The following is a 72089-nucleotide window of genomic DNA, read 5'->3' on the forward strand; positions in this document are numbered from 1 at the left end:
CCCATCAGGATGCGTAGCATAGGGACTACCATACGCCTCTCTAAGAATCGACTGCCTTAAATAATCATCATTCGGTACACAAATCCGACCGCGGAAACAAAATACCCCATCACTATTTATCCCAAAGTCAGTAGTGCAACCATTCTCAACCTGACGAAAATGCAACCTGAGAGACTTATCCCCCTACTATTTACCTCGAATCTGTTCAATATATGTCGATTTGACCTGAAGTTCTGCCAACAGACTTTCATCGTCGAATAGGTTAATTCGAGTAAACATCACTCTCAGATCGGTCATAGCCCTACGGCTTAATGCATCGGCCACCACATTGGCCTTGCCAGGATGGTACTCAATGGTACATTCGTAATCCTTAAGCAGATCAACCCATCTTCGTTGCCTTAGATTCAGCTCATTCTAAGTAAGGAGATACTTGAGGCTTTTGTGATCAGTGTAGATGATACACTTCTCACGATACAGATAATGCCTCTAAATTTTTAATGCAAAAACTACGGCGGCCAACTCCAAATCTTGCGTCGGATATTTCGCATCGTGTGTCTTAAGCTAATGAGACACATATACAACCCACCTTACCATCTTGCATCAACACACATCCCAAACTGACATGTGATGCATCACTATAAACCGTAAACTCCTTTCCAGGTTCAGGCTATACCAAAATAGGAGCCTCAGTCAATACAATCTAAAGCTTCTCAAAGCTTTCTTGTTGCACATTAGTCCAGTCAAACAGTACACCTTTACGTAGCAGCTTAGTCAATGGTGATGCGATCGGTGAAAATCCTTCCACAAATCGTCGGTAATAACCTGTCAGGCCCAAAAAGCTACAGATCTCAGACACATTCTTAGGCTGCTTCCAATCACCTCAATTTTTTGAGGATTGACTCGAATCCCCTCAGTAGAAACCACATGACCCAAAAATGTTACTTCACGTAACCAGAACTTGCACTTACTGAACTTAGCATAGAGCTACTTTTCCCTCAAAATCTGAAGAACAATCTTAAGGTGTTCATCATGCTCATCCTCAGTCCTTGAATAAACCAATATGTCATCGATGAACACCACTACAAACCAATCCAGGTAGGGCTGAAACACTCGGTTCATCAGATCCATGAAAGCTTCCGGTGCATTAGTCAGTCTAAATGGCATCACTAGGAACTCGTAGTGACCATAACGAGTCTTAAATGTCGTCTTATGCACATCAGCCTCCTTAACTTTCAACTGATGATACCCAGAATGTAAGTCACTTTTGAATAACACATATGCCCCTCGAAACTGGTCAAACAAATCATCAATCCTCGAAAGTGGATACTTGTTCTTAATAGTCAACTTATTTAGTTGTCGATAGTCAATACACATCATCATGTATCTATTATTTTTCTTAACAAACAGTACCGGTGCTCCCCGCGGGGACACACTAGGGAAGATGAACCCACGATCCAATAACTCCTAAATTTGAGCATTAAGCTCTGTAAGCTCCTTCGGTGTCATTCAATAGGGAGTGATAGACATCGGAGTTGCACCAAAGAAAAGCTCAATCCCAAACTCCACTTCCCGATTTTGAGTTAAACTCGGTAGCTCCTCAGGAAAGACGTACAGAAAATCCCTTACAGTTCTGATGTCATTCACAATAGAGTCCCGAGAAACGGAAACACTTACGTAGGCCAAATACGCTACACATCCCTTACGAGCCAGTTTTTCAGCTACCAGTGCAGAGATTACATTAGCCAAGTAATTCTGACGTTTGCCAATCACAACTACTTCAGTACTCTCCTCAGTTTTTAATACGACCCTCTTAGTTGCACAGTCTAAACTGACACAATGCTTGACCAACCAACCCATCCCCAATATCATATCAAACTCCCCAAACGGAAGCTCCATCAAATTAGCTAGAAATACCATCTCTTGAACCTCTAAAAGAACATCATTCTACAGTTTGCTAACTCTAACAGATTGCCCCAACAGGCTCAGCAGAGCCACCTCACTAGAAGTACTCTCAACCAGAATCCCCAAGTTTTCAGATATGTTGTTAGCTATGTATGAGTGAGTAGACCCTATATTTATCAAAGTAATATACGGTACATTAAGAATAAATAATGTACCTGTGATGACGTCTATAGTATCTCCATCCTCTCGGCGATAAGCAGCATAAGCTAGTGTCAGCTGCCTCGCCTCAGCCTGTCTAGCACCTCTGCACGGTGTTCTCTGCTCACGACATATACCATTACCACCTCTGACCTGTCCATAGCCCCTCGGTGGCTACTGTACTACCCTTTTGTGGTTGTGCAGTACCAGTACCCTAAGCTTGCATCTGATTGGCCCTCAACGGATACTCCCTAATACGATGATCCAATGATCCGCACCTCAGACACACCCCAATCCTTCTCCAACATTCTCCCTAATGGCGTCTACCATAATCGACACATGCTTGCAGTCCAGTCGTAGTAACAAGGGGACTAGCTCTAACTGGCCCATCAGCTCTGGCCTTTTTCTTAGGCTTTTGTACAGAACTCGAGGACTCTGAATCCCTCTTGTTCCTACCTCTCTCCCTATCGCATTTTTGGCACTCAGCGCGCTTAACCTCTTCGACAATCTTCGCCTTCTCAACTAATGAAAAAAGATCACGCTCCCTCTACGGAGCTATCAAAACTCTCAAATTATCTCTGAGGCCATCCTTAAAGTGGACACAACACTTATACTCAGTCACCATTATACCTCGCGCATAACGGTTCAGTCGTAGGAATTCAACCTCATACTCAGCCACTAATCGATCTCCCCGCATTAGATTCAGGAACTCCCTCCTACAAGCATCCACATAATGCGCTCCCACATACTTCCCCTAGAAGGCAGTCTTAAAAAACTCCCAGGTCAGATGTTCGGGCTGAATACCTTCCTTAACAGTAAGCCACCACTAATAAGTGTCATCACGCAGTAGCGAGACTACACCCTTTAATTTCTGCTCGGAGGTGTAATCTAGTTCATCCATGATCCTCTACGTGGCCTCAATTCAGTACTCGACCATATTAGGGGAAACCCCAGTGACACCCTTGAAGAGCTCAGCTCTATTGAACCGTAGTCGTTCCTTAACTGACCCATAACCCCTGGTCCAGTATTAGGCCCAGCGACCTTCTCCAATATCCTCAACATAGCCTGGACAATTCGTCGTCCCCAGCCATGTGATAATGGGACTCAATCTCAGTAACAGGCGACACTAGCATCTCACTCGTGTTCAAATTCGGTATATTACCCAAGGAAGAGGACTCAAATCGAACCCCTCTACGGCCTCTACCTCGGCCTTGAGTACCTCGTCCACGAATACCTCGTGTGCTCATGTCTATTCTGATTTAACTGTATTATGAATTTTTATACATTAGTTTTGGTTTTAGTATTTACTAGCAGATGTTTTATGTTAACAGTTTTAGTAATTCAGAGTGATTTTCGTAAATCACAGTCTCTATCAATTTTGTTACAGTCTCAATATACACTATGTAAAGTGTTTTCACAGTATACTACCTACAGCAGTTTTTGAATATCATAACATTTATTAGTTTAGATTATCATAGCATGTATCAGTTTTAGAACACTTACAGGATCGGCGCCGGGGACTTGGTGCACCACATACTCAGTAGAAATATTTCAAATAATTTAAAAACAAATTTTTCAAAGACCAAATTTACAATCCATAATCCACAGCCGAGTTTAGAAACCTGGCTCTGATACAACTAAATGTAACACCCCAAACCCAGCCTAGACGTTATGGCCGTATCTGGCAATTTCACATGATAATGTTTTTGAAACCCTGTTGTTACGTTGAAAACATTCCATGTTATCATATTTATTAAACTTTTATTAGAACTTAGGAAGACGTCTTTATTCATTTAAAACATTTGTTTTGAAACATCCCTCGTTGCGGAAGTTTTAGTAAAACAGTCTATGTGATCATGCGTTTAGAAAATACTTTAACTTTTTGAAAACCGAATTTCCTACGCTAGCAGGTATAAATCCATAAATTAAAATAAATAAATAAAAACCCAAAATTTAAAACTAAAGTTCTAGAGGGTCATTAAATTACAACCCAAATAATCAATAATAATTAAATCATAAAACATAAATTGAAAACCATGAAGTCCAAAATATGTTGTGGTCATTGTTGAGTCCTCCGTCGTACCGAACCGTCTAAGTCTGGGGATTACCTGTGCCCATTAAACAAAAAGGGTAATTTCACGTAAACTCGGTGTGTAATCTCGTTGAAACAAAAAAAAATCACTATTCATAATACACAGTTGAACAGTCTTGGGCCTAAGCCCTTTTCTGTATCAGTGACAATTTGGGCCTTAGCCAATCTCAGTATAGTGTCAAAAATGCAGTAAGGTCTTATCCCATCACAGTATCAATAGCAGTAACAGTTATGCAGTAGCAAAATCCTACCCATCCAGCCTCTACACGCCATCTCCGTCCAGCCCTACACTCCATGTGGGGATATAATCAACCCACCCATCCCTACACTCTAAGTAGTACAGAATGCGGTACAAAACAGCAGTTTGCAGCTGAGCTGCCAGTAAATTAGGCTTAAAACCTTTCAATACACTTACTCTAAATAACAACCTGTGGGAGATAGCAACCGAAATGATTTGCTACTGTAAAAATAACCATTCCTCATTAGTGAAGAGTTCAACAAAGTTAAGAAAGAATTCAAAGCCAAAACCACTCACCCAAACAACACAAGAAAACCCATACTCTATACATTTGCCAAACGATCACCACTTCGAGTCAAATCGACGAATGTTAATTCCAGCCTCACGATTGACTCCCAAACAGTCAACAAAACACCCCTTAATCCCTTATCCAGAGTAACATTCGAGTTTAATAAAATGGAAACTTACCGTACAACATAATTGCACGCTTGCACAAAGGGGAAAAGATGAAGAAAGACAACGAAAACGGAAGGGGAATTCAAAGGAAATTTAGTAACAAGGATTTATTATTTAAAAAAAAAGAGGAAAACCAAAAATTGAGAGTGGGGGAGAAGAGAGAAAATGTCAGAAAGGTGGAAAAGAGTCTGATATTTGAAAAAAAAAACTAAACAAAAAGATAATGCCTAAAAATCTAGAAATTCATCTCCTTAATTCTCTCCCTAACCTCCCACAACAACTCCACTGCTTGAAATTTCAATTTGACTTGGACTCCACCACGCCACACGACCAAGCAACAAAAAATTATTCCCTTGCTCGAGTAGGGACTTAAACTCCATACCTCCCACCCACCAACACACACCTTAGCCACAAGGCCAGCAGACCCATTCTAATATATTTTTACCGACTTTTAACTATAAGCCTACTGACCAGAGATAAGGCTTTATTCATAAAAATACCAAAATTTGCCCAAGTCAAGGTTTGAACTTGGGACCTCATACACACCCGCAAAACACTTAACCACTGAAGCAGACATATATTTGTGTCATATTTTCACAATAACGAAATTAGAAATTTTAGGGCATTACAAAAACAATGATCAATGATGATTGGATTCAAGAACTGCAGGAATAATGAATGAGAAAAGGTAAACTTTTTTGTTAGCAAAGCAAGATAATCCAAAGTGGAAAGGAATTTATGCCTATGTGCTAGATAAGGCAGTGAAGGACAAGACAACAAATTAGATAACAAATGTAGGTGAATCTAGTGCACTAAAATTTTTGCAAGATAAGGTCTTTACAACTGGGAAGAAGAAAAAGCAACTGGAATTTAAGGCGACAAGATGGCATAATGATCCAATCTAATGAATGAGAGTGCAATGATGGTGGTTTTTCAGGAATAAGGTGTAGGCCGACTAATGTGGAAATGGGCCAGTCATATAGCCCATAAGAAATATTTTGGGAAGACATCTACTTGGTCCCTATTCTCACTAGGACGGGTTCTTTAAAAGTAAAGCCCTAGTTCAACTAGAGGGCAGTAGTGAGGAAATATGGCCCAGAGTTTGAAATTTCTAGGAAGACTTGATCCAAGGGATAAGGAATTTGCAAGCTCATGATTGCAAAGCCCTACTATTTCTAAAGAGTCATATATCACAGACGAAGTGAAAATCCGGGAAAAAGGGAAAAAAAGTTAAAAGCTTGTTACACACCAAGAAAGTGGACAAATTTAAGGCTACGAGAGAATGAAGATGGGAGAGCTAAAAGTAGAGGTGTTCAAACTTCAATTAAAACTGAATTAATTGATCGAACCAATCTAATTCAGTCAATTGGTAAGTTAACTGAGCTAGTTCGATTGGAGGTAGGTTAAAGGTTTTTTGGAATTTCGTTTCACGGTTATTTCGATTTGAAATCGGGTAATAAACCGTATTAACAAACTTAATAAATAATATTATATATTATATGTATTATGTTATTACTAATTCGGTTAATTCGGATAAATGAACATTATTAATTTATTTTTTATATGTTTTATACTTGTTTTAACAAAAAAAATATAAATTTCAGTTAATTCAGTTAACCGGCTGAATTAACCAAAATATTTTTGTTCAGTTAATTTTTTTTTGAAAAATTTTGATTCGATTAACGATTAAAGGATTAAAAAGTTCGATTAATTTAATTAATACTAATTTGGTTCGGTTAACCAATCGATTAACCATTTGAACACCCCTAGCTAAAAGGAAATAGAGTTACTTAAGCAAAATATGAATCTTCTACATAGTGTTGAATGCAGTTAATGAACTACAAAATAAGCAGCAACGTTGCAAGAGAGGATGCATCTAAGGAGGTGGGTGACTCCTCATTTATTTATAAAAAACAATTTATGATGAAGCTTTAACCAAGGGTTGGAGCAGGACCTTGGTTGAAGATTTATGAGGGTGTTGCCTATTTTCATGGGTTGCTGCTGGTTATTTGTTGGGGGAGTTACGTAGAGCTTTCCTCCTTACATATAATGAGGAGACAACATCTACCCATGGCAGTGTTTGAGCTAGAATTGCTTTATTTTGAATTCTTCGGGAAGGGACAATCTTGTTTTGTTATTTTATCGTCTCTTTACAGTTATACACGGGGTTTTCATCTATCTGGTGATTATGTTCAATTATTATCATCTAAGGTAGTTGGTATCGCAGTGGTGGATGTATTGTTTTTCAATGAAAATGGTACATATCAATATCATTTTATTCCGATGTATAATTTTAATTTTATCAATATATTTTTAAAAATATTTAATTCATGTATATAAAAATATTTAAAAATATAAAATGAACTAGATTAAATAAATTCCAAATATAAAATATCCATCAACTATATAAACCGCTCATCAATAAACTTCACAAATAAAAATTCATCATTCACAAATATAAAATATAACTATCAATCATATAAAATATTTATTTTAGATAATTCTTTATATTATTTATTACTTTCTTATATTATTAAAGTTTAAATGATAAAAGAAATAATTTTATCAATTTTTTAAACTCTATTCTTGTACTACCAAATGTACATTGTTCTGCCTAGTATAATCAAATTTAGGCGAAATGAACCAATACAACTAATATAAGCTAGTATTTTCACCCATGTAGAAAGTATAGTTTGATGTTTTGGTTTACTATTGAAACAATATGCATTGACCAACATGACCGAAACTAATGTAGAACTACTTAGCTATCAACACATCATAAAACTATTGATGGTTGAGCTTATGAAATGGCATATCTTTAAGCTTAAATCAACACTCATTCGCTCATGGAAAACTTGTATAACCGTTCTTCTTTGAAAACTATTGGGGACCAATCCGATTAAACAACGAACAAGTAAAAAGTAGCGGAAGAAATTGAGAAATTGAACAAACAAATTTATTGTGAAAAAACTCCTCCAAAGAGGATAAAAAAACTACAGGAAAAGATAATTTTACTCTAATGGCTAAAAAACAAAGGGTATAAAAGATGGGGATAAAAAACTAAACCCCCAAACCTGAAAACAAAGAACCTTCAAAACTTCAACACAAAATTCTCCAAAAGTGTTATTAGTTCTAATCCTTAATGGGTGTATTTTCTAATGTTCTAAAAGAGCCTATTTATAGGCTAAATTTGTAGGTCAAATAATAATAAAATAATCTAGACTAATCAAAGTTCGACTGAAACAAAAAAAACATAATTTAACTTGGAGAATATCTCTCAAATTTGACTGAAATATGAGTCATACTCAACAAATCTCCACCTTGACTCGTATTTCCACAACGCCATTTTTGCCAAAGCCCACCACGGGTCTATCTTGAACTATACAGGGAATTAATTGAGTCGAATCTGTGCTTAGAAGCTGGAAGGCTTCTAGCCTTTGACTTGTGCACTGCCAAATCAAAACTAACTCGGGTCTGATTTTCACGAACATAGTGCCCTAACTTTTCAAAACTTGCATCCAAAAGAGAACTTTTCTTCAACGAAACGGTCATACCTTTTTCCCACTTATAACCAAGTTGCCTCCTATAACACCTTTATCCCATCACCGTCGCCGGATTAGGGTTATAGTGTGTTAGAGTACAGTTCAAAACATTTAACTTCAAAAAGAAACAACTATACAAAACTAACTAATGACATTCCATAACTCATATAATTCCAGGTAAAATTACATTTATAGACCTTAAATCGAACCCACAGGACCCTAAAAATAATTAGAAAATAATTAGGGGTCATTTTGAAACAAAACATAAAAACCTGGAAAATTTGAAAATAGGGGTCACACGGCCGTGTGGCTTAGAAATATGGTCGTGTCTATTTCATACGCCTATGTACATGGATCGTGTAACTAACTGTGCCCGTGTAATACAAGGTCGCATGACCGTGTAAATCACTATGACCGTGTAGCTCAGCGTCATACGGCCATGTCGCCAAGCTGTGTAACTCTCTGTGCTCGTGTGGACCAACCTGTACTTAAAACAACAATGACACACAGCCGTGTGTGTTCTAGGTCGTGTGTTCTAATTTTTACCTTCAAATTCAAGTTTACCAAAACATGCCTACTTGGACATTAAGCAACCTAATTTCCATATAATAGACTTACTCAAAACACGATTAAACAAGCTCAAAACATGTCAAAACATCGAAGAACACATGCCTAACCAATGTGCCCTCAATGACACCATAATTCAATTTTTCAACCAAGTTGTATACAAAGCCAATAATTCTTTACTAAGAACACATGCCAATCTTACCTTTCATACATATAATTCAAGTTTACTTCTATCATAGTATAGTCATTCAATAGTAGCATATAACCAAATGATAAAAAAAACACTTATTTATGAACCATTACAAGCCAAATATCAAAGACATATATTCACATAAACCAAAATCATTTCAAGACCAAAATTATTCAAGTATAGCAACTACCAAAAGTAACTAGTAATCAAGACGTTAACAAAACACCTATTACATGCCATATAACCAAAAGTAAACTTTCAAACCCACTAAAAGATATCTGGATAGTGTGATTTCTTTGACTCGATCAGATCACCTGATTTCCACGAAATGTTATCTGCAAAGAAACAAGATAAATAACACGAATAAGTTTTTATAAGGCTTAGTAAGTTCGTCAAGTAAAACAATAAAACTTTTCGAAATAACATGAAAACTTAAATAACAAGATTAATAATCAGTATTTCCTGTCAAACACGATTCATAACAGGTGAGTTATACACAAATGAGTACGAGATACATTTGAATATAATCATACGAGATCATACAATAACAAGCCATAATGCTAACATGAAATCATGAACAAAACATCTGAGAACAAAAGAAAATTTACTAAGGATCGATGATATGTTTTTCAGAGTTGTTACTGTCTATTTCAAGAAAGGCGAGGAAAGTTTCAGTTGGTGTGAGTTCATATGCATCAAATTAGTAGTGAAGGAGGAAAAGCAGAAACCTAGAGGTTTCAAACTCAAATATAAACTAAAAAGATAAGGATGATATTATTATGATATTTAATTATAATGATAGATTGATATTTATTATGCATATGGTTGGCTTAGCCACACGTTAAAGTATTGATACACTAAAAATATTGCTCGATGAACGAGAATAACGGATATGAGTACACAGTTATCCACCCGAAACACACCAAGAGCTCTAATGAGCCTATCCAACTGAAAACACGCATTGGCACCAAGTTCCTAGCCTGTAGGCTAACATCCTTCCAAAAACACTCCTAGGCACTAAGTGCCAAGCCCGAAGGCTATACATCCGCCCCGGTAGCACGCCAGGATCACTATAATATAACTCAATAGTTCGCAACAAATGTTGAACTTTGGTATATTCAGTATATAAACATAAATCAGGAATCATCGCCCCTTCACATATCAATCTCGTACAGTGCACTCTATAACCTATTGACATGCTATTCATACTCTATCCTACGTTATCTGGCTTAAATCACATTATCGTCAAATAAGTTCCAAACAATTTATTATCTTAATTTATATTAAAGACTCACCAAGAATTCAACCAAGGTATTCAACAATCATTTTTATATTTAACGTACATCTTAAAATATCTATTACAATAAGCCAAACGAACTTACTAGGGCTAAACTGTAGTAATGTCAAAAGTCTAGAGACTATTCTGCAACCTTCTATTTTCCTCGATTATCAACTTGTTATTAATCTATAATATAATTTTATTTCAATTATTAACATCAATTTCATATATTATTCAATTCAATACATATATCTTCTTATTTATAATTTTGCACATTTGACCCCAAACATTTATATTTTATACAATTTAGTCCTTAAACTCAAAAATTACAAAATTAACCTTATTTAAACACAACCCAAGCCAACCAAATATCTAAGGCTCTTAAACAACCCTCTATTTATCATTAATTCACAACAATACCATGAAATTTTACCATTTAAACGATTTAATTCTTTAACATTAAAATCAACAAATGTTCTTTTACAAAATAGCCCTATTTAACAACCAACCTTAATAATCTATCATAAACTTTCATAAACCCTTCAAACTAATCCATGGCACATTTTAAAACATTTAGCAATTTCAAAAATAGAGGTACGAGTAAAACCTAGTTACAACGATTTCAAAAATATAAAAAAATATAAAAAAAAATGAACTCAAAATGGACTTACATGCAAGGGTTATCCATAACCAAACCTTCAACCCTTCAATAGAGGTTTTCTTACTAAAAAATCGGTGGAAGATGATGTTTTTGGAAGATGACCCATTATTTTTTTATGTTTTATTACTTTATTATTAATTAAATCTTAAAAATCAACATATAATATGTATAAATTTTACTTAATAACCGTCCTACTATATATAAAATAGTATAATTACCACTTAAATCCTTCCACATATAATAATTAAACCATTTAATCATTATGAATCAATAGTGATTAAGTTTTACCTCTTTTACAAATTAGTCCTTTTTCTTTAATTAACTAATTAAACATTAAAATTCATTAACTAAAATTTAATAAAGCACTAATGATCTCGTAAATATTTAATAATTAATATTTATGGACCGACACATCAGAATTGTGGCATCAAAACCACTATTTTCGACACCATTAAAAAAAAAGTTGTTACAACTCTGTTCCAAACGAGTTGACTTTGACCCCGTAACAGACGAAGGACATCTAGTTTCACCGGTCACTATAAAACCTTCTAGAATATAAAGACTATCGGTTCTTTTACCTTTTAACAAAATGAAAGCCCCATGAGACACCTTAATGCCGCTCAACTCAATGTCGATTCTGCAACCTTTTGATTCTAAAATACTCAAGGAGATGAAATTCTTTCGTAAATCAGGTACATACCTGACATCTGAGAGTGTCCTAATCGTCCCATCGTGTATCCTAATTTTAATAGTACCAATACTAATTATCTTACTAGATGAATCTTTTCCCATGAACACAACTCCATCTTCAATCAAACTGTATGTGGAGAACCGTTATCTGTTGGGACACATGTGGAAAGAACATCCCGAATCTAGGATCCACTCAGACATAAGCTTGGAGGTATCGCTCGTTGACACTAATAAGAAATCATCTCCGCTTTCATCGGCCAAATTAGCACCAACTACATCTTCCTTGTTACTGTTGAACCAATGTCGATAATGATAATAAAAAACAATCACAAAGTAATAAGAAAAATAAAAATAAAAATATAGATTTTACGTGGAAAACCCTTTTAGGAAAAATAACGGGTAGAGAAAAAAAATTCACTAATGTCGAATTCAAATGATACAAGAGGATTTTAGACTACATCTATTTATAGGTTGAAAAAACCTTATTCTGATCAATGTCAAATAGATGAAGTGTAGTAAGGTTGAAAAACCTTATTCTAATCAATGTAAAATAAAAGAAGTATAGTTCTATATGGATTTTACTTTTATTTTATTTTACCACTATATTTTATTTTAATAAGGATTCGAGTCACTCAACTCTAGCAATCTCCACCTTAACATAAATTCTCAATGAACAAGTTCTTCATCATGAACTCTCAATGAACAAGTTCTCCACCTCTTCCACGGAACTCTTAAGGGGTCTTCTTCAACAATGAACACCAGCCAAGTCTAAACAATGCTTAAGCTTTGTTATAGGAAGTGACTTAGTCATCATATCTGTAGGATTTTCATGAGTACTAACTTTGCTCATAATAATATCTCCACGAGCAATAATATCATGCATAAAATGATACTGAACATCAATGTGCTATTTTCTTTCACGAAAAATTTGATGTTTTGTAAGGAAAATGACACTCTGACTATCACAAAATACTGTACTAATTTGAAGGTCTTTATTGAGTTCACCAAAGAGTCCATTTAACCAAATAGCTTCTTTACAAGCCTCAGTAATCACCATGTACTCAGCTTTAATAGTAGACAAAGCAACTGTAGTTTGTAAAGTGGCTTTCTAACTGATTGCGTAACCCCTAATAGTAAAGACATAACCTGTGATGTATCTTCTTTTATCAAGGTTTCCAGCAAAATTAGAATCAACATACCCAATAACTCCATTTATAGTTCTTACAAATTGTAAGCAAACATCAATAGTACCTCGCAAGTATCTGAAAATCCACTGAACTACTTTCCAGTGTTCTTTACTGAGATTCACCATGTATATACTAACTGTATTAACTACATATGATAAATCTAGATGTGAGCAAACCATAGCATACATGAGAGATCCCACTGTACTAGAATATGGAACACGTGACATGTAGTCAATCTCATCATCAGATTGTGGAGACAAAACTGATAAAAGTCTGAAGTGGGCTGCTAATGGAGTACTAACAGGCTTGACACTCTATATATTAAACCTGCAAAGAGATTTCTCAATGTACCCTTTCTGACTTAGGTACAATTTACATGATTTTCTATTTCTGAAAATCTCCATCCCAAGTATCTTTTTTGTTGCTCCTAAATCTTTCATCTCAAAATTCTTCACTAAGCTGGGTTTTAACCTTTCTTATCTCTATTGTATCTTTGACTATTATCAACATGTCATTAACATAAATGAGTAGATATACAAAAGAACCATCATTGTTTTTCTTAAATTAAACACACTATCAAAGCTGCTTCTTTTGAAATCATGAGTAATCATAAATGAATCAAACCTCTTGTACCATTGTCTTGGGACTGTTTCAAGCCATAAAAGGGAATTTTTCAGCAAGCAAACATAGTCTTCTTTTTCTGAGACTGTAAAACCCTTTAGTTGTTACATGTAAATATCTTCTTCAAGTTCTCCATGTAAGATTGTTGTTTTTACGTCTAACTACTCAAGCTCTAAATCATACATGGCCACAATACCAATCAAGGCTCGAATCAAACTATGCTTCATAACTAAAGAAAACACATCTGTGAAGTCTACACTTGGAATCTAACTGTAACCTTTTGTAACCAACCTTACTTTACATCTGGGTTTTTCAACTTCTAGAGTTCCTTTTTCTTCTTGATCATCAATTTACAACAAACAATCTTTTTGCCCTAGGAAGCTTTAATAGGTTCCATGTTTTATTTTTATGGAGCGATTTCATTTCTTCTTACATGGCAAACATCCACTTTCCTGAATCTTCACAACTAACTGTCTCAGAATAAATAGATGGCTATTAACTTACATTTATATCTTCAGCCACGTTTAAAGCATAAGCAATTAGATCAACATTAGCGTACCTTTTTGGAGGTTTAATTTCTCTTCCAGGTCTGTTCCTGGCAATTGAATATTGTGGTGCTGACTGTGGTGAAGAAGCAACTCTACTCTGAGTTTCTATTTTAACTTGAGAAGTAGATTTTACTATAAATCATGGATCAATCTGAAGCTCCATCTGTTTCACATATGTGTTTGAACTTTGCTGGTTTTTATTGAAATAGCCTTTAAGAGATAAGTTAGGTAGCATAACAGTTTCATAAAAAATAACATCTCTGCTAATTACAACTTTTCTATTTTCAGGACACCATAACTTATACCCTTTAACACCAGCCTTATAACCAAGAAAAACACATTTAATGGATCTAGGTTCCAATTTCCCATTATCAACATGAGCATATGCAGAACACCCAAAAATCTTCAAATCAGAATAATCAACAGGATTAGCAGACCATACCTCTTATGGAGGCTTTTTCTCAATGGAAACGAACAGAGACTGGTTAATTAAAAAACATGCAGTAGAGGCCGCTTCAACCCAAAACGAATTCGATAAAAAAGAATTTGACAACATACATCAAACCTTTTCCATGATTGTTCTATTCATCCGTTCTGTAAAGCTATTTTGCTATGGAGTATGATGAGCTGTTAAGTGTTTCACGATTCCTTCTAATTTGCACAATTCATTAAACTCATCAAAACAAAATTCCAAGCCATTATCTAAGCGGATGTGTTTTATCTATTTTCTTGTCTAATTCTTGATCATAGTTTTCTAAGCCTTAAACGTATAAAACACATCACTTTTCTTCTTTAGGAAGAATGCCCAAACTTTTTTGGAAAAATCATCAATAATCGTCAGTATATAATTAGCGTTACCTCTCAAAGGCACTCTAGATGCTCCCCAAAGATTAGAATGAATATAATTCAGCGTTCTCTTCGTGTTATGGATTCCTTTAGTGAATCGAACTCTCTTTTGCTTCCCAAAAATGCAGCACTTACAAAACTATAGTTTGCTAATGCATTATCCATCAATAAGTCCTCTTTTGCTTAATTTTGCTTAATTTTGTCATATCATTCTCACTCATATGCCCTAGACGCATATACCAAAGTCTAGTAACATCACCACCTAACAAGGAAGAGAAAGTTACCGCTGTATCACCAATAACATTAAAACCTTACAAAACATATAACTTGGCAGTCTTTTTCTACATTTTTATCACAACGATATAACCCTTGCTAATCTTCAGAACCCCACTTTCAACTGTGTACTTGTGCCCTTTTGAATCAAGAGTACTCAATGAAATCAAATTCCTCTTCAATTCTTGTACATGTCGCACGCCACTAAATGTTCTGATGATTCCATTGAACATATTAATTTTGATTGTGCCAATACCTGCGATTTTACATGAAGCATTATTTCTCATCAAAATAACACATTCAGACACTATTTCATATATTGTAAACTAATCCCGATCGGGACTCATATGGAATGTGCAACTAGAATCGAGGATCAACTCCTCGCTCACTTTAAAGTTGTCGATAGAAGCAACTAGGAGTTCACCATCGTTGTAGTCTTCTACAACATCAGCTTCACCAAATTGTTCTAATTGTTTTCCCTTTTGATTAACAGCCTCCCTTTTGATCTTATTTTGCAACTTATAGCACTTAGATTTAATGTGCCATTTCTTCTTGTAAAAGTTATAGGTTTTACCTCTGTTTGAAGATCTCGATCTACCCTTAGATTTACTGCGATGATTTCGTTCATGTGTCCTTTCACGATTATCATCAGTATTTTGTTCTTGTCTCTTACGAACAATGAGACCCTATCTCTGATAGTCAAATTCAACCACAAGATGTTTCATCTTGTCATACAAGGTTAAGGAAGCATAGACTTCATCAACTGTGAGAGATTCACGGCTATACAAAATCGTATCTCTAAAGGTTGAATAAGACGGGTAAATGAACAAAGTAAAATTAACCCTAAATCTTCTTTATCATACTGAACCTCCATGGCCTCTAGGTTTGAGAAAATTTCTTTAAACATAGTTAAGTGTTCGTGCACAAACGCACATTCCTCCAAACGATGAGCATAAAGACATTGCTTCATATGCAACTTGCTAGTTAGGGTTTTTGACATGCATAGCTGCTGCAACTTTTCCCATAATGCAACAACAGTCTTTTTTTTCATCACATTCTGCAGAATTTCATTCAAAAAATACAGATGTAATTGCTTTAAAACCTTTCGATCTTTATGCTCCTTCTCTTCCTTTGTTAATGTCGAAGATATCTTACCTATCCTTTGTAAGGCATCCTCCAAATCCATTTGCGCAAGACCTGTCTGCATCTTTATCTACCACAATGTGGACCTAGTGTTGCAATCCAACAGTGGAATATCATACTTCAATGTTGCCATTATTGTGATCGAGACAAGCAACCCGAAAAGCTTTGATACCAGATTGTTAAACTAATGTTGATAATGACAATAAAGAACGACCGCAAAGTAATAAGAAAAGGAAAAAAAAGCACACAGATTTTATGTGGAAAACCCTTTTGGCAAAAACCATGGGTAAAGGAAAAGAAAATTCACTAATGTCGAATTCAAATGATATAAGAGAAGTTTAGACTACATATATTTATAGGTTGAAAAAACCTTATTCTAATCAATGTTAAATAGATGAAGTGTAGTAAGGTTGAAAAACATTATTCTAATCAATGTAAAATAAAAGAAGTATAGTTTTGTATGGATTTTACTTTTATTTTATTTTACCATTTTATTTTATTTTAACAAGGACTCAAGTCACTCAACTCTAACAGTTACTCTCAGCAGCCCTTTTATTTCGCAGTTTATAATAATATGCTTTAACGTGACCTAACTGCTTACAATAGCGACACCTTTTGTCTCGCTTCTTTGATGCTACCAAAATGGAAGCTTGTTTATCTGCATTGCTATCTGAACCAAACTCATTGTTGAGTTTGTCTTTACTCAACAAATGACCCTGCACATCCTTGAACGAGAGTTTGTCTCTGCCATAAATCAGGGTATCCCTAAAAGACTTGTATGAAGAGGGTAAATAGTCCAATAATAACATAGCCTGATTTTCATCGTCAATCTTAACCTCAACATTATTTAAATCATTCAAAAGAGTAATAAATTGACTAATGTGATCTCTAAGAAGCTCACTTTCGTTCATGCGAAACGTAAATAGACATTGTTTCAACACTAAACGGTTAGCTAGAGACTTAGTCGCATAAAGAGTTTCTAACCTTTTCCACAAGGTGAATGAGGTTTTCTCCATCAATACCTCCTGCAAAACCCTATTCGTGAGGCACAACTAGATTGCAGACATGGTCTTTTTATCAAGCTCTTCCCATTTTTTCTGATCTAGATTCTTAGGCTTTTTCCTGGTAACGACCTTTTTTAGACCGATCTGAACTAGAATTGCCACCATCCGAACTTGCCACAGATTGGAATTTGTGACACCAGCAAACTTCTCAATGTCAAACCTTGTTGTTGCCATCTCTAAGCGGGTTGACCTATGAAAACTGAACTAGCTTTGATACCACTTGTTGGGGATTGACCGGATTAAGCAACAAACAAGTAAAAAATAGCGGAAGAAATTGAGAAATTGAACATACAAATTTAACGTGGAAAAACCACTCCAAAGAGGATAAAAAACCACGAGCAAATATAATTTTACTATAATGGAAAAAGAATGAAGAGTACAAAAGACAGAGATAAAAAACTAAACCCCGAAACCCAAAAAAAGAACCCTCAAAACGTAAACACAAAATTCTTCAAAAGTGTTATGAGTTCTAATCTTTAATGGGTGTATTTTCTAAGGTTGTAAAAGAGCCTATTTATAGGCTAAATCCATAAGTCAAATAATAATAAAATAATCTAAACTAATCAGAGTTCGACTAAAGTAAATAACAGAGTTTAACTGAGAGATTATTTCTCAAATTTGACTGAAATATGAATCCTACCCAACAAAAAGATTGTCGATTTTATACTCTACTATGTTATTGGGCAAGAGCGAATACAAGGAGCAGGTAGGAGGCTTGCCTTAAAAATGAAAAATTATAATTTTAGCTCTTATAAATGATGAAACTATAAATAATTATATGATAAAAATTACATTTGTCCCTTTTAAATGAAAAAGAATTCTATTCAATCTCTTAAAAAATAATAGGATTATAAATTAATACATGATAAAATTCATATATTTAGATCTAAAAAAATTTATAATTCAAATTTGATTCTTAGTTGTTTTTGTATGTTTGTTTTTTTAGGATGAGTGTTGGTGATTTGCTTATGTGGGGTGGGGTGGGGTGTGGTGTTGTATGATTTAAATAACATTGTTAAAGAAAGCAAACACATAGACTTGGTAAAATCAGATGTCACAAGGAAAAGAAAAGAAATACATAACCCTTCAAAGCACGAAATGAAGCCTAAAAAAATAAAAAGCAAAAGAGACGAAAGTAAAGCTGAGTTCCCGCTTCCAAACCCACAGGACAAGTTCCCCAACCAAAAGCATTATCATATTTTCAATGCAAACTGACGTTGCTTCCTTCCTTCCTTCTCTATCCCAGAATTAGATTCCAAAGCTGCAAAACAAAAGCGAAAAGAACGTCCAAGCCCTGTCATAAAAATCTTCTTTCTGCTTTGGTTTCTCGTACTATTATATAAACAACTATGATTCTCACTCTTTCTTGCTTTAAATTCAGTGTCAATCACAACACCTCTGCCGCACTGTGGCACTTTCCTGGGTTTTGCCTTTTTTGTAAATTTGAAGCATGGCTAGTTCGAGCGGCACGAAGCCGTCGCCGCCGGTACGGAGGATGTCGAAGGCGCATGGGATGATGTTTGATCTTCCTAGCAATATCGGGAAATCGGTTGTTGACACTGACATGGTTCCCTCATCTTTGCCCTCCATTGCTCTCATTCTTCGAGTCGCCAACGAGATTCAGGATGATAATCCCAGAGTTGCCCATCTCTGTAACTTCATTTCTGATTGAACTTCTCATATTCTTTTTGCTTTTATTTTTAAATAATAAACTATGGGTTTTCCAAAGGAGTGGACTACCTTACTTATTATGATTCCTAGTTACATCATAATATTAACCTTTAGCAGTTGCTTTCAGTGTGAAGATATTTTGACAAATAGTAATTTGATAGCTGCAGGGAATTCGTTAACTGAGCTTTTCATTAATGTTAATGAGAATAATCTTATGATAGTAGACTTGTGCTATGCTTGGGAATATGAATCTGGATTTTTAGAGTCGGATTTCATTTGATATATAAATTGTGAGAATGAAATGTACACGATTGTGCATTACGTATAAGTTAGTTAAGATTCATTTGATTATATATTTCAAAGTTACTCAATTTTCTCAAATATCTATAGGTATTTCAAATTCTTCACTAAAAATTGCATCTCGCTTTTATATTTCAAAGTTACTCAATTTTCTCAAATATCTATAGGTATTTCAAATTCTTCACTAAAAATTGCATCTCGCTTTTAAGTGGAGTTATTCCATATCTATTAAGTCTTGAGTTTCCTGTTGTCTTATATTCAAATCGGCCACTCCGTCGATAGCAAATTGATTTTAAGTTGAATGCTTAATATCATGGTTCTTAAAGGCAACCGTAGTTTTTCTATAGACGTCTTCACTCTTGGAGTGATTTGAAATATGTCATAGGCAAGGAAAGAAATTTATTTATACATTTTTCTGATCTTTCTTGTCAGGCAAGACAAACTGATATAGCTCCCTTTGACTATATTTGGCTGTTTTGGGGGTCTGAGATACAATAGAGACATCTCAGGCTATAGCCAATTTGATTTTCAGGATGGATGCTGGATGCATACCTTAAAACTTTGCATAAATTATTAAGGTACTAATATTTTGAGCTCTAATACTATGCTACAAAAGAAGAGTGTTTGGGTTAAATCAGTGTCATGAAGTGTGCGAAGCACTAGGACCCTTATATTGCCTGAGATGTAAAGATAAAAAAAGGATGCTGATTTCATTGAAGTAAGGCACAATATCTTAGCTTTGAGTTTTTGTATGTCGGTGTACATATAAAATAAGCTAAGTATATATAAATTCGACAATAAACTCCAAATAATTCTCTGATTTGTCCTGTAAAACATGCAAAACTTTCTTTTCTTTTGTTGGTCAATATGCATGATATCCTTATGATTCCATGCTTGTTGTTGAAGATTCAAACATTAAGTAGAGAGTTGGACGTATTAGAAATAAAGGAAATCAAAGAGAACTTTAAATAGGCAGGCCTCTTTTGCACCTACTTCCTTACAAAAGTTGCCTAAGTGCACTGAATGCACGCTTGATAGAAGGTGCACCTAGTTTGAAAGGGCTTGAATTAGTTTTATTGTTTGGAGCTAAAGCACACTTTAACAACACCGAATTAAATTGAAGATGCCAACCAATGTGGTAGGCTCCTACTTTATATATATACACGCTAGAACTGAATCTTTTTATTGCTACCAATGTTAACTTATTTAGTTTTTGCACAGGAAGTATAATGTGTCCCTTGTTATCATTCTGGAAATTGGCTTTTGATTAGGCTGTGTAGAGAGGATATATACCAATAGGAGTTAATTATAATTTCTTTTTAGACTTTCAGTGGATCATTGCTTACTGTGCTTCATTTGGCATGAACCCCATTCAAACATTGAAATATCCAACGATTATTCAACTTCACAGTGAAGGAATCTAATAATGATTACGTATATAAGAATGCCTTTTTATGTGTGTTTGTTTCCAAAGCAAAGCTGAAAAGCAAGTAACTAGTTATATTAGTCATGAGAGAGCTACATGAATTATTTTCTCCTTATAGCTTCATTCATAATTAACACGCTTAACTAAGTTTCAATCTTTCAGACGACAGGGATAAGCAAAAAACACGCTTAACTAAGTTTCAATCTTTCAGACGACAGGGATAAGCAAAAACAGCTATCAGTCATTTTGCCTACAAGAAGGCTTTTTTGATCCTCATGAATGGGATGTTGCTATAAAATCTGTGACGCTGTGTTGTTTCTATTTAATTGTAACCAACCTATCATGTTTTCTTGTTATCTTCTGATATAAGAATTAAAAAAATGTTATAAAATGTGTGGCATAAAGTAATTTCTGTATGCTTGCTAGAATTGGAATTTACTCTTTTAGGCTTTGCTACTTTTTGTATGATTAGGCCGTGTCTATGCATTGAAGGAGGCTGACAGGATGGACCCAGCATCCAGTGGACGCGGTGTTCGCCAGCTCAAGACATATTTGTCAACTAAAATAGAAGAGGTATATCTTGTAGTGCTATTAGTTGTCCACTGTTTTCCATTTTGAAATTGAAAGAATGTTCATGTTTTATCAATTCATGTTCGATGTCATTAACATTTCGAATATTAGTTTCTTCTTCTGATGTCACATACAAAGAGGAATACATATTCTGTTTATGTTTTATTAACTTCATGCTTTATCTTGTTGACATTCTCTGTGCGGTTTATTGGCCAAAGTTTCCTTTTAACTATCTCATATCAAGGCTGAATACCGATTATATATCATCATGATTAACAAAAGAACTATTGCTATATGGTGATTGCAAGAAATTTAACATGGGAAATTTGCATATTTAGCTAATGCATTTTCCTTCTTTGCTAAAAGGAAAACTGAAGAAAGAAGTTTCATTTCTTCTGTTTATTTATGAGCTTTCATTTTATTTGGACACCTAAAGGAAAAGTAGCTAGATATTGCTCTGAGCATATCACTTTTTCTAGATGAAGAAATTTTGAGAAACTTGAAATAAATTTGTAACATGAAAGATAATTTAAGTGTCAGCTAGCATCCTTGTTGAAGAGTGATTTTGATTTATCACTGTTATAGTGAACTTGATCACTGTTATATCGATTACAGACTAAAAGCCTATTGTTGAGTCATTACCTGGCAATGTAAACTTCTAATTTGAGTTGTTTTGTTTATGGTACTTTAGATGCTTATTTGTTTCTCATAATTGTCTTAATATTTATAATAATATTTACTTATTTATCACAAACAACGGTAGTTAGGTTAATTAGTCATAAAGAGGAAAATGCTTCTGTTAATCCATAAGCAATAATAATCGGTCATGAGATCATCTGTGAACTAGAGACATAATCATTTAGTGGGATCAGAAATGGATTTTTCTATAGTATCCTAAATTGATACTTGAATCTCTAAATGATTTAGAGACTGTTAATTAGTGGGCTAATTAGGGTTTATTAAGGAGAAGTTACCTCCTTAACATTTGATATGTGGAGCCACCATTACCTTGTGTTTGGATTGGACTAAAACAAGGGAAAGGACGGAAAGGGAAAGTAAAGGGAGTTGAATATCCTTTGATTTCCCTTGAAATACTCAGTTTTTGTTTACTCCAATTTGGGGAAAAAGCTGGGGAAAGGGAAATAAAAATTTTTAATATGTGAAATACCATTTTTATCCCATTAATTTTTATATATATTATTTTATAAAAATGATATAATTGGAAAAAAAATCATTATAATCAATTATTTCTTTTCGTTTCCACAGTTTAACCAAACAAAGGTTGTGAAAATTCCTTTACTTTCCTTTTACTAATTTTAACTATCCAAACAAAATACATACATACACACACATATCATTTCCTTTCCTTAACCTTCCTTTCCTTTCTTTTTCTTTATAGTTGTTTAGTGTTAAGGTAATATTTGCAATTAAGAAATTTGAATATTAACGGTATTTCCCTTCATTTAAGAGTAGGAATACATCCCCACTAGTAAGATTTGTTATTGTAGTTTTTACTTTTAGTTTATGTGTTGTGCTTCAAAATCCTTAGGTTGTTTTTTTGCATTGCAGGAAAAAGATGAAATAAAGTGTCAACTTGCAAGAACAGATGAAAGGGAAACCCAATTGTATTATCAGATATTCTATGAGAAAAATATTAAAGAGGGGCAAGATACAAAGCAACCGTGAGGCCTTACTTTGAACCATGAACGTGCTTAATCTGGCTTAGCATATTGGTTATTTGCCCTTATCTTCTTCTATTTGTTACTCTTAAAGGGAGGAGATGGCTAAGTTTTATCAGATTGCAATGGTTTTGCGTGATGTGTTGAAAACAGTGTTACCTTCTTCACAAGTTGATTATAAGGTTTGATTCATCTAATTTTGGAATCATTAAACAAGATTCAGGGTTCATTTACACTTGCGAGGACTGAAAAAGTACTTCATAATTGATTTTGGCTTGACAGACTGTCAAATATGTTAAAGAACTGGAGAGCAGAAAGGAACAATATGAACATTACAACATTCTTCCGCTCTATGCTGTTGGGATAAAACCGCCAATTATGAAACTCCCTGAGGTAGTTTATTATGCAGTATTATGTTATCTTGCTTTTACTTGTTCTCATTAATTGTAGTTCTAACAGTGGTGATCCCTTGTGCTTGTACAGATCACTGTTCCATTTCAAGCCATACGTAATGTGGAGAATCTGCCAATGCCCATAGCTCATTCGGGTTCAGATGTCAATTTATATGTTAATGACATATTTGATTGGCTATTGTCTCTTTATGGTTTTCAGGTAATGCTTCAAATTCCTACCTCATTTCACCTTTTATTTAATACTATCTCTTGCGCTCTAACCAATATGCATTTCTGGCCTTGTACGTATTTTAACCTATATAAGCTTGCTTTATTTTTAAGGTCCAATGTTACTTAGGCTGACTGTTTGTTAATAATAGAATCATCAAGGCAATAGATAACAGTACAAGCAAGGTTAGAAAACCAGACTGGAGATCAATTCTCTAGTTCAACTGGTTGTACCAGACGGCTTAATAAAAGTTTTAAGTATTTAAAAATAAATTAACTGTAAATATATATTAAATAGAGTAAATAATTAATCTTGGCTCAATGAAATGGTGTTTATTAAAAAAACTAGAGGTTGAAGGTTCAAATCTCATCAACTACAAAAAGAAAAAGAAAAAAAAAAAGAACAATATAAAACTGCTTTTACTGGTTAAACTGGTTTTCTGCCAGTTCATGATGTTCCGAGTTCTTTATACCATACTAGATTGGGCAGCCTGCTGTTTGCTAGTTAAACTAGTTCAGTTTTTCCATCATTGAGTTCAAGAATATATGGTTCTCTACTCTCTGAAGGCAACAGCAGTCTGGTTTTTGGGACCAAAAAGTTCCAGGATGCTTCCAGTAAACCCTTTGGATCTAAACTATAATTATTCACTTTTATCGAATACACCCTTATATTTGCAACAATATAAATGACTAGATAGGTAGTTAAACACCATGGATAGTTGTTGCTTGCTAAAACTCTTGATCATTTGTGATAGTTTTCTTGAACCCAGTATTTTGTGGGAATAGAGAATTATGGAGTTCTTTTCTCCTGTTTTCTTCTTTTTTAAAGATGTCAAGTTTTTTTTTGGTTTTGTTTTTCCTCATTACACGAAGATATGTCAAACATTGTTTGCACTATGAAGGCCATGTCAAAGTTTGTTTAAATGAGGGAAGTTCATGTGTGCATGTTTCAAGCATCTAGGAATGTCTTACCTTTGAGGGAGGCTTTGATAATGAAGCAAAGGATTCTTTAACTTGATAGCAGACCTGTGGTGGTCCGGCCGTGATGTGGCTCGAATTTTTTTACTTTCCTTACCCATACCCAGCTTGAAAGCTCATCTTACGATTTAGAAAAGATTAAAATGTTTTTATATTAATTTTTATTCAATGAATAGTAATTCGTGCTGAGCTGGCATAAATTGCAAATTCCAAGTCCAGTTTGGCCCAACTTGGGCCAATTTTTTGGGCTGGGTGGGTAACCTGCTCTGTAGACAGGTTGACTCAATGGCTTTTGTTGATAATTATATCATGAATGTTATTTTCTAAAAGAAAAATAAAAGGAGGGTCCTTTTCATCTAATAACAAGATGTTTTCTTATCCTTTTTGGTATTGAAGAAAGGGAATATAGCAAATCAAAGGGAGCACCTAATATTGCTACTTGCCAACATTCATGTGAGGAGTAGGAATCTTGAAACTTATTATCAGGTAAATCATTTTTCCTCTCTGCAGCTTCATGCTTTCTTTTTGAGTCTCACTTCTCTATTTACGCTTTTGCAGCTTTGATTAACACTATTATGACATCTTATGTTGATGATTAATACCAAGTTTATTGCAGCTTGATAGTTTTACCATACAACATTTAACTGATGAAATATTCAAGAATTATGAATCATGGTGTTACTATATGCATCGTGAACCGAATATTAAAAGGTATATATTTTCTGTGCTTATGAGACGAAGCTTTTCAATTTGTTTACCAAGTTAAATTTATTATGAAAACTTATGCCAGGAATTTAGCACACTGATCTCTTTTTTCTTATGATGTTCACTGAAACTTTAACTTTGTAGGTATCCCCAAGGTTATGCAGTACAACAGCTACAACTCATTTATATTGGACTTTATCTTCTCATATGGGGTGAAGCATCAAATATACGGTTCATGCCTGAATGTATTTGCTATATCTTCCACAGTGTATGTTTCCTATCACTAATATTAGGATTGCTTCGAGTGCATAATTAATCTTTAGTCATTCTTTTATGATGTGTGTAGTTTATAGCATGGTAGCTAATAGGAATGGTGTAGATCAATAGAGGAAAGAGATGGAAATATGGAAATCTAGAGGGGAAATCAGAGTCTAAAGGCCAGAAGCAATTCAGGAGAAATATAGGTAGAAAAATAGAACTAGGGAGAGAACCCGAAAGAGTTAACAGAGGGGGAAAAATCTATATACTTAATATCTCAAATTCTAGCGCTCGTCATCCAAAATCTAATCTAAACTAAAATAACATAGGTGTTTATAGGTCTATAGTGTACGAATTTATGTTAAAATGCATAAATGCATAAGAAAGAGGGTATTTGTTTAGCCTTTTTGACTTTTGTCTTGAGCTCAAGTCTGAACCTGAAAATTCCCATACTGATAACATGGTCAAAACTCCATGTTATAACTATTCCCATTCTCATTATTGTCAGTGTTTTATGGAATCTAGTCATTCTAAAAGTGGCATGCTTAATATTACATTGTTGGTTTTGAAGATGGCAAGCGATGTTTTTGAAACTTTATCTTGCAAAGTGCATCCTGTTAGTGACGCAAACCAAACAGCAGTGCCTGACCACGAATACTTTTTAAGAACTGTCATAACACCTATCTACAAGGTTCTGCTTAAGGTAATTATAATTTATTCTATTTGGAAAATTGTTTGATCCTTTTTTTTTTTTTTAAAAAAAACTTTAAACCTAAATTCTGATATGATTTGGTGGGAAAGGAAGCAAAAAAAAATAAAGAAGGCAGGGCAAGCCATTCTACATGGAGCAACTACGATGATCTAAATGAGTTCTTTTGGTGAGCTTCTTGAATGTTGAATATGGTTTTGTCTGCACCAATAGATAATTGGAATCCTGAAAATTGTTTTCTCTAGGTCTGAAAATTGCTTTATGCTAAGGTGGAGAAGAGAAGGTGAAAAATATTATTTTCAGCATCTTGATGAAATACCACTTCCAAATGAGGTAGCTTCTTTTCCCTGTTAGTTGCGGCCTTCATCTATGCTAGCCATAAATTTTATTTTCTTAGGTGATTAATTTGAAAATAATTGTTCAATAAAATTAGGTTAAAAAGTTCTAGTTCATAGTAGTTTCTTTTTGTGGAGAGATGATATTGAAAAATCTTAATTGTGCAAGCATGAAAGTTTGGAAGGATTGTTAGTTAGTAAATTGGTCATGTTAGTAAAAAAATTATGTTCCTAGATCATTGTTTATCATGATCACCTTTATTGAAATTTCACAATTTTTTCTAATTCTTTTTTCTTGCATGCACACTGTGAACTAAAAGTTTATTGTGATTTTGAGTCTTTCGAACTATGTTGATTTGGAAGCTGTGAAATATATTGCTCAGCATCTTCTAAACATATGAGCTTGCTCTCTTTGTTGTCAAATTAATCTCTATTAGTATCTTTCAATTTCTTCTTTTTATTAAGATTTTATTTAAATTACATATGTCCCTTTCAGATTGTTAATCCATGCATTATTGAGAAGAGGAAGCATAAAACCAACTTTGTTGAAGGCCGCACGTTTCTGCACTTATATAGAAGTTTTCATCGAATGTGGATATTCTTCGTAGTGGCTTTCCAGGTAGTCTTTTTTAACCTCCTGTCTTGAATTTTTCTTACTCTTTTACACAATCAGTTGATTGCATCTGTATATTTCTTTCCTTTTCTTATATATTTATTTTATATTTCAGGCTATGGTAATAGTTGCATGGAGGCGTTCTGGATCTGTTTATACTGTTTTTGATGAAGGATTCTTAAGAAGACTGTTAAGCATTTTCATTACTTCTGCTGTTCTCAATCTTTTTGAAGGTAACAAAAATTTCCATATGACACTTACTGTAGGTACAGAAGCAGTCTTATATAAATGTCCATGATTTGAAATACCATATATTCATGATAATGGTTCCTGCCTACTATTCACAATTTTGTTTTTTAGAACAATGCTATTCATAAAGTTTATATATCAATACACTTACAAGTTCTGCAATCAGTTATACCCTAACTTAATGACAGGCGTTTAATAGAGTGAGTTCATGATTTTCATCTTTGCATTTATTCCTTCTCTGCAGCTGTTCTGGATGTAGCTCTTACTTTCAACGCTTGGAGGAGCTTTGAATTTAACCAAATACTGCGGTACCTTTTGAAATTGATCATGGGAGCTATTTGGGTCGTGATTTTGCCAATAGGTTATTCCATTTCTGTGAAGAATCCAACTGGGGTCATCAAGTTCCTAAAGCACTGGACTGGGAATATGCAAAACCAGTCATTATATAATTATCTCATCGTACTTTATCTGATACCTGATTTACTTGCTACTGTATTATTTGTGCTTCCACTTTTGCGGAAAAAGTTGGAGCTTTCAAACTGGCGGATAGTTACTCTTGTTATGTGGTGGAATCAGGTAAGCATATCAAGCATTATTTATGTTTGACATTTTTTGTGCTTTCATTTTGTTATTTCAGTTGTATGCAAATTTGCTTCTATTCCCGTTTATCTTCCACCTTTATGTTATTGCTTAAATTTGCTCTACTTTTGTGCATATATATTCTTTGCTCCAGCCTAAACTTTACGTGGGAAGAGGCATGCATGAGGACTTCTTCTCACTCTTAAAGTAAGAGAAAAAAAATGTTTTTGGTTGTTGCTTTCTCAACAATGTTTCTGGCTCTTCTATAAAAGCTTCATGTTAAACTTGTTCCACTGACAGAATTATTGAATGCACTTAGGTACACGATGTTTTGGATTATGCTGCTAGTCATCAAGCTAACATTCAGCTATTTTGTTGAGGTGATATCTCCTTTATATTTACGAATCAGTTGAAGATCAAAATTCTTAAATGTTAAAATTAGCTAAATATTGGTTTCAATTACATTAATCATTGTTCATAATTACATGTGATTATCTATTTTACACATTTACCGTCATGGTATATGATGTTTATCATGTTTTATTTTAAAATGAAACTTAGTAAGTCAAAACTGGCATGCAACATTAAAGCAAACTACGGAATTCTTAAATTCTTAATACTTGGAGTTGGTTGAAAATGCATTTGTAATTTTAGGTTCAATTTAACTGATGCCAAATAAATTGTTTCCACAGCCGGATGCTGTGTGTTTTATTTTCCCCTCTAAAGCATCTAGTAATCTAATATGTATGATAATCATGCATCTTAATTGAAAAAATCTAGATAGGGAAGCATAATTCTTAACATTCTTTGATTTTTGTTGCTTCTTTTACAAGTTAAATTATCTGTTCTTATTCTTGAATTTAGGAATAATAGCAGAAGAAATCGACGGAACTAATTCTTTTAAGAACTCCTGTCCTTTCAAGAATCCAACCTAAAGCCAATTGGTAACAAGTGGAGGGCCCAACTTTAATATACAACCACAAAAAAGTTACTTAATAGATGCGGAATAGTACCAGTTAATACTCCTCATGCGTAGCTCAAAGGGACTACATGTAGATAACCTCTCCAAGAGTTATCAACCCCACTTGGGGTTAGACAGGAAGAACAACAAACCGGAACATAGTTTTGATCCCATGTTAAGCATCAAACTAAAACCAATTTGCAATAGGCAGAGGGACCCAACTTTGATATAAGACATAGGTAACCCAATACATAAACATAATAGAGGTTGCATAACACCACTTAACCGTATGGATCATAATCTGGAATTTCGTCACTGGTCATATGAAATGAAGTTATGATTTGGGAAAACATAATGTTATATAGCCTTATTGGGGAAAAATATAATTAATATTTTTATGGAGTCTTGTCTTGGATGTGGATCTTTCTTTACTGCAGGTAATAAAGAAATTTGCCAGTCATTTATTGTCTTTGTTGACTGAAACTTACTCCAATAGATATAAACACAATGGTGAACAGCAGCTGATAAAGGAATAGAGGGAACAGGATAATCATTTAAGCTTGTTGGAGAAGAATGCAAGTAGTTTGACCATCACTTGCATTGTTCTACAACATGCTAAAATCCTCTTGCTGTTCTACGGAGGTTTTTATCCTTTTTTTTTCCAAGGTGTCAAGAAAGAATATACCAGATAAAATATGTGATAATTATAGTAGTGAAAAGAATTTTGGTTTCTTTAGTTCTTGACTTCCTGCAGGATCACAACTAGGCAGAAGTGAAGCCAAAAGGAGCTGGCAAATGCCTCCTCTTACCCCCATGCACTTTTGAAAGACCTTGTTTGCAAATAAACAAATTTTACTTTGGCCGTTATAGAAATCTCCGTTTAGGATAATGTTGCATCTGATTTGTTAAGTTTTATAATTGGTTACTAACTTTCCATTTTGAGCTTTGCTGTTGATTTCTTTTTCTGCTTTTTGTACTTTTAATTGTTAAAACATTAAACATCCAAGAAAGTTCTGCAAATATATATTACCGAAGAAAAAATATTTGGGGATTTTTTTTTTTTTTAAGTTTCTTTTTCATTCTTGTATTTTTCATATAAGTCTCTTCCACATATATTTTTTCTCCCTCCACCCACAAACATGAAATTAGTGATTTCACCCCCTGCAGCTAGATTGCTAGTTTATGCTGCTATTGATCTTTCTACACTTGTGTCAGTTTTTATGAATTACTTTTCTTGAGAATATGCTAAAATCAAATAAAAGTTGCTTCTAACCTCTATTACTTTGCTTTCACTTTAAGATTTTTCCACTTGTGCGACCAACCAAGGAAATTTTGGATATGCATGTCGAAAACTATCTACTGTACAAGATTGTTCCAAATGGTAATATACCTCTTTTTTTACATTTTATTTTCCCTTGTGATTATTTTACTCTCTTTTTATATCTTTCTGTAGCATCTAGTAATTGAAATTCTAAACCTTCTGTAGTTGCTCATAATGTCGGAGCTCTTATAGCAATATGGGCTCCAATTATCTTGGTAAGCATTTAAGAACCTTGTAATGGGAAATTTGATGCCATGATCATAATTCTTGTTGCTTAATAGCTTGTTTCATTATCTGAGTGTTTTACTCATGCATAGGTTTATTTTATGGATGCTCAAATATGGTATGCCATTTTTTCTACCCTTTTTGGTGGGGTTCTTGGAGCCTTCCGACATGTGGGTGAGGTATGCAGTAATCTTGTGCTCAAGCTACTAGAAATATGATAATTAAAAACTGAGTATACGAATGTGTGCACATGTATAAATGCATACACTCTGCGACCTGCGCACATGTATGTATGCAAGTATGATTTTGTGGAAACTCTAAAATTTGTATGCATTGATTTGCGAAGTTACATTAGGGAGATTACCTTCTTAAATTTTTGCTTTCATTGGATTATTTAATAGATACGTACACTTGGGATGCTGCGATCCAGATTTCGAAGCGTACCTCGAGCTTTTATTGAACGTTTTTTGCCATTAGCACATCATGATTCAAAGACAAAACTCTCGGTAATGCCAATTGCGCATATTCTAGCATCATCTACGGTTTCTCTTAAATGTTTAAGATTTTTGTGCATCATTCCAGATATCAAAAAACTTCTAAATATAATTTTTGTCAATTTTCTTTTTTCTCCACTTCTGTAATTTTAATAAAATCTCTTTGGCTTAGCAAAAAAAGCATTTGCTATCAATCGATATGGTATCTTATCATCACTATATATGAAGATTTTGATCCTTTTCCTGATTTTACTTTTGTTCTTTTGGATAAATTAAAATACTTCTCATGGCAGGATAATTCAATTGAACAAAAGAACATGGCAATTTTTTCTCAAATGTGGAATGAATTCATTTGTTCCATGCGTGAGGAGGATCTAATTAGCAATAAGTGAGGATTTCTTTCGTACACTTTATTCCAGATGAAATATAAAAATTTATATGATGACTCGCCTTTTCTCTTGCCTGAAAATTCACCAGGGATCAAGAATTGTTGCTTGTCCCATGTTCTTCAAGCGATGACTCTGTGATTCGGTGGCCACTTTTCTTGCTAGCTAGTAAGGTAAACACTATTCAGTATATTTTCAGGTTTACTTTTCCATGTGACGCAGGTTGTTTATGTATAGATTATCCCCATGCAACGTCTTACAGATTCCTGCTGCATTGAACATAGCAAAAGATTCTAAGAGGAAGGAGGATGCCAAGTTGATTAAACTGATCAACAGTGACTTTTACATGCATTCAGCGGTGGTTGAATGTTATAAGACGATCAAATGTCTTATAGATGGCCTTCTGGAAGACGAGGCTGATAAGAAGTAAGGTCGAAGTGTTCATATTATTGGCTTGAACTTACAGATGTAGTCCTAAATATCCTCTAGTAATTTAACTTTGTATCTAAGAGATTCCTTGTTTTTTGTCTCAATTAATCATCTTCTAAATTTTGCCGCCTTCTCATCCTGGAATAGGATTGTACTGAAGATTTATGATGAAGTATCTAATAGTCTACAACAGGGGAAGTTTCTGAAAGAATTCAAGATGAGCGGTATGCCTTTGCTCAGTGTAAAGTTGGAGAAGTGGCTAAAGATCTTGGTAGAAATTGAGCTTAATCTGTGTTCTCTTCTTTTGTGTTTTTCCTCTGCTTTCTTTTTCTTAGTGGCATACATTTAAGCACTCTGTTACTTGAGTTCGTTTGTTACAGATGGCTGATCATTGGGATGATGAAATATACAAGGCCCAGATAACCAAAGCTCTGCAGGGTATCATGGATACTGTTACACATGATGTTATGATTAACGGCCAGAAGTAAGAACTGAAAATTATAACCTTTGCATCAAAAAGAATTCTTCTCTCTTTCCGATCAGATACTTTAACTGCCTTACCTAAAATGAAAATGAAAAAAAAATAAAAAAGAATCATTTTAGATGCTCAGCAGACTGTTTACAACAGAAAGCTTTATCATTATGCAAGGAGATAAGAAAATATGTTCTTATTCTAAATATAAAACCAGTAGTATCCATAGCTCAACAAATTCAAATTTACCCTCAGATTTCATGGTATTTTATGATTGGGATTAGCAACCACAACTTGACTAGTGAAGCCTCAAATTTAGATCTGTACTTTTGATGAAATCCCGTAAAAAAAGCCATCCTAGATGTAATCAAGCAACCATCAGTCTTTGTGAAACAAAAATCTGCTAGTTTTTGAAATTTGAACCAGGTAATTTGCTGAACTCTTATACCATTGAACGAGTCTTTACCACTAACATGGGCAATGAATTTCCTCTCCTCTCTTTAGAGCTCTTCAAGGAGCTTCTGTTTATCAGAATAGCAAAGATGGGCAGAGTTTTGAAAAGATTAACACTCAGGATATACGGCACAAATCTTGGAAGGACAAGGCAATGAATCCTCTTTTACATATCCTTTTTTAGTTTGAAATATTGCTAATTGATATTTGCTTATTATCCTATTCTTCAATTCTCTACAGGTCTCTAGGCTCCATTTTCTTCTGACTTTCAAGGAATCTGCTGCTGATGTGCCTCGAAATTCAGAGGCTCGACGCCGTATTACTTTTTTTGCCAATTCATTATTTATGAATATGCCAACTGCGCCCAAAGTTAGTGATATGCGCTCCTTCAGGTCAGTGACCATTTACAATTTCTCAATGTTCTTACACTGAATGACAGCTTGGGAATCTTACGTGACTCGTTGAAATCAATGTAAAAGCAATGGACTGATGGCTTCTTCCAAATATTTGTCACAATACTCCCTCTATCCCACTAAATTTGTCACATTTTGAATTTTATTGGTAAAAAATTTTCAACTTTGACCTCTTATTCTTTAAATTTTATTATGGATAAAGATTGAAAAAATATATTATAAAAACATTCGAAGTAGTTTTTAAATATACATTTCTTACAAACTTTAATTAATTAAATATTTAAAAGAATTGAAGTCAAAGTTTAAAAAGTTTGACCTCAAAAATGTCAACTGTGACATTTTTACTGGGAGAGGAGTATCTTCTTCTCTTTTTCTTTTTCATGAATGAATAATGTTGGCAGGGTCATGCCACGGGAATTATTATCTTGAATCTAGAAATTGGTCAAGGACCTTTATGGTTGTTAGAGAAGATGTGTTTTGTAATTATTCTTTCTAATCTAACTTTTATTTATTTCTCAATTTATTATGTCAGTGTTTTGACTCCATATTACTCGGAACATATTCTTTTTACTGATGATGAGCTTAATAAAGAAAATGAGGATGGGATATCAACTTTGTTCTACCTACAGAAGATATATCCAGGTGAGTTACTATTATTTTTGTCGTCATCTGCAATAACGTGAGCTTATTAAGCTAGTACTGTCTCCAAATTAGATGAATGGACCAACTTCCGGGAGCGAATGCATTACCAAGAGAACAAGGAGGATATCTGTAACTGGGCAACTTACAGAGGACAGACACTTTTTAGATCAGGTCTGCATAATGATGGTCAACTTAGCAATCCATCATAAACCAACTTTAGTTGTGGATGATTATTTCTATATATTTTACATGATAACATCATCATATATGTTTCTGTCAGTGCGAGGGATGATGTACTACAGGAAAGCCCTAGAACTCCAATGTGCCCTGGAATTACCTAATCATAATGGTTTGTGGCATTCTAGACACACATTCAGTTAGAAATATGAACTATTATCTTCATTTTTACATTTCAAGGTCTTGTATCTTTTAGGGTTGTTACCACCAAATATCATGCCATGCAACTATTGACTAGATATTACTTTGCAGCTTCAAGGGAAGAGGACTCTGCTCGAGCGCAAGCTCTGCCTGATTTAAAATTCACCTATGTTGTATCTTGTCAGATCTATGGAACTCTGAAAAATTCTGATGATTCTCATGATCAAAGTCGTCAAAGAAGCATTCTGGATCTCATGCTTATGTATGTTACCTGTTAATACCCCATAATAAGACCAAAAGTTTCCATGGAAATTAAAACTTTTGATGAATCATTCGTCATTTTAATATTGTACAGGCATCCATCTTTGCGTGTTGCCTATATTGATGAAAGAGAGGAGACTGTTAATGGAGAATCTGAAAAATCATTTTACTCTGTTCTTGTCAAGGGAGGTGATAAATTTGATGGCTATGAAAGGGTAAGTGCTTGTTTTATCAGGATCTTCATTTTTCTTTTTCTTTGTTAAATTTGTGTGTTATTTTGATTGATTGCTAGGATGCAATTCTACCAACCTTATTTGCTGTCCAAGTCATCCCCATCCCATTTATGGTTTATTTAAACCCAATAGGGCATGCTTGAGGTTGAGTGAAGCTAGTTGTTAACCAGATGAGGCAATGCATTCTTTAACCTGTCACTGCTATACATACTAGATTTGGCACACTATCTAGGTGGAAAAAATGTGTTCTACAATGAAAGTAGAAGTTATTTGATAAAAATGTGGTGGGATAAAAAGGTTACACATTTAAAATTAGGTACTTTAGGAGGTGGATAACTCTTGTTTTAAATGTATATATAAAAAGAAATTAATATTCCTAGTTTTATTTTCTTGTTATAGTTTTACTTTAATTTTTATGCCAACTTTCCAACTAGGCGTCACTTGTGATACCAAACTTGATATGAAACTCTATAGTAGTAGAGATATGCAAGATTAATCTTTGTTTCAATTTATAATTTATTTATATTTTTCCAGCTTCCACTAGCTTTTCTGCTTTCTTTGGTTGGTTCTTAATAGGGAAGAAACTCAATTACTGCCTAGTTCCTCAAGAAGTTTATAGATGTTAGAGATTAGCAATTTTTTTATTGATTTGGACACAACATTCTCTTGCTTATGATGAAAATCCCTTACAAGCTCAAACAGTTAACTGCCATCATCCATTTTGTTGAAGTACTTCATCAAACTTCTGTTATTAAAGTTGAAGAAGTGCACATACAAAAATCTCAACTGATGATAGGGCAAAATAAAGTAAAAATATTTCCTTGACATTAGAGAAGTTTATAGATATTAGAGGTTAGCAAAATTTTGATTGATTTGGACACAACATTCTCTTGGTTATGATGAAAATCCCTTACGAGCTCAAACAGTTAACTGCCATCATCCATTTTGTTGAAGTACTTCATCAAACTTCTGATATGAAAGTTGAAGAAGTGCACACACAAAAATCTCAACTGATGATAGCCAAAATAAAGTAAAAATATTTCCTTGATATTAGAGAAGTTTATAGATATTAGAGGTTAGCAAAATTTGATTGGTTTGGACACAACATTTTCTTGGTTATGATGAAAATCCCTTACGAGCTCAAACAGTTAACTGCCATCATCCATTTTGTTGAAGTACTTCATCAAACTTCTGATATGAAAGTTGAAGAAGTGCACATACAAAAATCTCAACTGATGATAGCCAAAATAAAGTAAAAATATTTCCTTGACAATCAAACATAATGATTTACTAATAATTTGATACCAATCTAATAAATGGTGCTATGAATTTTTACAATGACAATGTACTTGCTTCAGAACATCATAGACATGATAGTGAAAGCAATTTGCTTTTTTCTCTCTGTTGATAGTTATGTATCTGGCACATATATTTTATCAAAGACAATCGTCCAATGCAGATCTATTGGGCCATAAGATTATGTCAATTTAACATATGTGATTGTTTACGACATCCTTTTACATGGATTATTCGTTGTATGTCTAGGAAATATACCGCATCAAACTTCCAGGTCCTCCAACAAAAATTGGTGGAGGAAAACCTGAAAACCAAAATCATGCCCTTATTTTTACTCGAGGAGAAGCCTTGCAGACTATAGACATGAATCAGGTAGCAGTTTTTTCTCCTTCTCAAGATAGGTCTGTAAGGTTCTAGAACACCATTTAATATTTTGTTTTTTTAGGATAACTATTTCGAAGAGGCTTTTAAAATGAGAAATGTTTTGGAAGAGTTTGAACACTCCTGTCACTGGCAACGGAAACCTACAATATTAGGTTTAAGGGAGCATATATTTACTGGAAGGTTAGTCTTACCTGTTGTGATTATAGATTTTGATCTTGGTTTGTTTAATGATGCGCACAAGCAAGTCAAAAACCAATCATTTCACAGAACAATGTCTAGATACTAACATGTTCGTATTTTTTTAATTTGACAGTGTTTCGTCACTTGCTTGGTTTATGTCCAATCAAGAGACTAGCTTTGTGACTATCAGCCAACGCTTTTTAGCAAGTCCTCTGAGGTACCCTGAAATTTTCATCTTGACTAAATTTTTACTTGGGAAATATTGTATATTGATTGTTGCTAATATTCACATGGTGTGCTAGTTAAAATGTGATAACAGGGGCCTCTCCACCTATTACCAATTGGTTTTAGGTTGGGGGCCCATCTAAAATTTAACACCAGTATAGTTTCCATGATTATCTCATCTTCGCAGGGTACGATTCCATTATGGTCACCCTGACATATTTGACAGAATCTTCCACATAACAAGGGGTGGCATTAGCAAAGCTTCAAAAACTATTAATTTAAGTGAAGATATATTTGCAGGTACACATCAGCAACTAATCCAACTAATTCCGTAAGTTTAATATTTTGGCTAATTCCACAAGAGGTTTCAGGGTTCAATTCAACTCTCCGAGGGGGATATATAACACATCATGATTACATCCAAGTTGGAAAGGGACGTGATGTGGGCATGAATCAAATATCATCTTTTGAGGCTAAAGTTGCAAATGGAAATGGAGAGCAAACACTTAGCCGTGATGTGTATCGCCTTGGATGTCGATTTGATTTCTTTAGAATGCTATCATTTTACTTTACAACAGTTGGTTTCTATTTTAATAGCATGGTGAGCAAACCGAACTAATTTCTTCCTTTATGTGGTTTTATGTACTTGAATATGTGGTAAATGGATAAAGTTCAGGTGATCAAATATCATTTATATAGCCTAATAGCATGTACTTTTAGGGGAAGGGCTAATTTTGTTTCCTCAGTTGTGAAGCAGTATTTCTTTGCATGTCTACAATTAGTCATTTCAGAAATTAACTCACTCCATAAATACTATAAGTTATTACTTGGTTCTATCTTTTTTAATGAGATAAAGCATAGCATCAAGCTACAAGGCTGGTTCATATCATTTGACGTTTGTTTTTCTTTTTATGCCTCCCGCACTCTTGCAATGTGAGTAAACATTTATTCCTCTGTTTTTGGCATTGCATTGTTTCAGGTTACTGTGCTTACAGTATATTTGTTCCTCTATGGACGTTTGTATTTGGTTATGAGTGGAATGGAAAAAGAGATCCTAGAGAAGTCAATTATAAATCAGAACAAGTCCCTGGAAGCAGCTTTAATTCCTCAGTCGCTCTTTCAAGTGGGTTTGTTATTGGTTTTGCCTATGCTTATGGAAATTAGCCTGGAGAAAGGGTTCCGCACTGCTCTGGCTGACTTTATCATCATGCAGCTGCAGCTAGCCTCTGTATTCTTTACATTTCAGCTTGGAACAAAAGCACATTATTTTGGGAGAACAATCTTGCATGGAGGTTCTAAATATCGAGCTACTGGGCGTGGATTTGTTGTTTTTCATGCCAAGTTTGCTGATAACTATAGATTGTACTCACGAAGTCACTTTGTGAAAGGCTTTGAACTTGGTATACTACTGGTTGTATACGAAGTTTATGGTGTATCATATCGCCGCTCAAGTCTTTATTTATTTATCACCTGCTCAATTTGGTTCTTGGTTGGGTCCTGGCTATTTGCTCCCTTTGTCTTTAACCCTTCTGGTTTTGACTGGCAAAAGACAGTGGATGATTGGGCAGATTGGAAGCGTTGGATGGGATTTCGCGGAGGTATTGGTATTCAGCCTGAAAAAAGTTGGGAATCATGGTGGGAAAGAGAACATGAGCACCTTAAATACACAAATATACGAGGAAGGGTGCTTGAAATTATTCTTGCACTTCGTTTCTTTGTCTATCAATATGGAATTGTCTACCACCTTGACATAGCTCATCACAGTAGGAGTTGGAGGGTACATTTTGCTATTTTCACTAAAATAATTTTTTTCTTGCCTTATTAAACATCATTTAGGTTAAAGATCATCCTCTCTTTGATCTTGTTTTAACCTATAATTTTGCAGGTTTACGGACTCTCTTGGGGTGTTATCGCAGCAGCTTTCTTATTGTCAAAGGTACAGAATGAAACTAGTTTGTAGCGGAGAGGGGCGGAAGCATATAATTAAATGTTTCTCAATTGGTGTCCACACCTATTAAGAATTGTGTTTCCTGTAGTCTTATTAAAACTGGGCTTCTCCATCAGAGCCCAGGTGTGCTCTGTTGTTGCTGCCTAAGCGCTTGTAATTTGGTTGTCCATGTATAGGCCTTTGTTGAGCTACATGTGAGGAAGAGTATTAAGTGGTGTTATCCTACATCCATTAGTATTGTGTTTTCTGTTGTCTTATATTCGAGTCTAGCCTATGCATGAATTTTTGCTTGCATACACCTACAAGGATGCTCTCTCTTATATTATTTTTAATCCGTAATTAGATATATTTTTGGTTTAGAAATAACTCATATATAAGATTTTCTTTTCTTCTGTTTCTGTATTGTATGTTGACAGATTGATTTGGTATTTTGCTGCAGATAGTATCGGTTGGTAGACAACTGCTGGGAATAGAACTTGAGCTAGTATTCAGAATGCTCAAAGCATTTCTGTTTCTTGCCTGCTTGGGAATAACCATACTCTTATCCAAAACATATGGCCTCACTATATCAGATCTATTGGCTGCTGTCCTTGCCTTCTTGCCCACGGGCTGGGGCATTCTTCTTGTAAGTTTCAATCTTTCCTAAAGGTTGAATACGTAAATAGCCCCTGAACTTTACACCTTTTCTCAATTTGGTATCTGAAGGGAAAAAAACCTGTACTACGTTTTCCATGGCATGGTTCACTCATACTAAGTCACTACATGTAAGGTCAAAGTATTTTCTAATTGCTGACATGGCATAGACCCCACACATGATGTCTTGGTATTGATCAACCTTGCTAAATTAGCATTTTACAAAACAGCTTAAATCCATTGGCTTAACTTGCTTGACAAAAATAAATTTCATATACTCAATTGTGATTTTTTTTAGACACTAAATTGTTGAAAGACAGTTCAGAGACCAATTTACGTATTAGCCTTTTTCCAAAATTGTATAGTATTTAGGGGTGTAATCGAGTCGAGCTAAGTTCAAGTTCTTAGAAGCTTGCCTTCGAGCTCAAGTCGAAATTCAAGACTTGAAGCTCGGATTAAGCTCGATGGAATTTCACTTTTAAAAGTTTGGGCTCAATTTAAAATTGAACTGTTTGAGCTGGCTTGATTAGGCTCGTTTTTCAGTAAAATCCTCATGCTCAATTTCAAGCTTGATTTTTTATGCTCGAGCTCAAGTTCAAGTTTGAATTGAAATGTTTAGTATTAATTAATATTAAAGGCTTGCAAGCTACTCAAGTCAAACAATAAGATACTCGAATTCAGCTCCCTCAATAGCTCCAGTTTTTCGAACTTGACCTTAGCTCAGACAATGACTGATCCGAAACTGGTGGCTTGTTTACAGTCCTAACAGAATTGTCATGTCTTATAAATTGTTTTTAATCATGCCTTATAATTTTAATGTATAATTATTAACAAATAAACATGACATTCCATTGATTTGTGCTTCCAAAATCGAAGATTGGGCAAGCATGCAGGCCATGGTTGAAGGGGCTAATGCGGAATTTTATGAAGGAGATGAGCAGGGCGTATGACTACATTATGGCATTGCTGCTTTTCATGCCCATAGCCATTTTGTCATGGCTTCCATCTGTATCTGAATTCCAGACTCGCATCCTCTTCAATCAAGCTTTTAGCAGAGGTCTTCAAATTTCTATCATTCTTGCTGGCAGGAAAGACAAGTCCTCACCTAAATGATTTTTTTTATTTGTTTGTTTTATGTAATATTGTGATTTTGGTAATGTACAGAGAGAGATGGAGCAATTTCTCTATTAAATTCATTTGTTAAATTTAAATTATGGTGTTCTTATCTTTATTAATGACATTTTTACTTTGGGGCAATTCAAAGACAATTTGTATGTATATTCAAAAAAAGTAGATATACATGCACTAAAATATAATTATATCCAACATTTACGTTTGAGTATGAGTAGCATATATTGCAATTATTTCGATATATATCTAACGTAAAGTTGGATTGGATTCTAGTCAACTTTTCTGCTCATAAAACTAGAATACTCTCTTTTAAATAAACATCTAATATCATTAAGCTCCCAGCCACTGTCACTGTCACTTGCAATGGAGATGGGAAGGGGATGACCGGAGAGAGCAAATCTGAAAGGGCTATCCAGCATACAACCAGCTAAATCACCTCAGAGGAGGAGCCAAGGTTTGGGGTAGAGCCACCAGGATTGCTGTCTCCATCGTAGAGCACATCGGGGACATCAACGGGTTTTCATCCAACGCCATTGAGAGGGCATCAACAATCAACCAACTCTGGTACGGTGCAACATCATCGACATCACTGTGTCCGACCCATCAAGGTGAAACAATGACGGTGCGCCTCCTCGCGCTATAACCTCACCAGAATGTATGAAACAAAAGCCGAGAAAATTGGAGCTTGTCTAGTGGCGGAAAAAAGGGAAAATCCTCTAGGGAAGCAAGTTGCTGCCTTTCACTGGCGAAGGTAACCCAACACAAAAGAAAGGGTGGCTGCTTGAATTATTTTGCCGAAAAGAATAGCAAAAGTAAAAGGACCGACATAGGCGGTCAGAGATATGAGCGGCGCTCGCTCTAGGGCCGAACGGCCGCTCACAAAAGACCTAAGGCAGCAACGATGGAGGAGGGTGTGAGAGAGAAAAAAAGGAAACACTTGGCTTGTTAATTGATTGATTGGTTATATAATATAGTATGATAAACACTTGGCTAGTTAAAACTAGTCCCTATACTTTTATTTTTTTAAACAATGTAATTGTTTTCGAGTGAGGTGAGTTTGTGGACTAGTTTTAACTAAGGGCTAAGCCAGAAAATTTTTTTAGGGAGGTCGAAGGAAATTTTAATTTTTAATAGTTGATATTACTAGAAAGAACATATGTTTTCTCCCTACTTATTGGTTAATTTGTCCTCATTTAGTTATTTAGCACATATTTTAGCATTTTCAGTTCAGTAAATTGCATTTTATAACTCAGTGGATCTTAGCCTATTTATCCTTAATTTTGTCATGTTTTGGTACCGATGTCGCTACATGAGTATTTTCAGATTGCGCCCAGAATTGTCGCCGCACCTGACAGTTGTCCGGATAAGAACAAAAAAAATGTGAGTTGTCTAGTCTGGTACAAGCAACTTGTACGTACAGAGGTAGCATGATTCTGATGAAAGGACACCTGTGCTATTTGAAGAATATAAATATTCACGTGAATAGGAAAAAAAGGGAGGCTTTTTGGGGGGTATTATCTTCTTCAACCTATCTTTTGAAGCTTTTCGACTATGGCGGCTTAAGTCTCCTACGAGTGAACCGACATGAAAGGGACGCAGATCAGCTCCTGACGAGGACCCCTGAGTACGACACAAGAGGGAATGGAGAGATTCAATTCGAGACTGTCTAGGAATAGTATTTTCCACTTGTTTCTTTTATATTTCTTTTCTAAATGATGGTTATTACTTTCTATTTCATGTTTGTACGGAAGTACACATAATTTCTAGGTTAAATGTTATTTTATTCAATCTTGCTTTTACTATTTAATCTTTGGGTATGAATGTTTTTAGTATAGAAGTATTATTGCGGTCACTGACACTGGAAAGTGCAGCGATAGTTCAAGCTAACAAGCATGACAACAGAAGTTGCTTGAGGATTAGAGGAATTTAATCCACTTGTTCTTAATAGTGTTCAACTGCCATCATTAGAAGGTGTGGTTAATGTGCATGTTTAAGTCTTAGATTAAATATAGAAGTTAAGCTTGGTAAGATATTCATTGCAATTTAATGCATCGACAATCACCTATCCTTTTATACCTTATGAGCACTTAGTATTCTGTTGAATATTCACGTTGGGGATCCCAGTTTATCATTATCATATTTTATCTTATTGTTTTCAAGTTATTGCTTCGACAACTACTCTCACAATTTATCTCGTTTCTATATATTTATTGCACTGACATTGATAGACAAAAAACAACCATCCTCATGGGATCGATATCTGACAGACTCATATCTGTCTACTATACTTGCATCAACAGTGTACACTTGCACATTATTGCTGTGACGTTAAACAGTCGATCAATAGTCTATATATCTATAATTTTTAAAGGATTAAATCAATTTTTTTAAAATTTTAGGGGCCAAAGTACAATTTTACCTTTACTAATTTAAAATTTTAAAATTTTTTAAAGGGCTTAAATAGCAATTTTTCATTCTAAGGGGACTGGGGCACCAGCCCCCTAGATTCGCCTCTGGTTTTAACAAATGGTAAACATAAAAAAATTACATTAAAAGAAATGAAGAAGGGAGAAAAACAGAGGGAGAAGCAGAAGACAATGGAAAAAAAGAAAAGAAAAGTTAAAAGAACATAAAAGAAAAAAAAATTGCTCAAAATGAAAAAATATAGGGACCATTTGTAAAATTTAATCTAAAATTTTTGTTTGAAATGATGATTAACGTGCCATGTCAGCTTACCGTTACATAATTAATGGCAATTAACGACTCAGTGACTAAAATATTACAACACGATAACGTAAGTGACTAAAACGTAATATTTCAAACATAAGCGAGACAAACAAAAGTGACTATTTTGATAGTTTACGCTAGAATTTATATCTAAATGTGTCATACAAATGTAGTTGATGTTAGAGTCGGAAGAACAAAATATAGATAAAAGAAAAAAATTTATCTCTAGATAAATGTTAAAATTATATATGAACTTTGATTTAATGTGTAATTTGATATATAAACTTTGAGTGGTGTAATTATACACATAAAATTTTGATTATGGTTCAAATATATTCATGAAATTTTAATTTTGATTCATCATACACATTTGAAGAAATAAATACATTAATTTATTTTTATATTTGATAATTATAACTATTTGTACATGCAATATATAAAAATAAAATGATGTTATATCAATAATTGTGTTAATAATTTGTGAGAATTAGATCAAATCAAAATTTTATGTATTAAATTGTATAAAATCAAAGTTCATGTATAGAATTGCACATTAAACCAAGTTCACGTATAATTTTGAAATTTATCCCTTATTTTAGTAAGAGGCGCCACCAGGCGCTAGATATCCAACACTTGATCGCAATGGTGTGGATATAGACAATGAGACTGCTCGTCAAGCATCTTTTCGGGACACTCTTCTTGGGTCGTCTCAAAATAAGTTTAAAAGCCTAGACATGGATGATTTTGATTTGCAAGATGGGGATGTGCCGACATGTACCATTGATGGGGTTTTTTCGATTAGTTTCTTGGATCGAATTCATGATCTTATAAGGAAGAGTATGGTGTGAACAGTCATCATCAAGTTGTTGGGTCAAAAGATTACATTCAATGCGCTCCTTAATAAACTATTTGCCTCTCTAGAAGTTGAGACAAAATGATTCAAGTGATGGATTTGGAAAACGATTTTTACCTAGTCAAGTTTCTTAATGATGATGATGACTACTCAAAGGCGTTGACGGAAGGCCCTTAGGTAATTTTTGGTCAATACCTCACAGTACAGCCATGGTCCCCATCCTTCTCAACTACTCAAGATCATATTCAGAAGTCGGTTGCTTGGATTCGTCTACCTTACTTACCTGCAGAGTTGTACAAGAAATGTCTTCTTTGAGCTATTAGTGGTATTATGAAACTAGTAGTAAAATTTGACTACAATACTAATAGTGGCTCCTATGGACGGTTTGCTTAGGTGGTTGTGTGTCTTGACCTTAGCAAGCCTCTAGTGTCCAAATTGTGGATTGATGGGAAACTTCAACGTGTCAAGTATGAGTCACTTCCAAACATTTTCATTGGTTGATGGCATTACGGTTATAGACTGAAAGACCTTTCCCTCAGTTAACCAAGAGAACTCGGATAGTGCACTTGTTCGTAATGCACAAACTTTGAGGAACTGGATGTCCATGCATGGGTAGAGAATGAACAATATGGGTCATGAATGTTGGTTGAGAGGAAGGCACAACACAGGGCCCGTATGGAGGGGGCCAAGAAGATATGTCGATTGGGAATCCCTTCGACGGCTTATGATTTGAAGTCTTATGGGATAATCATGAGCAACAACTGCATAAGGACAACAGTGATAATGCAAAAGTTTAGGGGCATTCGAATAATAAAATTAAATTGATATATACTTATAATAGGAGATATAAGATGTTTGGAATTGATAAATTGAATCGAATTATTGAATAGATCGAAAATTTGACCAAATTGAAAATAATTGGGGAAATGACAAAAGTTGCTAATTAGTCCTTAGAGAGTCGTTTGTTTGCTGTCTTGACCAGGTAAGTTCATGTGGTATCTTTTTTATTAATTGTTATGCATTTAGAATTGTAATTGTAATTGTAATTATGTTTAATTGAAATTTTAATTGTTTACGATTCAGTACAAAAAGGTGAGATAGATGATTAAATTGAAATTATTATGAAATGACCTTAAATTGGACAGAAATAGGATATGTTAAGTGAAATGCTATCATATTTGAGAATTATTGATTGGTTATTTGTGCTAAGGATTGAATTGAATAAATTTGAAAATATTGAATGTTATTTGAAATGTGAAATTGGACTTATGTTGTGATGAACTATGTTGTTTATATATATATATGAGAATGATAAATTTGTTTGATTGAGATTATGATAATGAAATGGGGAATTGATTGAAAATAAATGTAAGAAAATGTTACCCTATTAACTGTTCGGGCAAGGTCGGGTATAATTGGCATGCCAGAAGACATAAAGAGTTTAGGGTTATACGACTACGAGTCAAGGATTATTGGGCACATTATTTGCCAATTATACTAACCAGTGTTGGGCACATTTATTTGTCAGTTTTACCGACCAACGCAAGGCGCAATTCATTATTACAGATTTATCCATCAAGCACTGGGTGCCAAATCGGTGTGTTGGTCGGATCCTTGTATCCGTCCGAGTCCGAGTTCGAGTCAGGCTAATAGGGACATGTATAATGTAAATGGAATAAATGAAATTTATATTGAGTTGTTATGATGATCGAATGATACATTTGTATATTGAGAATCGATTATATAAGCCTAGGGGGTGCAATATGGAAATGTGACAAATTGATGAATTTGATTTGGAATTTGCATTATGAAATGAAGTAGTAATTGAAAATAAATTGGCAATTGTTGTATATTTAATATAAAGATGAATTGATATGATATGGGAATGAATTTCATATGATCTAATATGAATTTGATTGAAAAATCAAATTATGAAATGAAAATAATGTTTGACATTAATTTGAAATAGTATGTATTATGTGTAACAACCTGCTTTTAGTGAAATTGAAATAGTGGTTTGGACCACAAATCTAAAGTCGATAATTTATTATTATTATTTTATTTTCTACAGTATGATAGTAGTAGCGTATAAAAATTTCGTAAAGTTATTTTACCGTTTACATGCTCAATTTGATAAAAGGACTAAATCGTATAAAGTGTAAAAGTTGAGTTCTAGTAGCTAAAGGTATTAAATAGCTATAGAACCTTAAAGTAAGAGTCCTTATATGGTAATTAGACCATAAATAGTGATAGTGGATGTACGTGGCTTGGCATAAGTGTAATTATTAATGTTTTAAAAGGTTATAATGGTAATTAGGTAATTAAATGATAAAATAAATAAAAGTAAACTAAACATTCATCTTTTATTTCTATCTTCAACCGAAACTAAAGGAGAAAAAGAACCATGGAAGCTTAACATTCGGTGATTCTTGTCTTGCTTGATTAGGTATGCATTTTTGTCCCATTTTTAAATATTTTTATGTTTCCGGGATCGTTGTAGCTTAATCTAGTTAGCCCGGGGAAAATTTGTGAAAATGTTAAACTGTTAGGGCTTTACCATTGATGCATGTACATTAGTTTTGAAGTGTGATGATAGAAAATGGATGGTTGTTGTTAGATAAACAACTTTTATTAAGTGATTTTTGTTGAAATTATCAATTAGGGATTTAATTGAAAAATAGAAATTTTACACGGTTAAATTGTGAAATAAATGAAATATAGGGCTTTCTAGGGACCTAATTGATATTCGGCTATAGTGGGTTGTGGTGGAATTTCATGAATTTCTATTTTTATGAGATAAGGACTAAATTGTAAAGGAATTAAAAGTATAGGGGCAAAATGGCAATTTTGTTAAAATATGATTTTGGGCTAAATTGAATGAATTATATATTAAATTGAGTTAAATTTATCCGTATAGATCAACACAGACCTCGTACAACTTTAGATCGGGGAAAAGAGAAAGTATTGAATTAATTATCTCCGTATCTACGTATACTCGTCGAGGTAAGTTTGTGTGATTAAATTGTGTTTATATGTTTATATTGAATTATTTATGAATGGTGAATTTTTATAAATATACATGGTTGCATATCTAACGAAGTTTGACAAATACCTAGTCTCGTTTCAACCTTAGGAATCTGTAGGATACATATGACATGTCATTAGGGTTACATAATTTGGGTACTGGTCCTAAACATCCTACCGATGGCTGAGGTCCTGCATGTGTTGTAGATACTCCACAGCTCGTGTGAGCAGCATCGTGTAGCTATGTTCTGACCCATAGCTCGTGAGAGCATACCGATCTATAGCTCGTGTGAGCATACCGATTTATAGCTCGTGAGAGCATATCGATCTACAGCTCGAATGAGCATACTGATTCACAGCTCGTAAGAGCATACATGTACATGAATTGACGGATTACAATTATATGAGCTAGCACACTATGTGTGAGCTATCCCGAGTATCCAATGGTATTTTAAACGGTTCAATGGGCAATATTCTAATACGAAATGGTAAGAGTTTGATACGGGATATTACAGGAACACATATGATTTTACATGAAAAATGTGGTTACATGATATATGGAAAAATGAAATGGATTATACATGTATATGGAACTTGATCAATGGTTATGTTCATCTATGTTTATTGGCTTATATATGTAATTATATGGCTAACATGGTTGGTGTATATGTGCTTAGGCATTTGGCAAAATTATATTGGGATATGCTTGTTTACTTACCTATTATATGACTAAATGGTAAGTTATATTCTATATTATACGAACTTACTAATCTTAAATGCTTACTCTGTGTTATTTTCTGTGTTTTATAGTGAATTAGAAGCTCGTTCGAGTTAGAAGCTTGTCGGAGCTATATCACATTATCCAACAGCTCTTTTGGTACATTCGGTTGTTAAATTTTGGTTATAATGGCATGTTAGGTATATTGGCTAATGTTGTCATGTGTTTTGGTTGTGATTTTGGCCATTTAACTTAGTGTAACACCCCAAACCCGGCCTAGACGTTATGGCTGAATCTGGGAGTGTTATGAAAAAAAGTTTTGAAATCAATCTTATTATGTTAAATTTATTACGTTTAATTGTTACTAAAAAGAATCCACATTTTATCAAACATATTATTATTTACGTTAAGAAAAACATTGTTAATCTTCTCTTTCAGAAAGCTTATTTTTGCAACGGAAGTTTGATATTGTTAAAGTTGAAAACCGAGTTTGTGTTTTCAGAAAAAATATTTGTTTGTGTAAAACTGTGGTTTTGTCAATCATCGCAGTATAAAAATAAAAAACACATCCAAAACCAAAATGAAAACAAACAGTCCAGAGAGTCCTAATATTACAAAAATCTAAAAAATAACCCAGATTTTAAACAAAAACCGTTAATCAAAACAGTTCGCGAACTAGTCGTCACCGCTGAGACTCCGTCGCACCGACCCACCTATGTCTGAGGATTACCACGTGGGGTATAAAACACCCACCCAGCCCTACACACCACATAGTGTATGTACGACATTTATCAGAATAATTTGCAGGTTGCTACTATAACAACAACGAATTATCGCCTCACAGGACACTTACTCCAACAAACAGAACCCACCCTATATACAAAAACAAAATACATATTTAACAGATTTAACATGACCCGCATGCTCGTATACATATATCATACATGCTTATACAATACAATCAGACATATATATTAGTTTTCCTAAACTCAGATCAGTCTATCAGAAAAACAAGTTTAATGCATTAGGGTTTGTTTTGCCTTTATTGACCCTATGGAAGGCTCACAGTCGATCGGAACGACACGTGCGACCCTAGGGAAAATTTTAGAATTTTGGGCCCACATGCCCGGGTGGCCCACACGCCCAAATTGGCCTTGCTTGTGTGGTCCACACGGCCTGACCCACATGCCCAAATCGGCCTAGCCCATCTAACCCACACGGCCACACACTTACCTGTCACATGGCTGTGTGTCGTACACGGCCGGGCCCACTCCCGTGTGGCATTGACAGGCCACATCTAGTTCATTTTTGATGCTACAACAATCCCAAGACCTCTAAAACATAAAATGTAACACCCCTTACCCATATCCGTCGTTGGAATAGGGTGCGAGGCATTACCAGAACACATACACTTGTAAACGTATTTAATCGTATTATAAAATTTCATCTAAATTAAAACTTTCAAATTTTTAACATGCTTTTATAATTCTTCACAATATATCCTCTAAATATTATATTCATAATAAATAGGGCCTATGAGACTCGATTTATATTCATGCAATTCACAAGTCTTAACAATTCAATGCTTCATTTCCATTCAACATTTATCGATTATGATCGAATATATGACCGATTTATACACAAGTCATTCATATATTTTCCAATTTTCCTCCTCCTCCTCTCCATTCCATATTCTTAATGTATATAACATGCTTAAATAACATTAACTATATTTTCACTATTTACTTATAAGTAAATTCAAATCTGTCTATTCGAGTCAGAGTCACTCAATTATTTATATCTTGAGTTACGAAACTTCAAATTAAGATCCGTTAATTTTATCTAAAATTAGAATCACATATCTTCTTACCATAAAATTTTCAGAATTTTTGGCCTATCCAATAAGTACAGTTTATTCTTTAAAGTCTCTCATGTTTCACTGCTAGACAGTTCCGACCCTTCTTCACTAAAAATTAATTATCTCCTCGTACGGGATTCGGATGATATTTCCATTTGTTTCTATTGAAAATAGACTCATTCAGGATTTTAAATATATAAATTTAAGACCCTAATTATTTTTATTCAATTTTTTTTATTTTCCAAAGTCAGAACAGGGGAACCTAAAATCATTCTGACATTGTCTCACAAAATTTATTATATCTCATAATTTACAATTCCATTACTTACACTGTTTCTTCTATGAGAAACTAAACTCAATAAGCTTTAATTTCATATTTCATTCATTCTCTAATTCAATTCCCACAATTTTCGGTGATTTTTCAAAGTTAAACCATTGCTGCTGCCCAAAACTGTTTTAGTGCAAAATGTTGATTTCCATTTTGCCCCAAATTTCACAGTTCATACAATTCAGTCCTTGCACAATTAACCCCTCAATTAAGCTAATTTTTCTCAATTATTATTTTACCTAGACATTATATGTTATTCATAATTATTGAAATTCAGAATTTCCTCATAAAACCCTAACTTGTTTTACTATTAGGTCCCAAACATTCACTTTCTATTCAATTCTTTCAATAAAATCAGCATATAAACAATTTAAAGCTGTAATTCCGTGCTAAATCATCATATACTTCCAACACATATTCATAGCAACTTTCAAATTCTTTCATAGAATCAAAAACTAATGAATTCAACAAGTGGGCCTAGTTGTAAAACTCACAAAAGCACAAAAATTTCAAGAAATAATCAAGAATTGAACTTACTTGTAGTAAAAATATGAAAAACCAGCTTAAGGAAACCCTTCTATGGTGTTTTTGCTTATGAGAATGCGGAAAAATAAAGAGAAATCTAGATAATTACACTTGGATCCTAGCTTTATTAATTAATTTTGCAATATTCCAATTTTGCCCTTAATTCTCCTTACTTTCTTGCTAATTTCATGCCCCTTTGTCGTCCAGCCCAAATAGACATTGGGTCTATTTGCCTTTTAAGCCCTCTTCCTTTTATCATTTAAGCTATTTAATCATTTCCCATAATTTTGCATTTGTTACAATTTAGTCCTTTTTATTCAATTAATTATCGAAACTTTAAAATTTCTTAACGAAACTTTAATAATAACTTTTTAACACTCCATAAATATTTATAAAAATATTTATGGCTCGGTTTGAAATCTCTTAGGTCTCGACACCTTGTTTTTTTCTAATTATTTTAATATTTATTTCTAGTGCACTATTCACTATTTCAAAAATTTTCTTAACTTCACATTTAACTTATACTCACTAAATTAATAATATTTTCTACTCATTTGTCGAATTTAGTGATCTCGAATCACCGTTCCGACACCCCTGAAAATTCAGGCTATTTCATTTTTCCTCGTCGGATATGTGGTCCCGAAACACTGTTCCGACTAGACCCAAAATCGGGCTGTTACATAAAAACAGTATACCAAACACCATTTCAGCAACTAATTTATGAATCCATATCAAAAATTCAAACAACACCCACAAACTTACCGCTGATGACAACCACCACTATCACGGATTAAGCCGTTGGAGCGTAATTCCTTGCTTCACAAACTTCTCCTAAACGCAGGACCCAATAATTAAAGGCTACAAAATAACATTGCTAGCATCCCAAAATACTAATAGTTAAAGATAAGCAAAGCTCTACTTACCAAGCCGATTGAAGAACCCGAAAATCCAAGTTACAACGATTGAACGGATGATTCGCGAACTGAATCAAAAGAAGAAGAAAAGAGGTTTTATAGAGAAAGGGAAAAACGTCAGAAGAGAGAAAGAAGAAAAGAGAAAAAAAACTTCAAAACAAGGGGAGAAATATTTTTGGGAAAAAAAATAAAAATTGTTTAATTCCAAAAATAAAATCCTACTAGCAACCCAACTTCCCACTAACCAACCACAATCCCATAGAATCTTACCCACTAACCTCATTCAACTACCACAGACTTTCAGTCCCACCAAACCTCTTATCAGCCAATCAAAACAAAAATTATCATCTACAGTACTCACACAGGGATTCAAATACGAAACCTCAGGGCAAGCTAACACCTTACCACTCGAACCTACATGCTCATTCTAATATGAGTTTACCAAGAATATAACATAAGCCCACCTAAAAAGGATAAGGCTAAGACCAAAAATAACATATTTTCCAAAAGTGAGACTTGAACCTAAGACCTCAAACACACACCTAAAACACTTAACCACTGAAGCAGATACTCATTTATAACAGAATCCACAGAAATAAAGTTAAATAAATTAGGGCGTTACATAGATTGTCAACTTGCAAAACAAGTCAAGCGAATCGTTCGAAGCTCACACTATCCCGATATTGGTTCGATAATCTTTTGACCATATTAAGGCTTGGTTATGTGTGGCATGTACCTAAGAAATCTTAAGGTTGTGCAAATGTTATATCTTAAGTGAGTTTGACATTTTAAGGTTATGTTTATGTAAATATGTGTATGATGACATCAGTCATGAAGATGATATCTTGATGAGAAGTTTGACTTATATATTTGTTTACTTTGATGGTGTCTAAATGATATACTAGAAAATAGGTGTACAAAGATTAGTTATAAGTTTAGGTATATTTGAAATGATTTGGTAAGCTTGATACTTAAACATGAGATTGTTTGAATGGCTATTTGGTGCTCGATTAGATGATAGTGAAAGTGACATTCAAGGCTTAATGGGTTGGCATGTATGTGGTCTTTTGGTTGATTTTAAATTGTTGATTGAGATGCCAATTGTGGCATATTGATTAGGCACTTAGGATGGTCGATATAAATGATGATTTTGGTTGATTTGGATGCATTTGAATTGGTTGAGATGTGGTTTAAATGGTAGCTTGTGGCATAGGTGATTTAAGGTTGAATAACTTGTTTTGAAAGGTGCTTTCCAGGTACACATGTCCTGGCACACGGCTGTGTGCCTTACACGACTTACAACATGGCTATGTGGCTTGTAGGTTTTGGTTGATTTTTGTTGCACACAGGCACAGAGAGTTACATAGCCTGGCAACACGGCAGTGTGACTTATTTGTGATTATTTGCACTTTTGGCTCACACAGCATCAAGTTGTTACATCGCTTACCCAGACAGTGGTGTGTCTCATCCCACACGGTCAGGGGACACGGTTGTGTGGCCTCTGTTTGCAAATTTTTACCATCTTTTCATTTTAATTTCAATTTAATCCATGTCTTTTGTCAGGTTGGTTTAAAGTTTTTTGTAAGCTCGATATTATCCCAAAATTGATTTAACTGATGGAATGATATTTAGTTGAGTTTTTGAGCTGTAATTATATGTAATTGTTTGGTATTTGTTCGTAACATCCTATTGCTCGGGTCCGGCGACCGGACCGGGTAAGGGATGTTACAAGAAACACATATAATTGGACTCAATACATGAGAGACTCAAACTAAGCCTCATGTAACATATGAGAGGCGACAACCTTAGTAATATATAAGGGCATGTCGCTGCCCCCTCTACTTTACTTAGAGTAGGATTGTATTTTCTATTAAAATAATATTATTTAATCAGGACTTATTCAAGCATAACTCGTGTACTTCTCTCTATAACTAGAAATCATCGATTGACCTAATTACACACTTCGTAAACGTCATTATTTTGTCGAAAGTAGTAGTAATTTATTTACAAAGAATAAATTTTATTTTCTAGGAATATTGAATAATTACCAATTTATAGATAGAATTTACTTTCCCATTGAAAGTAAATAAATTATTTTATTCCGTGAATTGGATAAGGTTGTTTAGTTGAAAGTCAATATCAACTTTAGTCCACATCGTACAAAGCATACGTATATCTCGATTTAGGTTTATTGCTATAAATAACACAATAAGCTTGATTTAAGAAAAAAAATTTTAAATTTACGTTGTAACCAAAATAATTGTTTTCTTAATCGGATTTTTACAATATTTTCCAAACAAAAGAGCATTACCTTCAATCTATTGACTTCAAACATCCATCCCCCAATTTGTACCTCGTCATCCAGACCTAGAAATCATTTGGCTTCGAGAGTTAATAGAAGCCCAATTTGAGAAAGAAGAAACCATTTTGCATATTTAAATTTCAAAGCCTAAGATCTTCACTTGAGGGGGTTGACAACAATACAACCATTTAATAAGAGTAACCTTCCTTAAACCATTCGTAGGGCCCCAGATAAAATTTATAACTGTTTTCTCTATTTTCACATAGAACCCACTAGGAATAAGTGTTGATTGCATGAAATAGTTTGACACTAGCATAAAGACCAACTTGGCAAGTGTAACTATACCTGCCATTGACAAAGTCTTAGAGTCCCATACATTAAGGCTATTATGGACTTTATCAATCACAAATTATTATGTCTTTTTTCTCACTCAATCATGAAAGAGGAAAAAGCCAAGGTAGAAGCCCAAATTCGAAATTTGTTGGTACCCTAAGTGAGTACTAGTTAAGGTAGATAGTTCATTGAGGGAAAAAAACCTTCGCCTTTTGGTTGTTGACTTGATGTCTCGAATAATAACAAAATTGATTAATGGCGTATTTCAAAAGATCTGTCTTCTCCAAGTTAGCTTATAAAAGAACATTAAATCATCTGCATCAATGAGGACAAAATGCAATGTGAGATGGCACGAATTGACCCTATTGGAAAACCAACCTCAACTAGTGTATATTTTATAAATTCCCAAATGATACAATCATAAGCTTTCTCCAGATCAATTTTGATAACAATCCATCTTGCTCTCCCTTTACTAGTGCGTATCGAGTGAATAACCTTTGGCATAAAGAATATTGTCTGTAATGTTGTAGGCAGCTACAAAGCTCGTCTAATTTAGGGCAATATGAGTAACATAGTAGACTTCAACCTATTAACAATGACCCTTGTAATAATCTAGTAAACCATCAAACATAGACTAATGGGGTGAAAAAGAGATAGAACCTTTGAACTATTAATTTTTGAGATCAAAACCAACAAGGTTTTATTCAATAAAGGAACAATTGTTTAACTACTAAACACGTCTTTAACAACCTGATAGATTGACCTAACAGTAACTGGCCATTGTGACTGGAAAGATTTAGAGTGGAATCCATCTAATTAAGAGCCTTTAGGGGTGCCATTTTAAAAAGAGCCAACTAAATTTGGTCAGAAGAAATATTGGACTCAAGCATCCCAATTATAGGCTCAGTAAGCTTCGAAAAATGTCCATAAAGAGGAAACTGACAAAGATGGGGTCCATCAACTGTGTATAAGGTCTAGAAATAAGAAATGGCCTCAACTTTAATTACATCTAATCATAACACTACTTCTGCATTAGAAAGTTTGAGAGTGACTATGCATTTTTGCTTTATTCTTGCCATTGTATGACTGTAAACAAATTTATTCCACTTTTTCACAATTTATACCAAATTATGTAAAGTATACGACAATTGAACCTAAAAGCTTGAGTTAAATTTAACAAGTTTGCTAAAGGATTCATACTTAAGCTAGCTGTCCACAAAGTTTAGTAATTTATCACGTTGGGAGTTTAAACCAGAACGTTATTTAATACAACACTCTTCTTTTACATCAACACATGTTAAACAAAGCTAAAAAGTGTTACTTAAAACCTAGAACAATTTTTCAAAAATTAAGTAATTTAACATGTAATGTAACCTATTAAACAAGTCATGATAGAACTCCCGTGCTTTCTATACAATTCATTCTTAGCAAAAAAGATATTAATAAAATTTTTTACCATGCGCAGTGAATAGAAGTTTCCTGATTTCTCTCCGCAGGGAAAACAAAATTTATTTTCCAATCAAATCAATCCATAAATAGAAATACAATAAAATATAATAAATAAAAAATAGGTTGGAAAAAGAAAATACAAGTTGTTCTGGTTTTATCTAGGGTTTCCCTTTCAGCCAAACTAATAAAAACTCCATTTTCTCTCGCTCGACAGTCAAAGCTCAACTACAGCTGATTTTTTTTTTTATCTTCTATTTTCCAGGTAACCTTCCTTCTTCCTCCTGAATCTACACTTAGGTCTCCCTCAATTCTTCGCTAACCCTACAACTCTTAACTTTTATTTCTATTTTGCTTTTGATTGTTCGCTTATGCTTGAAATTTCTGTCTTTCAATATGAAGTTTTGAATATCCTAGCATAGAAGATATGAATAATTTCTTTAAGTTGTATTAGCTTTTTTTTCCAGTTGTATGTGCATGTTATTTTTTTTTATTAAAATTTTGATGATAATTTTAGATTTGTTATTTCTTAAGTGTGTTTTAGGTATTGTTATTTTCGAAGTTTTTCTGATACTTTTGTTATGGATGTTAGTTACTACATAGGATGCTCTTGTTTCAGAAGATGCAAGCATTGTCGTCTTGCTAATGTGTTGTTTGTTTAATGTTGTCGTGGATGATGCAGAGGTTTGTGAGAAGAAAATAAGCTTTTCACTAATATTTTAACTTGATTTAACCAAGTTGATAAAAAGGTTATGCCCAGTATGGAAAATGAAGGTTCTGACGTCTCACGAGCTGAAGAAATCAAAAACCAAGCTAATGAAGCATTTAAAGGTACCAATGTAATGAGCATGTAAATCTCAGTATCACAGATATTGATTTTGTTTTGTCGAATAGTGATTGGGTTAAAGTGTTTGATTCTGCATAGAGAAAGTGCAGACTGTAGATAGTCAAATGCATGTATGAGGATTATGATAGTGATGCTTGCAATTTCGTTGTGTTCAATTGTGCTGAAGCTCTCGATTTTCTTTTATTCAGCACACAGATATGGTCAGGCTATTGACTTGTACACGCAGGCGATAGAGCTAAATAGTCAGAATGCAGTGTACTGGGCCAATCGCTCACTTGCTCACACCAAATTGGAAGAGTATGGTAGTGCCATACAGGATGCTACTAAGGCAATTGAAGTGGATCCTAAATATTCAAAGGCATGCTTTATCTACTGAAGTGATTCAGCCTCTTATGCAGTATATATTTTTGTTCTTGTTCTGATGGTTTTCTAACTTACAGGGTTATTACAGACGAGGTGCAGCTTATCTTGCCATGGGGAAGTTTAAGGAAGCACTAAAGGATTTTCAACAGGTGCTGGGGTTGTAATATTTCAAAAAGATGTTTGTTTCATTGTCTTTGTTTAACTTCTTTCATTCAGAGGTTGCTATTGTCTGTAATTATTTCTCATGAATCTTTTTTACATGTCTTTTAATTCATTAATAATTGTAGCAGGTTTTTGCCCTTCTAATAATAATGTTAATTTTATTAGAAACTCTCTTTCTTTTTCTTTTCCTTTTTACACCTAGGGCTTGTTGTAGAATGTTTTTTCTGTTTAAGACGAGATTAACAAGTTATTTCTCCTTCTAGTATTAGAGATTGTATGGGGTGGTGAGATGTGCTTGGTAACTCTAGATTTGAGATAACTTTACCAGTCTTATCATGTTCTCTATTTTATGAGTTGCATGTATGCATACATTTGCTTTTGAGTGAGAAAACCTTATGATGTTATTTCTTGTTTTACCTGAGATATACTGCAATGTTCCTATGCAATTAATACACTCATTGCAGATGGATCCACCTTTCTTACATCATCCTGTCTAAGATTGGTCTAGTGTTAGAGATTGAATGGGGTGGTGAGATGTGCTTGGTAACTCTAGATTTGAGTAACTTTACCAGTCTTATCATGTTCTCTATTTTATGAGCTGCATGTATGCATACATTTGCTTTTGAGTGAGAAAGCCTTATGATGTTATTTCTTGTTTTACCTGAGATATACTGCCATGTTCCTTTGCAATTAATACTCATTGCAGATTGATCCACCTTTCTTACATCATCCTGTCTAAGATTGTTCTAGTGAAATTTATGCCTAGAGAAGTTACATATGGTTTTTTGGCTGATTTCATTTAAGGACCTGGAGGAGGGTTCTTGCTAGTGATGCCTATTTCCATAGATTCTATTCTGTCTTAATTCCCCTTGCTTACTTTGCATCTATTGTTGATGCCTTATTTTTCCTCTCCCATGAAATTCATATAATTGCTCTACATTAACATGTGACATATGGTTTGTGATGTCTGAAATATATTTTCCTCCCTCTGTAATCAGGTCAAAAGGATTTGTCCCAATGATCCTGATGCTACCAAGAAATTAAAGGAGTGTGAGAAAGCGGTAATGAAATTAAAATTTGAAGAAGCGATTTCTGTACCCGAGTCGGAGAGGCGTTCTGTAGCTGACTCCATAGATTACCGCACCATCAGTATTTTCTTCTTCCCATTATTTCTACCATTTATTTCCGAACTTTATGTTTTTTTTTGTCTTCTAGAAATGGTCTTCCACATTAATATGATATTCATTAGGGCTGCTATTTCTTGTTTGTATCTATGGGTGATTGAAAATTTTAATAGGATGTCAAAATATCTACGGGCAGGAGGCATATAGTATGTTTCTCTTTTCTTCTAAGAAAAAAGGAACCTGGTTTGTTTGAAATGAAAAATATCATTTAGGAATAATTGTGAATCTTTCTGTGTCATTTGTTGGTATAATTTGTGAGATAATGTGCAGTTAAGCTCTTTTTTTTTGCTAAGTTTCAGTGCCTTCTGATGTTATCACTTTACCTTTTTATCCTCTTATTGCAACATCATATTTCCTAGGGAGAAACTAAGAAGTGTTCTTTACAAATAAAGCAATGAATTGCCTAACAGTTAGTGCAGTTAAATATTTTTCAATGCAGCTTGTGACCTAATACTATTTATGTTGTTCAGTCTGGAACATGTCATCATCTTGGTGATTGATTCACTATGTTATATACATCTGGTATGTGTTATATATTGTGGGAAAATTGAGATAGTAAAAGGTAACTGTACTGCAAAAGCTGTTAATTCATATAACTTTCATTGCTAGCCTTATTATCTGTTTATGGATAAGCGAAATGGGTTTTAAATATTTGATAATGTTTTGTTGTATCAAGGCTGATTTATTATTATTATTATATGAAATTGTGGTCTTTTGGTCATATTGATAAAATATGGCATTGAGCTGAATCCTCTTGAAATTTATGATCATCACTCTCCAAGTATCATAGTTTTCCTGATTTACTACTTTAGGTTGTACTTGTGTCATTTATGTTTTGGTAATGTACAGGGAAGGAAATTAGTCATGGGAGAGTTATCTTGTGATGATATCAAGTTATACATGATTAGTTATTTTTTCTTTAATGATAAGTCCTTTTTGTGTGTGGAGGAACTTGCCATATTGTTAATCAACATTTATATTAACATATTGCATCATGATAGGGACAGGTCCCATTTCACTTTCCATGTGCGCCCAGCTTCAGTGGCATTTGTGGCAGCGCTAGTCACAAATGGTGGGGCAGCAGTTGCCATAAGTGTGGAAGCAGTAGTGCTAGTGGTTCTAGGGACATGGTGGTGGGGTGAATCCACTGGTAGTGGTGTCTTTACTTAAGAGTTAAATGCTTGACTTTGATCTGATAGTTTGAGCTCAAAGTAAAATGTTGAAGTACTGAACAAGTCAATCTCACATGTTTAAATAATCAATCTGCAGAAGTAAGATGGTGAATTCACTAAAAAGATGATACATTTCCACTAGGAACTTAGAAAGAATATTAATTGAAAGGGTACCGGCTATCCTGTATTTTCATAAGGCAGAAGGGAGAGATTAAAAATCTTGTGCAACTATTTAGAATTCCTTGATGCAATCATTGAAGCACGGGAAATTGGGAATACTTTTCTGGTTTTCTTCCCTGTGAAAATGTACGTAAATGTTAGTAACATACTGACTGGTTGGCAGTGGATGTTTCCTTTTATTACATCTGTAATATTTTACAGAATAATATCTGTGCTGATTTTTTTTCTACTTTAGTGTTTAGTTTAGGCAAGAAGTTCTGACACCAATTTGCTTAAAGACTAAGCTCAATGCCAGTATTAAATGTTCTGTTTAGTTTTGCTTCTTATCTCTCCCTCGTTTTAACTCTGAACCAGTGGCTGGATGATGTGATAGTAGATTATATTTGAAAACCTTAGCCCATAATGAACATGGGATTTGATTCCGAGTTGTTCATTTATCTAGCAAGGGGCTTGTCTGCTAGTTTATTCCTATATTGTTCCTGACTATTGTTGCATAAGTTCTATAATGTAATAGGGAATAGTTATTGATCTTGAAAAAAATTATAAATTGAATACGGAATTTGAACAATTGTAAGCTTTCAAAACTATGACATGCTCAATTAACAAAAGATCAAATTTAGGACTTTGAGGATGTATAAGTGCAGTACATATGTCTGAGAGAAAGTATTCTATTTACTTTTTACAGTGTGTATAGAATGGGTTTATGTTGAAAGAATTTGGAGTTTAATGTAGCAATTCATTCTTGCATCAGAAAGAGGTTAATGCATTATCATTTACTTTCTAATATGTAAGCTGCATATAAGCTTTTAACTTATACTGATTAGCATTCATATAAATACAGATAAAGCATTCTGTAAAACTTTGAAAGTAAATTGCTCATCAGTTTTGAAAGCACTGAATATTTTAGCTTGCTCTCTTGAATTGTTGAAAGTATCTTAAAAATAAATGTCTTTTGTGCATTAATGGCATTGCTTTTTTTTTTTGTTAAAGAGGTGGAGCCACAATATTTAGGGTCAAAAATAGAGGGAGATGTTGTTACTTTGGACTTTGTTAAGAAAATGATGGATGACTTCAAGAACCAAAAGTGTTTGCATAAAAGGTTTGTTTAGTAAATGCAGTTATGGATTCTGTTCTTGCTATATTACTAGCTTTTTTGCTAAATAATATTATTGGTACAGATATGCATTCCAGATTGTCTTGCAAATGAGAGAAATGTTGCAGGCTCTGCCCTCTCTTGTAGATATTAATGTTCCTGATGGCAGTCTTTTAACTGTGTGCGGTGACGTGCATGGTCAGGTAATTTCACGCCTTGGTAATCATTATCAAAGCTCTAACTCTAGCAACTGCACATGATTCATATGCTTTTGCCAAATAAGGTAATTAACAGAGTCTAAAGTGGACTTAGTGCACTTTAAGACTTGGTGATGCATATAATGTCGCCATCCATTAATGTTAGATGCAAGTAGCTATCATGCTTTCTTGAGTAACTAAATTTTACAGCTATGATAATATAGCTAACATTGTGGAATAATTACTATGCTTCATTTTATTGCTTATGCTTTTGCTTTCTTTTAGTTGCTTTTGTTTATTAAAGTGTTATTGTTCCATTTTCTTGTAGTTCTACGATCTGATAAATATTTTTGAGCTTAATGGTCTCCCTTCTGAAGAGAATCCATATCTCTTTAATGGTGACTTTGTTGATAGAGGATCTTTCTCTGTGGAGGTCATCCTCACACTATTTGCATTCAAGTGCATGTGTCCATCAGGTGAACTCTACTTCTGACATTCTCTGCCTCACATTTCCTCCTTGGCCTTTACATGAATTGCATGGTCCTTTTTTCCTGTTTCTCTCTTGTCCCTTTGCAGATAATTTCTAATATTTTAGATGCATCTTTTCTCTTTTTTGTGCTTAAACCAAATTGTCATTGGAGTATTAAGGTGCTTTATTGAACACTTCTTTTAGGTTATCTCTATCTAAATTGATCTTCATGATCTTGATCGGAGACTCCTATATCAATCTTCTTGATAGGGCACTCCCTAAATTGATGATCTTGATTGGAAGATCTCTAAACTGATCTTCGGGACTTGTTACCTATTGGTATGATATATATAATCTTGGTTTAACTTTTTTTACATCTAACTTGGGAATTTTCAGCTATTTACCTTGCTAGAGGGAATCATGAGAGTAAGAGCATGAACAAAATCTACGGCTTTGAGGGCGAGGTCAGGTCCAAGCTGAGTGAGACATTTGTGGAACTCTTTGCGGAAGTATTCTGTTATTTGCCTTTGGCTCATGTAATAAATCAGAAGGTCTTTGTCGTTCATGGAGGCCTTTTCAGTGTTGATGGGGTGAAACTCTCTGACATTAGAGCAATAGATCGATTTTGTGAGCCTCCTGAGGAAGGTAAACTGGAAAACTGTGTTTTTCCTTTACTTCTGAAGATTCTGTTATGCTCGGTACTAGTTCATATATTATGCGTTGACTATTGATTTTTCTTCTGTTAAAGTTTTGCAACTATGTTGTCAACATTTATTTGTTCATACTTTTTTAGTTTGGATATGGATGTTTCTCCACTACAATCCAAATTTTTATCTATATAATATAAAAATTGTGACATAGGAGGTCTGAAATTTTTTTGAAGACTATGATGCCCTTTTTAAGCTTAGATATCCTTTCCACCTTTAGAAAAAATATTCTAGTAAAATTTAGTGAGAGAAAATTTTTCTTCTTCTAGATTGAATTGAATGGGAATGAAACTTTTGTTAAGGTTAAAACTCCGTATTACTTTGGCTCTCTATTTCTAATAGTTTTTAGGATTAAATTATGATTTTACTTTATTACTATGTAGTCTACCTAAATAATGATTTTTAATATGTAACTTTGTCATTTGTAATCAGTATAATACTTGATAAATAATCCAATTCACATGTAAAATGCAAATGAAAAAGCAGTCATCTAAAATTGCTATGTATGAAGAAGTTGAAACAAATTTAGGAGCAAAAAGATAGTGTTAAATAATAATACTACGCTTTTGACTCTATGTCTCATGGTTCTTTGCTGATTTTGTCAGGGTTGATGTGTGAATTGCTTTGGAGTGATCCACAACCTTACCCAGGACGAGGGCCTAGCAAGAGGGGAGTGGGTCTTTCTTTTGGTGCAGATGTGACAAGGAGATTTTTGCAGGATAACAATCTAGGTATTTATCTGATAGTTTGTGTGTGCGTGTATGTGTTTTATATTATTTTATTTTATAGTGAAAAGGTGAGGGGGGAGAAAGAAAGAAATTGATGTTGGTGATATTATGCTTAATTGGCAGATTTAGTAGTGCGATCTCATGAAGTAAAAGATGAAGGTTATGAGATTGAGCATGATGGTAAACTTATTACTGTTTTCTCTGCACCAAATTACTGTGATCAGGTAATTGAATCTCAAATTTCTACTTCATAATTTTATCCTCTGGTCTTGTGTAATAATCTCATATGGATATTAATGTACATAAAAAGTTGCTTGTGTCTGTCATCTTGCAAAATTGGTTTTTAGATTAATTTAACTGTTTATCATTAGCAAGTTAGTATCAATTGTTTGCTATAATAAGTTGCATCATCTTTTTGTACCTCTCTTAATCTTGGATCAAGTTGTTTTAGAGAACCAGAAAGATAATGGCAGATTATGGTCAAATATTGAAAAGCAATTGAGGTGGAAGTATGAAGCTTATCAGTCTGGGTTTATTGGTTGGGGATAGCTGCATGTGTATGCTTCTGTTCTTTGAAACCTGCATCATAGTCATTGTCAAATGCAATGTGTCTGTTGTCCGGTGCACATGTTTCTTCATTTTATGGTCATTTTGAAGTACATTGCAATATTGAATGGTTTCAGGCATGTGGTCTTTCACAAGTGCAATATGTGTGTGTCCTCCAGTTCATGAGTTCCTCCATTTTATTCTGTAGTTTACTGTCATTTTCAAGCACACTGCAATATTAAATAGTTTCAGGCATAGTGTCTGGAACATCAAGTTTCCACTAGTATTTTGGTTATGTTACTGAAGTTACTCGGATTGGGTGTGAGTGTATGACATGGGTATGTCCATATTCTTAAAGCTTTTTCTTGTATTTGGGGAGACTTGGGTGGGTTATAATCTCATACCAATGTTTGGATGTGTCGGATATGGGTATTTGAATTAAAATAAAGAGTCGAAGCAATAGGATATTACTTTTAAGAGTAGTATAATTTGTTATAGAAAATTTAATGTTAGAATTTTGTATGAGATTTGGCCTTTTCCAACTCCACTGCCTCCTCACCTGTGCTCTCCTCCAACACTTACTATCCTTTAGGTCTTTCTTTTGATCATTCTGTTTGAAGTTGAAACAGAATTATTAGGTTGGAAGTTGTATTTATATAATATTTTGTAGTCTAATACAAGTCATTGGACGGTTTGTTTCAGATGGGTAACAAGGGTGCATTTATTCGGTTCGAAGCCCCTGATTTAAAGCCAAATATTGTTACATTCTCAGCTGTGGTTAGTAATTTGTGTTGCTTTTATTATTGTTTACCTATTGTTTTCCTACTAGAAAAAGACCGTGAATGAAAGCTTTGACTGACTTGCTTCGATGTCTGATTTGCTGCACAGCCTCACCCTGATGTCAAACCGATGGCTTATGCCAATAACTTTCTCCGAATGTTCCAATAGTGATGCCCTACATCTTTCTCAGTGAGTAGTAATGCTCCAATCTCGTATGAATTAGGTTTTTGCTATAAAATCTCTATACTGCTCTGTAGCTCAATTGTTCGCTATACGATGTTTCTCTACTGCTCAGTGGGTGGTATGAATTTTTTTTCGGGATACAATGTCTGTTCACGGGTTGATGCTAAGTTTGTTCCTGTCCAGGGGGCAGCTGGCAAAGTGGTAAATGTTGATAACTGCCCGTTATGGTTTTTTTATGTTATTGTTTCTTTTTAGTTTTAAGAATTTCAGGCTGGGGGTTTTAATCTAATCCAATCCAAAGGCCAGTTCAAGTTGGGCAAAAAAGCCAGTAAAAGATTAAAAAAAAGAAAAAGAAAAAGAAAGAAGATACATCTCCTGGTATTGGCAAAGATTCTGCTGGTCGCGTTGTAAAATAGACAACTCTCTATTTTTGTATACATGTGTCCTAAAATACTTAGAAATTTTTCAATAAATTTGTGTAGTTTTTCTTGTTGAATCCCTTGGCTGCCGTTTTCTTCTTAATTAGAAAGCTTCCCAAATCATGCAGACTTAACCAAGTTTAACAGATACTTAAATAGGCTTTTAATATTTGTCCAATCTAGTTGGTTTATGTTGGTTCATTTTTTTCAATGTTATCTGAGTCTCAGTGTAATATTCCATAATTGTGCATTTATTTTATTAAATTTTAATTCTCTTTTAATGTTCCTATTATTATATTATATAATTTTTGTTTGGCATAAGTTACATAACAGTTTTTTTTTTTTTATCTTTATGAAATAAATATTTGGTATATTGTCAGTAGAGTTTTTCTTTTATTTAAGTATAGTCATGGGGTGAACAAGTGTTTTATCAAAAGTAAAGTAAAATATTAAGAAATAAATATTTTTAAAAAGGAGATACAATAATTTTTAATACTGTATTCATTAATTATTAACAAACTATATTATGAAATTAATATAGTGATATCTTTCAAAATTTCTACTTGAATGGTAACATTATATATTATTTATTAATTGAAGTTTTAAATCTATAAAGTTATTGATTTTAATTGAATAAACTAAAAAAAATGTTCTTTTTATAATTAAATATTTTAATTAAATAAATATATCTTTAACTATAAAATCTCAGTGGTGGCAATTTGAGGAGTTTCTGAGGGAAAATGACAATCCCTTGATGGTTGTATCATCAATGATTCAGATGAAGAGGATTCTGAATCTTCTGAGTAATCACTCTCTACAAAACTTTGGATTGCACATATTGACTGATCGTTTGGTTCATCATCAATGGAGAATAATGACCCAATATCATCTTCTTCAGTTATCTTAATTCCCGATTTCTGCTGGATTTGTCTGATCATCTTTGCTCCTTTTTTGTTCTTTGGACAATCTTTTGCAAAGTGACCTTTTTTGTTGCAGATGTAACACTTTGTGGATTTTCTTTTTTTGGAGAATTTCTTCTTCTTTTTGAGATATCTCTATCGGTATTTTCTTTTGGGAATTGATCTTGAAAGCTTTCTTTCCTTTCAGAAATGCTTCTTCTTCTTTGTGGGACAATAACATGATTTGTCTTCCTTGCCACATTTAATTTTGAGGTGTGAGTCAGTACAGGCTTTGTCTATCCTTCTGTCACCATGAAGATAATCCTTAAAAACTTTTCTTCTGTTGCAAATGTCTTCAAGAGCAATAAATGTTTCTTGTTGGATTTCACCCATGGTCAAATTGAGGATATTTTTGTTTTTCCTGTAAAGATTTTGATTAATCGCAACTTGGATAGGGTCTGGAAGAGATGCAACAACAGCTTGCTTCAGACTTGGTCCTGATCCAAGGGCATAAAAAAGCTTCATCATAGCATAAAAATGCTTAGATAAGTCTTTTTTCTGGTAGGAGCAACATTTCCTTTTGAAGAATTCTCGTCTTTTGAGTGTTAGTAGATCATCAGAATTACCAATAAAATAACTATGGATAATCCTTATGGCTCGAGAAAAATTTGTTAACACCAAAAATTGTAATTGATCCGCCTGAGTAGCTGAATTCCACCAATCTTTCAACATTCCTGTGAATCTTGAAACAAATTCAGACAGGATGTTATAATGGCTTTCTTCCGTTAGCTTTCTAGTGTCGAGCCACGCATGAAACTCTTGTAATCTTTCAGGCCATCTGTTAATTGGAATATCATCCAATGTGAAAACTATCTTTGTTGTAGAGACATGCGGTGCTGATCTTGCATTTGATGGTTCTCTCGCTTCATTCATCTCTTCATCTGATGGTTCTTCAACCTTCACACCAGGAGTGGCCATTACTTCCGGCAAATCTTCAATTCCTTCTTCTGAAGAATTATTGGTTTCTCCAATTGATTCTGAATCATAAGGATTTGCTGATTCTTCTGAGAAGGATACTGAATCTTCTTCTGGTGGAATATGTTCAAAGTCTGGAGCTGGGGTTGTCTCTGATTCTTGGTGGAGAACAGATATTTTTGGCAGGATATCATGAGTGTAATCCTTTAAGAATTTGGTTAAAGGATTAGAGGGACTCTTATCATTTTGCATCATAAGTGACTTTGACATCAGTTTTGGTGGTGGAGATGTTGGTGGTGAAGAGAATTGGCTTTCTTCATCTTCCTATTTCTCCACTGGTCTTTTCCCTCGAGCCTTTTCTTGTTTTCTTTTCTTTTCCATAGCTTTTCTTTTTTCTTCCTCCTTTTGTGCTTTGATTTGTTGACACAATTCATAGATTGTGGCCTTCTTCTTTGGCTCTGGTGGGGGAAAAATGATTGGCTGTGTCCTACCTTGTCGAGGTTTATCAGTCTGTCTTATGGATGGGAAAAGTTCAATCCCATTTTTCTCTGGTTGTCGTGGTGGCAGCTTCCCATTTTCTTTCAGATACTTGATCTGTTCTTCGATATTCTGGATTTCTTTTTCTCTCTGTGCAAGATGAGAGAATAAATCTTGTCCTGGGGCAGCTGGTTCATGAGCGACTTCTTTAAGCCTTTTTTGAAAAAGCTTTATGAGATTTTTGATCATCTCTGCATTTTCATCAGTTGTCTTTTCAATCTTCGAAACTTTGTTATCCACCTGAGTGACTTTTTGATCAATATTTTTGATTGCAGCATTCTGGGCCAAGGCATTTTCTGATTGCCAGTTCAAGGTTGCTTCTGCTGTTGCTATTTTGACTTGTTTTCCTTGTGAATCAGTTTGGAGTTTCGAAGAGATCTTGGGCACATGAAGGTATTCATTCTTTGTGAATTCTTCAAGTGGTGGAAATTCCTGATTATAGGAAGAAGTTGCTGTATACATCTGGACTTCTGGGATTACCATTGTTGCTGTGGCAATCTCTTGCTCTTCTTTTTTGCAAGTCATAAGTTGACTATTCTTCTAGACCCATTTATTGATTTTTTTATAACATGGCTGTTTCAAAGGCTTAGATAGCCATTTTGTTTCAGAATCTGGTTTCGGAGGAGATGGTGGAGGCATTTTTGGTTGATGTTGGACTTTAGGAGGTTGTGGTCTTTTTGCAGAATAATCTACAAGATAGACAAATTTGCCGTTGTCTTCTCCTAAAGGACCAATGTCTGGATTTCCATTCATCCATCTTTCATAGAAGCTTGATTGTGTTGATTTTTTGCCAGACTTCTTTTTCTGGGAGCGTCTAATATCTTCATCAATTTCTTCAAATACATCATTTTTGCATCCTTCACACGAAAAATTAATATCCCAGGGACAATGTCCTGAGGGATCTTTGAAAAAGTACAGAGGCTTCCCATCAGACTGGAAGCTCTGAATGAGTGTTGCTTCTGGTGCAGGTACTGTTTCTTCAGGGGTTACTGGCGTAACATCATCTGAGTTGTAAAAATGGGTGGAGTCAGGAGTTGCTTTAGATGGCTGTGATCAAATCTGATTTCACTGGTTCCATCAGCTTTAGTAATAATCTGGCTTTTGGTAGATCTGATTGGCTGATTATGTTGATGGATCTGCTCATAGTTTGTTACCCATTTTTATGGAAGAAGCTTTAAAAGCTCCTGCTTGGGTATTTGCTTGGGCACATGAATACAATGAAGCTCTTCTCTTGTGTTAACAGAAATAAGAAGAAAATCATCAGATCCTTGATTAGCCAACTTAAAAGCATGATCTTGGACCCTATACACGATCTGGTAGTGTAGGGTTGCAGTAACTGCAGATTCCACCATTTCTGCACCAACGATCTGGATTTGTACCTTCAAGGCATCCATCAAGTTGGGATCTTGTAGAGACATGGTGAAATTAGGAAATAGGGTCACCATAGCCATCCCTGAACTTAGTGTTACTTCAACCGTCCCTATACAAGCGTCTTGATAACGCTTATATCTGAAATCAAGGAGAGCTATTCTGGAAACAACAGGTTTCCCTGAAGTTCCATGATAATTAAGGGCCAGACGTACTGCTCCAAAGTGAATATGAGAATATCCGTGTTGGCACCATTCTTGAGGGAAGTGAGATGGGATCTCCAGTGTGACAAACTGTTCTTCTTGTCCTCCATAAATGAGATGTTTATCAAATTTAGAGGACTGGACATACTCTTTAACCGCTTTTCTTCTGGTGGTTATAAGAGACTTGATACTTTTTATAGGTGAAAAAGAAGGCTTTTGATAGGTAGAATATGGATTTACAAGAGGAAGATTGGTAGCTTGAACCTTTTCTTCTTCTGTGAAGTATTCAACTTCATACAAAGAAGAAATCTTTTTTTGCAGAATAGGATCTAAAAGGTGATTCTGGGAGAGAGAGAGGTGCTTTGCTAGTAGATAATTAAGAATTTTACCAGAAGGATTGAGGTACAAACAGATGTTTAAACCCTATGTATCAATCCCTAGATTATTCACTATAGATGTTGACAAAATACAACAAGTTGTTGAAGAACTGAAACAGAAGGCATGTGCAGAATCTCATTCAGATTTTCAGAAAAAATGCGACCATCCTTTATGGAAAAATTCAGAATTCTTCATCAAATTGCCTTTCAAGAAGAATGAAGATATCAATCCCACCAAGGCTAGTCATGTTGGAATGAATCCAGATCATCTCAAGCTAGCTGAAAAAGAATGTCAACAGTTGCAAGCAGAAGGATTGATAGAAGCCTCAGACTCACAATGGGCATGTGAAGCATTCTATGTCAACAAAAGATCCGAGCAAGCCCGTGGAAAGCTAAGACTGGTAATCAACTATCAGCCTCTCATTCATTTTCTTCAAGATGATAAATTTCCTTTGCCCAATAGAAATTGCCTATTTTCAAGTCTTGCGAAAGCCCAGATTTTTCCAAATTTGACTTGAAAGCAGGATTTTGGCAATTGGGTATAGATCCTGAAGACATGCCCAAGACAGGTTTCTGTATCCCAAATAAACATTATCAATGGACCGTGATGCCCTTTGGACTTAAGACAGCTCCTTCGAAATTCCAAAATGCAATGATCAAAATCTTCCAGCCCATTATGGATCAAGCATTAATTTACATTGATGATATTTTGCTCTACAGCCTAGATGAAAAGAATCATGCAATTCTCCTTAACCAATTCAAGCAAATTATTCTTGATCAAGGAATAATGCTTTCTGAAAGGAAAATGCAGATCAACAAAGAAGAGATTGAGTTTTTAGGAATGATCATCAAAAATGGAAAATATCAACCAAGTCCAAACATTGCTGAAGAGCTGAAAAAATTTCCAGATAGCAATCTTTCTCAGAAACAAGTCCAGCAGTTTCTTGGAATTGTTAATTATCTCAAGGATTTTATTCCCAAGATAGCAAAATTAACAAATCCTTTAAGGAAGATGCTAAAGAAAGATCCACCGTCCTAGAAGTCCAAACAGACAAAAGCCATTAGACAACTGAAAGAAAAGACAGCCCATCTGCCACCATTACAGATTCCTTCCAAAGAGAAGCGAATTCTACAAACAGACGCAAGTGATAAATACTGGGGAGCAATTCTCTTTGAAGAAGACAATAGAAAAAGAAGACTTTGTGGATATAAAAGTGGAAGGTTCTCAGATGCAGAGATCCATTATCACTCTACTTTCAAGGAAATTCTTGCAGTGAAATATGGAATTACCAAATTCCAGTTTCATTTAACAGGATATCATTTCCTTGTTGAAATGGATATGTCATCTTTTCCTAAGATGATAAAATTCAAACAGAAAGAAGTTTCTCATCCACAACTTCTCCGCTGGGCAAAATGGTTTTCCAGATTCTCCTTTGATGTCATTCATATTAAAGGTAAGGATAATGTTCTCGCTGATATTTTAACCAGATTACCTGAAACCACCCATGTCTCTAATCTCAAACCTGTTGAAGTGTTCATGTTTCAACCATCCTCTTCCAAGAAAAAAGGAAAACAGAAACAACAACCACCACCATCACCATTTTCCATTCCTTGTAAGCCAAATACTCATCCTGATCATCCTCCTGAAGTTTTGAGTTTAATCCTCGAGAAAAGATTTCATAAAGAAGCCATGAATATGATGCTTTCTTATCAATTAGACCTCTTTAAGAATTTTGGAGGATTATTTCTTAAACCTTTAGGACTTCATCCTGAATACCCTTTCATAAACCCAATCAGATTCCAGTTTGGTGAATTCCCAGAAGAATTAAACTGGATATTATGGTATTTAACTCATCTTTTGCATATAGGAATTGAGTTTTTTTATCCATGATCTCCAACATTTCTTGACATTGGCAATCAATAATGAAGAAGCTCCTGAGATGACAAATCTGGCAACATTTTTAAAATGGTTCTATCCTTTGGAATAATGGCAAGATATGCTCATGTTCGAATTTCTCAAAAACACACGTGTCCAATGGATTGTAATCATTTTTTACAAACCTCAATACTTTATGCAACATGGATCAGCCACACAGCTCGCTGCCTTACCCAGCACATGGATCCATAAAACATATTTTAATGAGGTGTATGAAAATCCTTTTGATCTTAAGGATTTACAAAAATATTTATGTCAGATTAACAGGATTATCCCTTCAGAAATATGGCCCTCAGGAAATTCACAAGCACCATGGGATGTTCAAAGAAATTCACCAACGCCATACCAAGACCAGTTGAGACAAGCCCTTCAAGAATATTGGACAAACATTCCAGATCGCAAAGAATGGTCTCAAGATTATCCTATGCATTGCAGCCAAGTTATTCAAGATTTCCAAGATCTCCAAGAAATAGTTGTTTGGAAAGATATTCATGAGACAAAAGAACCAAGCCAAAATGCAAAAGCAAAAGCCTCTTTTACCCACAATGATGTAATACCACCAGATGATCTCGAAACACAGATTGAACAACTGGAGCTCAAATGTTATGAAGCACGTGAAGAGAAGAAAAGGAAAATAATAGAGCTTAACATCACATCTGACATTGATACAGATTATGGTACTACTGGGTCAGAATCAGAAACACCAGGATAAAAGCGGATTCCCATTTGCTGAGTCATGTCCTTTACTTTCCTTTAAGTTATGTCTGTAATTAGTATGTTTGTAAAGCAGATTCCTATCTATCTGCTGAGTCATGTCCTTTACTTTCCTTTAAGTCATGTCTGTAATTAGTATGTTTGTAAAGCAGATTCCTATTTTGCTATCTTGGGAATAAAATCCCTGAGATAATTAACAATTCCAAGAAACTGCTGGACTTGTTTCTGAGAAAGATTGCTATCTGGAAATTTTTTCAGCTCTTCAGCAATGTTTGGACTTGGTTGATATTTTCCATTTTTGATGATCATTCCTAAAAATTCAATCTCTTCTTTGTTGATCTGCATTTTCCTTTCAGAAAGCATTATTC

At 34.3% G+C, this 72089-nt stretch overlaps 2 protein-coding genes across 3 annotated transcripts; both read left to right on the forward strand.

Moving 5' to 3' along the window:
- Positions 1-18547: 18547 nt before the first annotated feature.
- On the forward strand, positions 18548-40791 carry LOC105777364 (callose synthase 7). Its single transcript, XM_012600610.2, has 42 exons — positions 18548-19149; positions 21367-21467; positions 23034-23146; positions 23238-23325; positions 23426-23536; positions 23627-23755; positions 25138-25227; positions 25358-25452; positions 25591-25714; positions 26276-26407; positions 26506-26582; positions 26659-26746; positions 27245-27367; positions 27477-27594; positions 27855-28186; positions 28344-28396; positions 28509-28569; positions 30450-30531; positions 30637-30686; positions 30789-30875; positions 31098-31202; positions 31484-31578; positions 31668-31749; positions 31839-32002; positions 32153-32276; positions 32386-32489; positions 32982-33081; positions 33171-33322; positions 33876-33985; positions 34058-34156; positions 34266-34334; positions 34475-34625; positions 34719-34839; positions 36403-36525; positions 36599-36717; positions 36851-36934; positions 37130-37242; positions 37314-37543; positions 37922-38719; positions 38828-38878; positions 39330-39515; positions 40400-40791. Exons 1-42 carry the CDS (start codon positions 18948-18950, stop codon positions 40634-40636), a joined length of 5673 nt encoding a protein of 1890 aa, XP_012456064.1. The 5' UTR covers positions 18548-18947; the 3' UTR covers positions 40637-40791.
- Positions 40792-55791: 15000 nt separating this feature from the next.
- On the forward strand, positions 55792-64789 carry LOC105776837 (serine/threonine-protein phosphatase 5). 2 transcript variants are annotated; one of them, XM_012599772.2, is made up of 13 exons: positions 55792-55947; positions 56365-56513; positions 56718-56887; positions 56970-57041; positions 58053-58203; positions 60581-60689; positions 60769-60886; positions 61209-61356; positions 61746-61994; positions 62662-62787; positions 62908-63008; positions 64033-64107; positions 64219-64789. In XM_012599772.2, exons 2-13 carry the CDS (start codon positions 56435-56437, stop codon positions 64276-64278), a joined length of 1458 nt encoding a protein of 485 aa, XP_012455226.1. In that variant the 5' UTR covers positions 55792-55947; positions 56365-56434; the 3' UTR covers positions 64279-64789. The 2 variants fall into 2 exon arrangements, with proteins under 2 accessions (XP_012455226.1, XP_052478018.1); XM_052622058.1 differs by having other exon boundaries at positions 55817-55947; positions 56421-56513.
- The last annotated feature ends 7300 nt before the right edge of the window (positions 64790-72089 follow it).

Source organism: Gossypium raimondii, chromosome 10 (genome assembly GCF_025698545.1).
Source record: "Gossypium raimondii isolate GPD5lz chromosome 10, ASM2569854v1, whole genome shotgun sequence".
NCBI classification, from domain to species: Eukaryota; Viridiplantae; Streptophyta; class Magnoliopsida; order Malvales; family Malvaceae; genus Gossypium; species Gossypium raimondii.

Bases quoted from the DNA above. Each gene is read 5' to 3' on its own strand.
- LOC105776837 (XM_012599772.2), top strand. From the start codon at position 56,435: ATGCCCAGTATGGAAAATGAAGGTTCTGACGTCTCACGAGCTGAAGAA. The intron at 60,690-60,768 runs GTTTGTTTAGTA...TTATTGGTACAG, and splicing joins CAAAAGTGTTTGCATAAAAG to ATATGCATTCCAGATTGTCT. The intron at 61,357-61,745 runs GTGAACTCTACT...GGGAATTTTCAG, and splicing joins CAAGTGCATGTGTCCATCAG to CTATTTACCTTGCTAGAGGG.
- LOC105777364 (XM_012600610.2), top strand. From the start codon at position 18,948: ATGGCTAGTTCGAGCGGCACGAAGCCGTCGCCGCCGGTACGGAGGATG. The intron at 31,750-31,838 runs GTAAACACTATT...AACGTCTTACAG, and splicing joins TTTTCTTGCTAGCTAGTAAG to ATTCCTGCTGCATTGAACAT. The intron at 39,516-40,399 runs GTAAGTTTCAAT...CCAAAATCGAAG, and splicing joins CGGGCTGGGGCATTCTTCTT to ATTGGGCAAGCATGCAGGCC.